Source organism: Rattus norvegicus, chromosome 9, assembly GCF_036323735.1.
Source record: "Rattus norvegicus strain BN/NHsdMcwi chromosome 9, GRCr8, whole genome shotgun sequence".
In the NCBI taxonomy this organism is placed as follows: Eukaryota; Metazoa; Chordata; class Mammalia; order Rodentia; family Muridae; genus Rattus; species Rattus norvegicus.
In genome coordinates this window covers 7,258,078-7,330,166 of record NC_086027.1, presented here as the reverse complement: position 1 = coordinate 7,330,166, position 72,089 = coordinate 7,258,078, and the positions used below count along the sequence as shown (strand labels likewise).

At 39.5% G+C, this 72,089-nt stretch overlaps 1 protein-coding gene across 4 annotated transcripts; it reads right to left on the bottom strand.

Annotated features, from left to right (window-relative positions):
- Positions 1-11,713: 11,713 nt before the first annotated feature.
- On the bottom strand, positions 11,714-42,710 carry LOC134480324 (sulfotransferase 1C2A-like). 4 transcript variants are annotated; one of them, XM_063267861.1, is made up of 9 exons: positions 42,606-42,710; positions 32,310-32,814; positions 30,001-30,178; positions 29,527-29,652; positions 26,644-26,741; positions 16,452-16,578; positions 15,812-15,906; positions 15,498-15,678; positions 11,714-13,885 (listed from the first exon to the last, which is right to left on the bottom strand). In XM_063267861.1, exons 3-9 carry the CDS (start codon positions 30,149-30,151, stop codon positions 13,773-13,775), a joined length of 891 nt encoding a protein of 296 aa, XP_063123931.1. In that variant the 5' UTR covers positions 30,152-30,178; positions 32,310-32,814; positions 42,606-42,710; the 3' UTR covers positions 11,714-13,772. The 4 variants fall into 4 exon arrangements, with proteins under 4 accessions (XP_063123931.1, XP_063123930.1, XP_063123929.1 ...); XM_063267860.1 differs by lacking the exon at positions 42,606-42,710 and adding an exon at positions 36,824-37,004; XM_063267859.1 differs by lacking the exons at positions 32,310-32,814; positions 42,606-42,710 and adding an exon at positions 36,824-37,002.
- Between the last annotated feature and the right edge of the window lie 29,379 nt (positions 42,711-72,089).

Here is a 72,089-nt window from a genome sequence, read left to right as displayed (position 1 = left end):
TCCCCTAGGGGAACCCAGAGGCCTTATACAGTTGCCTCTTGGGCCAGGGATGTGGGCAGGGGTGGGCAGTGTTGGTGGTCTCCTCCGCTCTGCAGCCTCAGGAGTGCCCACCTGACCAGGCGGTGAGATCTCTCTCACACGGGGTTTGGGAGCAGAGAGCTGCTGCGGGCCGGGATCCGCGGGTCGCATTTGCTTCTTTTTGTTCTAGAACTTTTAGGTGTGCTGTCAAGCTGCTAGTGTATGCTCCCTCCAGTTTTCTTTTAGAGGCCCTCAGATCTATGAGTTTTCCACAGCACTGCTTTCATTGTTTCTCATTAGTTTGGTTATGTTGTGCCTTCGTTTTCATTAAATTATAAAGTCTTTAATTTCTTTATTTTTTCCTTGACCAAATTACCATCGGGTAGAGTGTTGTTCAGCTTCCATGTGTATGTGGGCTTTCTATCATTTTTGCTCTTATTTAAGGCCAGCTTTAGTCCATGGTGATCTGATAGGGAACATGGGATTATTTCAATCTTCTTGTATCTGTTGAGTCCTGTTTTGTGTCTGATTATATGGTCAGTTTTGGAGGAGGTACCATGAGGTGCTGCAAAGGTGGTCTATTCTTTTTTTTTTTGGATGAAATGTTTATAGATATGTTAAATCCATTTGGTTTATAACATCTGTTAGTTTCTCTGTGTCTGTTTAGTTTCTCTTTCCATGTTATGTCCATTATTAGAGTGGGTTGATGAAGTCTCCCACTATTATTGTGAGTTGCAATGTGTTCTTTGAGCTTAGTAAAGTTACTTTTATGAACGTAGGTGCACTTCCATTTGTGCTGCAAGGTTATAGCAGGGTATTACCTAGCATGGTCCATTAAATAGCAGTGTGCTTTGGGTGGCAATGAGATGACCTTTGTGTCTAGTAGGGCCCCAAGAAATGGTTCAGTATGTGGGGTTATGGAGGGTGCCTAACAACTGCTGATACACAGTTCATGTAGAACTGCATGGTTGGTGAACAGAAAGGCTTGTCATAGAGTATGTTACGTGGGGCTTTGTGGGGAAATATTCAGCTGGTTCTAGATGAGCAATACATTTGAGGAGATGGTTTTGGGGGATGGGACTTCAAGCTGGGGCAAATACTACTAATGGTATTTGAGCAGAGCAGCTGGAGGACATATGTGTCAAGTCCTGACTTGCTGGTATGTATTGAATAGAGTGGTGGAGAGAGAGGCATCCATACCTGATACATTGTAATGTTTGTGGAGTTTTGGTATGTGTTTGTGTGTGCGTGGAAAAAGGTCTCAGTTAAGACCTAATATCTAGAGGTATATGTGGTATAGGGCCACAAGTATTTGCATGGGCTGGTACCTATAGTGTTGGAGCTGTGCTGTGACCAGCAGAGCCTGGTAACTTGAAGTCTTTGTGGGGGAGCAGGAGGATGTCTGCACGGGTTGATAACTAGCAGTGTGTATAGAGAATTCATAGGACACGTGCAGCTCTAGGCTTTCTGTTTTCTAGGAGAAGCAGCATTGAGACACTCAAGCTACAGAATGTTCCATGTCTTTCCCATCTTTTACCTCACTCTTCTACTTTCCTGAGGTATTTGGAAGTCAAAAGCAAAGCTAACAGTAAGAGCTGGTAGGGACAACATTCTTCTATCCCACATTCTTGTGGAGAAATCTTGGAAGTAGATAAGGGAGTCTTGAGTGTAAAACAGCAGTAAACACAGCACATCTGCCTGTCTGCCAGGGCATTCCCTTGGTACTGCTAAGTAGTAAATCAGTATCTTGGCATAGGATAGGAAAGTGTGGCACCTGGGTGTTGCAGTGATGAGGCTCACTCTAGATGTCCTAAGGAGGTGTTTGAACAAGCCAGGCTCCACATTCTGTATTTTCTTGTCTGGTAAATGCAGAGCTCCTGTGTCCATAGTTCACCTTTTCTGTGTTATGTTGTTACTGAATAATCCTCTTCACAACGTCACAGTTAGGTAATTCTCTTAGGTAACTTTTATATGAACACTATAGTGTTTAGATTTTGGGACAGTGTAATATTGGTGACAGTGTTCATTATTTCAATGGCTTTCCTACTTGCTTTTTTATGCTTCTTTTGCAACCCTTGTGGATAAACAATGTTATCTGCCTTGATTTGCCTGTGTGCCTTTGACAGAACTAGCTGACTTGAATTAGGTGATCTGTTGCTGGTTTTTGTGGTCAATCTCATGTGTTCAGTCTTTGTTCCTTCCTTGTAGCACTTTCTGTTTCTTGGAGGCTTTGTGTGGAAAGTGCTAGAACCAGAAGTGCAGGGTCTTGAGGAATCTTTTCTGCCCTCTTCCAGTAATTTGTTACATTTGGTATTTGAGCATCAAACTAGATTTGGCTCAGCCTATAGATGAAGTGCAAAAGTTCCCTCATGTTAACAACTTTATATTTCTATCAACCAAGTGTCAAAGTTTTCTTAATGACAATTTACGTAAGTTATGTTGGGATTCTTGAATACTTCAGTATTTAAATAGAATTTTTCAGTGAGAAATTGTCTAATAGGATGACCTCCAGTTCACCCTCTTCAGGTTAGTTGTAGCCAGGCATAATTGGTCCATGGACATTGCCTTTCTCAGATCTAGTCTAGAGGCCCAACAGATGTGCGTTCCCTTCTCAAGACTCTACTGAGACACGTTCCTCATCTGATAAGGCCAGTTTCCTTGGTAATCCAAGAGGACATAGATGACCGTCCTGCACTGTAGAAAGCATGAAAATGAATTGGGGATCTCATCTCCTGAAAGGCTTTCACAGGGGGTCTGTTATCTCCAGATACTGCTGAGAAGTGAGGATGGTAGTCTATAGGTAGATGATGGAATAGAAACCATTTCATTGTTATTCACAACATGTCTTTCTGATCCTGTGTAGAGCCTCTATGATCCTTTAAAGGTCATGCAATGGCCTGCTGGTCTCCCAGCAGAAGGGTGGTGTGACATATTATCCTCCATCTCTTGACTAGTGCTGAGTGTGAAGGTCCTGAGATTGGGAAGTGGAAATGAACTTCAGGATGTGGTCAGGGACCTACAAGAGAAGAAATATTATGGATCAATGAAGAAGCTGGCCAAGAGTTGCACATTCCCCAAGCCCAAGACCTGTAACCCTGGCAGATAACAGTAGGCTTATTTTTTTTAGTGGAATCAGGACTAATGAGCCAGATATAAAATTTAGTGTCTTCCAGTGTGACAGTCGCTACAATGACATCATTATTGTCTCTTCTGTCACCTCTGACTACAAGTTAATGATTTCTCACTGATGCCCTGTTACTTTCCAGAAATCAGGCCCTAGAAGCAAAGGAGGTAAAGAATTTCTCACCAAAATGTCTAAACATATGCACCTAATTCTTGCACGACAACTCACATATGTTTACATGAGACTAAATGCATACATGCTGAAAGTAAACCTCCACAATAGCATATGTCCAAAAGAGTCTGAAAATATTAGAAGAGAAAGGACAGCCAATGAGAGATCTGGATTTGGCCTCTGAGTCTCCAAAGAAGCCAGGTGCACTGGTCACATATGGTCAAAAGGTTTACTGGGTAGAACTTAAAACACTGTCCCAACCAAAACTGATCTGTCCAAAAAAGCAAGGTACAGAGCATCTCAAGGACTCAGTTTTGTCTTCTATGAGGTGAATACCTGTGGAATGTTTTGAGATGATCTTTGTGAAAACCCTGCTACAAATAGCTGGATTGACTGCCCCTGCTCCTATTCCCTCCAGCAGATAGGGAAGGAAGGATGTACTGGATGTGGGGTCCTGGTACTCATCTGATTTCTCTCCTATCGGGTAAAAGTCTACATGGACCAATGCTCCTCACTGAGTAGCAAGGGTACACAAAGTCCCCATCAGATTTATGCATTTCATTTCTTGCTATTGAAATATATCATCTTAGAGACATTTAGCTGGATCTGGAGCCAATGATTCATGCTGGTGAATTATGTCAAATGCTTTCTCAGCATCTAATGAAATGATCATGTGGGTTTTTTCTTTGAGTTTGTTCACATAGTTGATTATGTTGATGGATTTCTGTATATTGAACCATTCCTGCATTCCTGGGATGAAACCTCCTTGATCCTGATGGATGATCATTTTTATGTGTTTTGGGATTTGGTTTGCGAGAATTTTATTGAGTATTTTTACATCAATATTCATAAGGGGAATTGGTGTGAAGTTCTCTTTCTTTGTTGGGTCTTTGTGTGGTTCAGGTATAAGCTTAATTGTGGTTTCATAGAAGGAATTGTATAGTGTTTCTTCTGTTTTTATTTTGTGAAACAGTTTGGCCAGTATTGGTGTAAAGTCTTCTATGAAGGTCTCATAAAATTCTACACTAAACCCATCTGGTACTGAGCATTTTTTGGTTGGGAGATTTTTAATGACTGCTTCTATTTCTTTAGTTGTTTTGGGCCTGTTTAGATGATTTATCTAATCCTGATTTAATTTTGGTACCTTTTATGTATCTAGAAAATTGTGTATTTCATCCAGATTTTCCAGTTTTCTTGAATATAGGGTTTTGTAGTAGGATCTGACGATCTTTTGAATTTCCTCAGAATCTATTGTTATTTCTCGTATGTCATTTCTGATTTTGTTAATTTAGATACACTCTCTATGCCCTTTGTATAGTCAGGCTAAGGGTTTATCTATCTTGTTGATTTTCTCAAAGAACCAGTTCCTGGTTTTGTTGACTCTTTGTATAGTTTGGTTGATTTGAGCCCTGAGTTTGATTATTTCCTGTCATCTACTCCTCTTGGGTGTATTTGCTTCTTTTTGTTCTAGAGATTTTAGGTGTGCTGTCAAGCTGCTGGTGTAGTCTCTCTCCTGTTTCTTTTGTAGGTACCCAACTATGAGTTTTCCTTTTAGCACTGCTGTCATTGTGTCCCATAAATTTGGGTATGTTGTGCCCTAATTTTCATTACATTCTAAAAAGTTTTTAATTTCTTTCTTCATTTCTTCCTTGACCATTGAGTAAAACATTGCTCAACTTCCATGTATATGCAGGCTTTCTGTCGTTTTTGTTGTTATTAAATACGAGCCTTAGATTATGGTGATAACATGTATGGGGTTATTTCAATCTTCTTGTATCTGTTGAGGCCTGTTTTGTGACTCAGTATATGGTCAGTTTTGGAGAAAGGACCATGAGGTGCTGAAAAGAAGGTATATTCTTTTGTCTTAGGATGAAATGTTCTATAAATATCTGTTAAATCCATTTGGTTCATAACTTCTGTCAGTTTCTGTATGTCTGTTTAATTGCTCTTTCCACGATCTGTCGATTGATGAGAGTGAGGTATTGAAATCTGCTACTATTAGTTTGTGAGGTGTAATATGTGATTTGAGCTTTAGTAAGGTTTGTTTTATGAATGTAGGTACCCCTGCATTTGGAGCATACATATTCAGGATTGAGAGTTCATCTTGGTGGATTATTCCTTTGATGTATATGAAGTGTCCTTCCTTATTTTTCTGGATGACTTTCAGTTGAAAGTCGATTTTATTCAATATTAAAATGTGTAATCCAGCTTGTTTTTTGGATTATTTGCTTGGAAAATTGTTTTCCAGCTTTATACTCTGAAATAGTGGCTCTCTTTGTCAATGAGGTGTGTTTTCTGTATGCAGCAAAATTCTGGTTCCTCTTTCCATATCCAGTCTGTTAGTCTATGTCTTTTTATTGGGGAATTGAGTCCATTGATTTGGAGAGATATTAAAGAATACTGATTGTTGTTTCCTATTATTTTGTTGTTAGAGGTGGAATTATGTTTGTGTGTCTCTCTTCTTTTAGTTTTTTACTTTTTCTAAGGTGTAGTTTCCCTCCTTGTTTTGGAGTTTTCTAACTCTTATCCTTTGTAGGGCTGGATTTGTAGAAATATATTGTGTAAGTTTGGTTTTATCATGGAATATCTTGGTTTCTCCATCTATGTTAATTGAAGTTTTTGCTGGATATAGTTGCCTTGGCTGGCATTTGTGTTGTCTTAAGTTCCATATGATATCTGCCCAAGATCTTCTGGCTTTCATAATCTGTGGTGAGAAGTCTGGTGTAATTCTGATTGGTCTACCTTTATATGTTAGTTGACCGTTTTCCCTTACTGCCTTTAATATTCTTTCTTTGTTTTGTGCATTTGATGTTTTGACTATTATGTGATGGGAAGAATTTCTTTTCTGGCCCAATCTATTTGGAGTTCTGTAGGCTTCTTTTATGTTGATGCTTATTGCATCTCTTTCTTTGGGTTAGTGAAGTTTTCTTCCATAATTTTTTGAAGATATTTACTGGTCCTTTTACTTGGGAAGCTTTGCACTCTTCTATACCTATTATCCTTTGGTTTGATCTTCTCATTGTGTCCCGGATTTTCTGAATGTTTTGGGATAGGAGCTTTTTGCATTTTTCATTATCTTTGACATTTGTGATGATGTTTTTAATGGTATCTTCTGCCCCTGAGATTCTCTCTTCTATCTCTTGCAGTCTGTTGGTGATGCTTGCATCTGTGGCTGCTGATCTCTTTCCTAGGTTTTCTATCTCCTGGATTGTCTTCCTTTTTGCTTTCTTTATTGTTTCTAGTTTCATTTTTAAATTTTGGATGATTTTGTTCAATTCCTTCACTTGTTTGTATTTTAAGGGATTTTTGTGTTTCTTCTTCAAGGGTTTCTACTTGTTCTTCTTGTGTTCTGTATGTCTTTAAGGGAGTTATTTGTGTCCTTCTTAAAGTCCTCTATCATTATGAGATATAATTTTAAATCCAAATCTTTCTTTTCCGGTGTGTTTGGATACTCAGTATTTGCTTTGGTGGAAGAACTGGGCTCTGATGGTGCCAAGTGTACATCTAAGTCTTGATACATGGAATAGCTTGATGCTCTGTTGCTTTAAGAAAAACTGGCTAGAAGTAAGGAAGGTGAGAAAAAAGAGTTTATTTCATCTCACAAGCTAGGCTATCATGAAGGAATGCTTACACAGTAACTTTAGACTGGAATGAAGAGGAGAACATGGAGTTACATTGGTTGCTGCCCTGCTTTCCATATTGTCTGGGTGTGCTTTAGAGAAACAAGGACCTCCTGCCAAGGGGTGGCACACACATTTGGCAGTACCCTCCATATCAGTCATGAATTAAATGCTCCACAGACCTGCAAAAAAAAAAAAACCAATCTGATGGACATAATTCCTCGACTGGGGTTTCTTATTCCTGGTGACTCTAGTTTGTGCCATGTTGACAAAAACTACCCAGCACATATATTAAAGTCATTGTTTGTACATCCTCATACTGCCATTCTTCCTGATGTCTAACTAAACACCGAAACCAACCAACCAACCAACCAAATAACAATAAAATACCATGTAGTATACATTTTTATTCATTAACAATTTGTGTTTAGGGATTATTAATTATGAATAATGGAAATTAACATTCTCCTAAAATGAAGTCTTTTTTAAGATTCATCTCTATATGATTTACTTAGTAAATCATCACAGGAGTCATTCATTTGACTCCTAAGCTCTTTTTAAAAAATATTTATTTATTTACTTAATTGATTTTATGTTTCTTGGATATTTTATGTATTTACATTTCAAGTGTTATCTCCATTCCCCTTCTCCCACATCCCCTCCCCACTCCTCTTGCCTCTTTGAGGATGCTCCCACTCCCACCCACCCACTCCAACCTCTCTTGGTGACCAGTATGCTCAGGAAAAATGCCACATTTGGTGTTGTGCAGTTTGGCGGTCGGGAGAAAATGATCCACAAGGTGCAAGGTTTTAGTTGAGGATGATACCCCAGTCTCTTCCACAAATTGAGATAGGAATATCTTTGACAATTCTGGGTAAGATCTTTTTGCCTGAGAAGTGGTTGTTTTAGGGGCATAGCTGAATGCAAGGGCATGGCTGGCTAATGTGGAAGTTCAGGGTGCTGGAAAGGGATGTAGCCCTGTGAAAAGAATGGGACCTCAGGACTGTATGGGGTCCATGTGCTCATCTGGAAGGGCGAGTGAAACAGATTCATGTTTCTAGGACTGTAATACCTTTTTACCTGTCTCATAGTGACCTGAGGTGCTGAGCCATGGGTCCTTTTCAGAATTTGCCTGCACCCGCAGTGGAGCCTAGGGATGTGTAACCCAGCTCCTCACCTGGTCCAAGGTCTAGTATGCATCCCCAAAAACTTAAACCTGAGGGGCAGTTGAGAGGAAACACTGGAGGGCAGAGACCCCAGAATGAGTCTACATGGGGGTAGACTGAAAATAGTAGATTGTGATTGAGTGATTTATTTGACATTTTAAAACTGTGGTCTTATTATACCTTGTTCATAGTAAAAATATTATACAATTATTTTTGCTAGAGGATTTTACTCTCTATTTGCAATGTAAACAACACATTGCAAATGTGGAATTAGTTAAAATGCTGGCAGCTCATGGTATAACGTGGGTTTCTTGTGTTGGCTAGTGTTTGCACAGAGCTGTGAAACCTGTGGCAGTTATTTTCTAGAGTGGCATGGCACTTTTTAATTAGAATATTTTCTCTCTCTGTCTCTGTCTCTGTCTCTGTCTCTGTCTCTGTCTCTGTCTCTCTCTCTCTCTCTCTCTCTCTCTCTCTCTCTCTCTCTGTGTGTGTGTGTGTGTGTTCTGTGTGAGTTTATCCACATAATTTATAGATTTTAAATCTATAAACCACGAAGTCTGGAGAAGGCTGGACATACATACAGGACACATGCCCTTTCTTGACATGTACAACACAGACTTTGTCTTAAACTATTGTCCAAAGACTTCTTTTACAGCTTAGAAGAGCATTTAAATCATAGAGGTAATGTAATTGAATAAATAGTAATCATTCAAAAAGAGCAAAATCAAGAGGCTTGTGAGCCCAGTTTTAAGGGAAGTTATAAACCATATATTAAGGACATATTTTGAATAGACAAAATTCACAAACACAGCCAATAAGAAGACAGATTTGGAGAGAATAAACAATAGATATATTTGCGAGTTTTCCAATAAAAATATAAACTGGATAGAATTAATCTTCTCCCCTATATAGCTTTTGTTTTAGCTTCTTTCTGAATTTTCTGAACATGCCAGAAAATTATTTGGCCATGTTATGTTCATTTGGCATTCATTTCTATGTTTTGGGATTTTTACAATTTATACTGTCGTGGGGGCACCAATGCCAAGGCAGACATTTAGAAGTCAAAAGACAATTTTTTAGAAGTTGTTTTCTTCTTCCATCATGAGGGTTCTGAGAATTAAACTCAATTTCTGGGAATTGACCTCAGTTCTGGGAATGATCAGCTTTGATAACAAATACCTTACATTTATCCTGACATGAACCTTTATCTTAGACGAGGTTGATATTCCAGATGGAGAATAGTGTTATGTCCCAGATACAAAGCATGCTCAGTGATATTTTGTGTCTCTTTCATGTTTTTCATAAGCCTCAAATATTTCAAACTACTTCCAGCACCATGCTACTTTCTTAGATAAGTTGTTCCTGGAGAGAATACCTATATCGTTTATGCTTGTTCTTTCAGAATTGTGTGCTCTCTAGTGTCTTTTTCCCCATGTCAGTTATCCAAATAATTTTACTGATGTGCTGTGCAATCTGGAAAATGTTAACAAGTGTACTGATTAAACAAAATTGCAAGTGTTGGGACTAATACAAGCTTTTGAAGATTGTGATAGAGGTGTCCTCTTTAGAAAAGTGCTGAACAAATTTGAATTGGATTTTCAAGCAAACACCTGTATATCTGGAAAACACTGCTGATTTTTAGTAGATTTGTTGAGGGCTTTGTACAAATTGGGCTATGGAGATTGTATAGTATTTGCTGTTTAAGCATTGGGGGTGTAAATTCCCATTCCCAGGACATACAGAATAATCCAGTAACTTTAGTGCTCTAGGGCAGAGAGAAGAGTACATGTGGGGAGACCCATGGATCCAGCTGCATATGTAGCAGAGGATTGCATTGACTGGTATCAAAAGGAAAAGAAGACCTTTGTCTTGTGAAGGCTCATTTCCTAATGTAGAGGAATGCCAGTGTAGTGAAGCATAGTGGGTGGATGGGAAGGGGAGCATTAAGAGTGATGGCAAATGGGTTGAACTGGGAAAGGGCATAACTTGAAATTTAAACACATAAAATATCCAGTAAAATAAATGAAATTTAGAAAAAGAAAATTATTTTTTAAAAAGATTTTCCAATTTTGTGGAGTGCAAGTTTTTAATATATTTCCATATGATTCCCTGGATTTTCTCAGTTTCTGTTGTTATCTCTCTCTTTTCATTTCTAATCATGGTACTTTGGATATTTTCTCTCTGTCTTTTATTTAATTTGACTAAGAGTTTTGTCAATCTTGCTGATTTTGTCAAAAAATCAACCTTTTGTTACATTGATTCTTTGTATTTGTTCCAATTTTATTTACTTCAGCCCTGACTTTGGTTATTTCTTGCCATCTCCTTCTTTTGGTTGTGATTTTTCTTTTATTCTATAGCTTTTAGGTATGCTCACAGTTTCTAATATAGCAGCTCTTAACAACCCTGTGAAGCACTTAGTTCCTCTGAGAACTGTCTTTATTGTGTCCTTTAAGTGTGAACATGTAGAGTAACCATTTTCATTCAATTCTAGAAAGTGTTTAATTTCTTTCTTAATTTCTGGCTTGACTTCTTTTCATTCAGTAGTGACCTGTTCTTTTACCATGAGTTTGTAAAGCTTTCTGTCTTTATTTTTTTGTTTCATTTTTCTATTGTTGGTATCCGGCTTCTCTTGTGACAGTCAGAAAGAATGTAGAGAGTTATTTCAACTTTCTTGTATGTGCAGACTTTGTGTCTAAGTATGTGATCAATTTAGGAGAAAGTTCTATGATGTGGAAAGAAGAAAGTATATTCTTTTGTATTTGAGTGAAACGTTCTGTATATATTTGTCAGATCCATTTGGTTTTTGATGTCAGCTCTGGTATTTCTTTGTTTAGTTTTGTCTGGATGACATGTCAACTGAGTAGAGTATTGAAGTCTCCTACTATCTGTGTTCTAGGGTCAATATATGAGTAAAGCTGTAAAAATGCTTCTATTATTATTATGCGTTCACGAATGGATGCTAAGAATTGAGTACTTAAACTGAAAATTAAATCAAATAATTAGGAACTAATTAGTTGGCACAGGTAATTTCAAGACAAGAGAGCATTTAGGCTATGTTGTGGCTTCTTCTGAACTCTCTTGTCTACATCTGTGGTGAAAAAGAGCAACTGTTGGATAGACAGATTGGGAAAAAAAATCTGCAGATTACTGACTAGGAAAAGACCAAGTGAAAATTTCAGCTAAGGTATATGCTGAAAAAGAGGCTGTGATTGTTACCTGTAATCCCCTGCTCTGCTGTGGGATGATATGAACATACACTGAGGAAAAACTCCACCTATAGCAGGCCTCAACTTCTGAACATGCAAATTTGTTTAAAAGGTGTCAGTCTGAACTGAGACTGCCACAGAAGGGGATGGATCCCTGATCCTCAACAGTACCCCCAAAATCCAAGAGTAAAGCTGTAACCATGAAGGACAAAAAGCATTGGAGACCTCAAGGTGTTAGTGATACCAGATGTAAGAGAGGTCTGCTAAGGAAGGTTACATGAGCTTATAAATTGGCTCATTCTTAAGCTGGACTGAATCATTTTTACTATCCATTTTTTCTGCACCCAGTCTGTTATCAGTATTTATCATGAGCAGAAATAAATAAATGATTGATAGCAAACAAATGGAGTAATTGAAACTCTTTTATTGAATTTTGTGTATATAGAGACATGCTAGTAAAATAATCATAAGTCAATGCTAGTAAAACTAAAATGTTTATAAACGTTCTAACAGTTACTTAACTACTCTTCTGATGTAATGTTTCATTTACCTGATTAATTCTTGTCTCTAAAAGTAATAGTTAAAAATTGCCAATGTGTAAATTATGAATACAATCGTGTACTTACAAAGCCAACATAATATGTTTTACAATTTATCTCTTTCAAGTTCTGCTATTTTAATTTCTGAATACAAAGGAAACTCCCAGAAGAATAAAGCTAAAAGAGGCTTAAGTTCGACACTATTATGTTTCCAAAGTTTACCTTAAATCTACAGTTAACCAGTAGATGGTTGGAGACCAGAGTCATTCCTTTTATAGGCTAGAGTGACTCTGGGCTCTTATGAACTTAACCCTGACAGGAAGCAGATGTAGGGACTTCAGTTTAGTTTGGATTGTAAGAGGGGACTCTCTACCTAGAGAAACTTTGAATAATTTCAAGACTTAGGAGCAAACAATAAAAATTTACAATACAATTCGGATATAATTTTTTTTATATAATAGACATTGTTAATTAACTGTACACATATGGTTAGATTTCGGCAGTAACCAAGCGATTGTCTATAAGTTCAACAAAATTTCAGACTTTTCTAGTATTTTATAACCACATCATTGGGAAAGTATTAGTGAGCTTTCTTTCATTATAACAAGTATCTGGGAAAGCAACTTATAAAGACAGAAGCTTTATTTCAGCTCTTGGGTTTGGAATTTACATTCTGTGGTGAGATGGACAGAATATCATGGTGAGGGTAAATGGCAAAGCAAAACTAACCACCTCATTTTATTGAATTTTTCATGGCCAAGAAACAAGGGAAAGGAAGACCCAGGGCCAGGAGCACTCATTCTCTTCTAGGCCATGTTCCACTTTCTTAGCTTCCATCCACTAACTTGTACTACACCTTCTCATAGCTCTTGCTGGTAGTAACACATGCTGTGCCCACGTCCTCATCACATGGCCATTGCAGGTTTGAGTGCTAGAAAGCAAATGGCATTCTAGCTCATGCTAGGTACCCTGAGCTCACATATATATCCTGCTCATGCCACAGGCTGCTCCTGCTGATCTCAGCTTAGCAGTGCTGACATCTGCAACTAAAGTGAAAGGGTAAGTGCTGAGAATTTGTGACCCGAAACGTGTTTGCCTTTCCGTCTTCCGAGCCATCGTGCAACATGCTGTGTTCTCCATATTGCCTGGTTACTGGGAGTAAAAGGATGCCCAAGACATGGAGCGAGTGGGAGGTGGAAGGAAGTATGCTGGCAAGCAAATGCAGATGGACTCTGCTAAAGTGGGCAAAAGTACAAGCTGTTCCTCAGAAGAGATGACAGGAGATCAAAACTCAACTGGCTGCAAGTTGAACACCAAGCTTCCATTCTGCTTTTTTCAAGACACAATTTGTGCTTTCCAAAGGTCACCCTCATGCCTTTCTTCTGTTTCTTTTATGATCCAGAACTAGGATTCCGTTTATTAAGATTTGGATTTCTGACATCTCCTTGAAGTCCTTCCCTCAATTTCCTCCTACCAGGTAGAAAATGTTCCAGTGAGCATGTTGCAACAAGTTGTCCACAAACTGAGTCTTCCCACTGTAACCATGAAAAATACCGATTGAGCAGAAAGACATTAGGAATTTCTGTACATTCATTTAGATGATTTCTAATATTTGTGTTTTTGTGCATAAGATAGTTATTTAGAGTTAGAATATAGGCTATACCTCCTAGAAAGATGTCATCATAAAATTTATACTATTCAAGTTTGTTTATTTATTAGCTTATTAAGCCATCTTACTGATTTGTACTGAATAGTGGAGAAAGTATACACTGGACATAATATGATTTTGTGAATTGTAAAGTGATGTCAGTAATAACAGAGTCGGTGTCACAGTCCTTGGCATTTACAGTTTGCTTTCTGATCTTCCTTTGGCTGGATTGAGGCTTGCAGACAGACTCCTGTCCTTGATGTCTATCTTCTCATCTTGATCAGAGTTCCATGCAGAAGTTTAGAGAGGTTCCGTCCATCTTTTGCTCATAGATTTCATCAAACCTCTCATTCTGGGCCACAGTAAAGTGGTTTTTCCAATCACCCACAATTCCTAAAGGACAAAGGCCAGACAAAAGCATCAGTGTGTGGTTGACAGACTGTATCCCTGACTGGAGTGTGCAGTACCCACATTGGTGCTGTCCTGACAGGAGCTCAATTCCTCACCACTTTAGCTCTCCTTAATGAGAAGGGGGTTTAGTTGTCTTTGTGCAGGGGCTCTGGCGTCTAAATAAAATCAATCAATTCAATGTGACCCAGAATCTTGGCTCTACTGTGCTACACACACATATTAGGTAGTAACAATTATAAAAATGAAGGAATGGTAGACATATAGCCATACAAGGAGATCTTAAGATGTTATACTGGCCAGAGATCTGGGGCATAAGAAAATACATATTGTGACACTCCAAGTATATGCCACCTAAGAACAAACAAAACCAACTTACAGTGAGAAATGGGAATATTTTCTTCTGAAGGAAAGATTGCCTGCAAAGGATATGGCAGGATATCAACCAAGCTGGTGGAATTCTTTTTACTTTGATCACTTAGTTTTATTTGTTTGTAAGAATGTATTGAACTGCATCATTTATTTCTATGAATTGTTTTTAGTAGATTATGTTATTGGAACGAGATTCTATTTTTATTATTTTAAATAATTTTAGAGAGATAATCACTGTAACACTTGTGATTCTTAAAGAAAATTATCCAACTTGATGAACAAGAAATGTTCATTGTAGCATTAATCATAAAAATATGGACACAATATCTATAATAAGAGAAATACTTGGAAGAATAACAGGATATCCATGAGTCCTGTATAGATAGTCATGCGTAGAGGTCAGTATTTCTTTTCCTGGAGGGATAGCTCATATTCTGGTAAGCAAAAGTATGTAAGGTAATCACGGTTTGTGTTAGTGAACAGGTTTCTGTCATGGTATTCTTAGTTGTGTTTTTATGGCCAAAGCAAGCAAGCAAAGAAGCAAACACAAGTGAGTGCAGAGAAGAGTGGACATGGATAGACTGGGAAAAAGGGTGCTTCTCAAACCTTACCAAAGTCTAAGAGAGAAAAGAGGGAATACTGCAAGGGCAATGGATTAACTCCTGTGCTGAAAGTAAAAGAAAAAAAGTTCTGCAGCTGTTTATAAAACCTAGTCCTGGTTGCATAGCAGTGGAAAAAAGTGCAGATGTTAATGAGACAGTGGGATGGGTTTCATTCTGTACCTACCTTTTTGGAAAGTGGGTTTACTGAGGATCTGTGTGAAATCATCGAACTGTTGAGTTTTAGAAAGTTATTGAGTATACTAACTTTAAAAAATAACATTCCCCACTTAAAAGTTAATCACCAGGGATAATCAGATTTTTTTCTTTCAAAATCTAGGAAGCATTAAGGGCCTGGGTCTCAGTAATACATGCTGAAAGTCCTGAAAGTGTCATGAGTCATGATTTGGAGACAGAATCAAACTAGATGTCAGCTCTGATGAGTCTAACCGCAGGCAGGGATCCCAAGGAGGTGTGCACCAAGGGGAGTCTGTCTTAGTTATCTGTAAGACTTGCTTTGTAGAGCTTCTTGTACACTAGGAACAAATCTCTAGCTTTCTTAGAATCACAATATGTGGATTGGAGAGGGACTGGCTCAGAATTAGAGATAAATAAGCCCCACAGACCTTTTCTCATGAAAGGGGAAATGGACTGGTCCATGATAGTCTTGGGGATTGTAGAAAAATTTGTCAAAGGATTGTCTTTCATTTTCTCAAACGATGTCTCCAGGACTATTTTATCCACGACCTCTTCATCCAAATTCTTGCCCATGAACTGCATTACCTTCTGGATTTCACGCTTTGGGTCCTGTGAGTGAGGGTAGCATTAGTTGGACTGGAAAAGAGTTTTCACACTATCACATTTTTCCAGACATTCCTGTCAGAACCACATTCCTAAAGCAGCTTCCCTGTCCCTGATGCTGAAGAAGTAATTTACTTACCCTCTTCATGTCTTCATAGAAGAGGAAGAGAATCTGGTATCTGTCTCGAATTTCCCACCATCCTTTCACATGGTCAAACCAAGATCCACAACTTACTGTGAAAAACAAGAATTGTTTTCATGGACACAAATCTTCCAAGTCAGGAAAGTTTGACTTTCCTTTTTTCTTTTTCTTTCTCTCTCTCTTTCTCTCTCTGTCTCTCTTTCTTTCTTTCTCTCTTTCTTTCTTTCTTTCTCTCTCTCTCTGTCTCTCTCTGTCTCTGTCTCTCTCTCTCTCTTTCTTTCTTTCTTTTTTTCTTTTTTCTGGCTTCAGGTACATCAGAGAAGGAAAAATTCTGTATTAGATATTTCCCAGCATCACTGAGCTGCTCGATTCTCAGGTCACGTAGTTTCTGTCAGTATTGGGGGCTTTTCTTTAATATGAGAATTAAAGTGGCTTCATATTGATTATGCACAATAACTTGCACCCTGATATTATGACAGGGTCACACAGGCTGAGGAAAGTCTATAGGTCAGGAATCCCCAAATAGAGGCCAGGATAGGAGGCACAGGAAACTCTGGGGGATCAACTGTCAGGGGTTGTTCTCTCAGCTCAGCCTAATCGGGGTAAAACCACAGAGGGACAATGCATTTTTATTTACCTTTTCCATTGATGAAGGTTTCAAAATACTCATTCCAGGTGCCTGGATTGGGGAGCACCTGGCACATTCTGTAGAAGTGGTAGAAGGAAACCATGCAGTCTTTGGCGTTTCGAGCCACATAAAGGTACTTTGGAGAAGAAGAGAGGTGAGTTAAAGGAACACAAATATTGGAACTCCCTAGTTGTCCCTCTGGGTGAGTCCTTTTGGGGAATGCTCAGCTCTCCTGCCCTGGCACTGAGACTCAGCCTAGAGCAATGTCACCAATTATGATACTCCCAGCCCAGCCCTAACTCATTAAAATTTATCTCAATTCTTGATTTCCCTTTTGTTATCAGGGGCAAACTCTTCCTCTACATACTCTGAATCAACTACAGAGCCACTGAGCCTTCCAGAAACCTCAGCCTGATTTCTGAGAAAGCAATTGCTCCACCTGCTGTTTTGACGTGGAGCAGCACCGTGGATCCTACTTGATATGAGCACACACTTTCTTCCATGATGATCACTTTAAAATCTGTGTGTTTCTACACAGAATAAACAAACACTAGGTGCATTTCAATAAGGACCCTGTTGGGAGACTTTGTTATCTTGCCCATGTATTCTCCAAGTCAAAATGCTGCTGTGCACCAATGGAAAGAATTTTCTAAAGTGTCAGATTATTTATTTAATTTTTAATTTAATTCTTGCACTTTGTACTCAGGCTGTCTTTCACCTCAGTATTGACTGACATTTTAGGAGTTTCATCTTTCCTTTTCAGAGATGTGCTTTCCAGCCACATGGCATAACTCTCACCTTTCCTCAGCCCTCATTCATCCCTTTCCAAGTCCATACATTTCTCTATTCAGATGCACACAGTCTGAGGGTTAGGCTCCTTCTGGTTTTTAATTTTCTGTGTTGTATATATAAATCGTTAAATATGTATATATAAAATATAATGTATATAATATATAATGATATATACATATATGTGTAAGCAATTATAAAACAACATTGCTTTATTTGATGATTCAACCTAAAGTCACATCTTCTTTCTTTATGTCATATTTGATACAATGATCTATTTGGTACAGCATTAACATTTTCTTTTTTTGTCACTTTTTTGTTTGTTTTTTTATTTATTTATTTTTTTAACTTGAGTATTTCTTATTTCCATTTGGAGTGTTATTCCCTTTCCCGGTTTACGGGCCAACATCCCCCTAATCCCTCCCCCTCCCCTTCTTTATGGGTGTTCCCCTCCGCATCCTCCCACGATTGCCACCCTCCCTCCAGTAATCACGTTCACCGGGGGTTCAGTCTTAGCAGGATCCAGGGCTTCCCCTTACACTGATGATCTTACTAGGGTATTCAATGCTATCTATTTGGTCAGAGTACAGGGTCAGTCCATGTATAGTCTTTAGGTAGTGGCTTAGTCCCTGGATGCTCTGGTTGCTTGGCATTGTTGTTCATATGGTGTCTCGAGACCCTTCAAGCTTTCCAGTTCTTTCTCTGATTTCTTCAATGAAGGTCCTATTCTCAGTTCAGTGGTTTGCTGCTGGCATTCGCCTCTGTATTTGCTGTATTCTGGCTGTGTCTCTCAGAGGAGATCTACATCCAGCTCCTGTCTGCCTGCACTTCTTTGCTTCATCCATCTTGTCTAATTGGGTGGCTGTATATGTATGGGCCACATGTTTGGCAGGCTCTGAATGGGTGTTCCTCTGTTTCTGTTTTAATCTTTGCTTCTCTATTCCCTGCCAAGGATATTCTTGTTCCCCTTTCAAAGAAGGAGTGAAAATTTCACATTTTGATCACCCGTATTGAGTTTCAAGTGTTCTAGGCATCTAGGGTAATTCAAGCATTTGGGCTAATAGCCACTTATCAATGAGTGCATACCATGTGTGTTTTTCTGTGATTGGGTTATCTCACTCAGGATGATATTTTCCAGTTCCAACCATTTGCCTACGAATTTCATAAAGTCATTGTGTTTGATAGCTGAGTAATATTCCATTGTGTAGGTGTACCACACTTTCTGTATCCATTCCTCTGTTGAAGGGCATCTGGGTTCTTTCCAGCTTCTGGCTATTATAAATAAGGCTGCTATGAACATAGTGGAGCACGTGTCTTTTTTATCTGTTGCGGCATCTTTTGGGTATATGCCCAAGAGAGGTATAGCTGGATCCTCAGGCAGTTCAATGTCCAATTTTCTGAGGAACCTCCATACTGATTTCCAGAATGGTTGTACCAGTCTGCAATCCCACCAACAATGGAGGAGTGTTCCTCTTTCTCCACATCCTAGCCAGCATTTGCTGTCACCTGAGTTTTTGATCTTAGCCATTCTCACTGGTGTGAGGTGAAATCTCAGGGTTGTTTTGATTTGCATTTCCCTTATGACTAAAGATGTTGAACATTTCTTTAGGTGTTTCTCAGCCATTCAGCGTTCCTCAGCTGTGAATTCTTTGTTTAGCTCTGAACCCCATTTTTTAATAGGGTTATTTGTCTCCCTGCGGTCTAACTTCTTGAGTTCTTTGTATATTTTGGATATAAGGCCTCTATCTGTTGTAGGATTGGTAAAGATCTTTTCCCAATCTGTTGGTTGCCGTTTTGTCCTAACCACAGTGTCCTTTGCCTTACAGAAGCTTTGCAGTTTTATGAGATCCCAGTTGTCGATTCTTGATCTTAGAGCGTAAGCCACTGGTGTTTTGTTCAGGAAATTTTTTCCAGTGCCCATGTGTTCCAGATGCTTCCCTAGTTTTTCTTCTATTAGTTTGAGTGTATCTGGTTTGATGTGGAGGTCCTTGATCCACTTGGACTTAAGCTTTGTACAGGGTGATAAGCATGGATTGATCTGCATTCTTCTCCATGTTGACCTCCAGTTGAACCAGCACCATTTGCTGAAAATGCTATCTTTTTTCCATTGGCTGCTTTTGGCTCCTTTGTCAAAAATCAAGTGCCCATAGGTGTGTGGGTTCATTTCTGGGTCTTCAATTCTGTTCCATTGGTCTATCTGTTTGTCTCTGTACCAATACCATGCAGTTTTTATCACTATTGCTCTGTAATACTGCTTGAGTTCAGGGATAGTGATTCCCCCTGAAGTCCTTTTATTGTTGAGGATAGTTTTAGCTATCCTGGGTTTTTTGTTATTCCAGATGAATTTGCAAATTGTTCTGTCTAACTCTTTGAAGAAATGGATTGGTATTTTGATGGGAATTGCATTGAATCTGTAGATCGCTTTTGGTAAAATGGCCATTTTTACTATATTAGTCCTGCCAATCCATGAGCATGGGAGACCTTTCCATCTTCTGAGGTCTTCTTCAATTTCTTTCTTCAGGTTCTTGAAGTTCTTATTGTACAGATCTTTTACTTGCTTGTTTAAAGTCACACTGAGGCACTTTATATTATTTGGGTCTATTATGAAGGGTGTCGTTTCCCTAATTTCTTTCTCGGCTTGTTTCTCTTTTGTGTAGAGGAAGGCTACTGATTTATTTCAGTTAATTTTATACCCAGCCACTATGCTGAAGTTGTCTATCAGCTTCAGTAGTTCTCTGGTGGAACTTTTGGGATCACTTAAATATACTATCATATCATCTGCAAATAGTGATATTTTGACTTCTTCTTTTCCGATCTCTATCCCCTTGACCTCCTTTTGTTTTCTGATAGCTCTGATATTTTGACTTCTTCTTTTCCGATCTGTATCCCCTTGACCTCCTTTTGTTTTCTGATACCTCTGGCTAGAACTTCAAGAACTATATTGAATAAGTAGGGAGAGAGTGGGCAACCTTGTCTAGTCCCTGATTTTAGTGGGACTGCTTCAAGTTTCTCTCCATTTAGTTTAATGTTAGCAACTGGTTTGCTGTATATGGCTTTTACTATGTTTAGGTATGGGCCTTGAATTCCTATTCTTTCCAGGACTTTTATCATGAAAGGGTGTGGAATTTTTCAAATGCTTTCTCAGCATCTAATGAAATGATCATGTGCTTTTGTTCTTTCAGTTTGTTTATATAATGGATCACGTTGAAAAAATCATGGTGGTTGAAAGTTCCACCAGAGAACTACTGAAGCTGATAGACAACTTCAGCATAGTGGCTGGGTATAAAATTAACTGAAATAAATCAGTTTTCTGTATATTAAACCATCCCTGCATGCCTGGGATGAAGCCGACTTGATCATGATGGGTGATTGTTTTGATGTGCTCTTGGATTCGGTTTGCCAGAATTTTATTGAGTAATTTTACGTCGATATTCATAAGGGAAATTGGTCTGAAGTTCTCTTTCTTTGTTGGGTCTTTGTGTGGTTTAAGTATAAGAGTAATTGTGGCTTCATAGAAGGAATTTGGTAGTGCTCCATCTGTTTCAATTTTGTGGAATAGTTTGGATAATATTGGTACGAGGTCTTCTATGAAGGTCTGATAGAATTCTGCACTAAACTCGTCTGGATCTGGGCTCTTTTTGGTTGGGAGACCTTTAATGACTGCTTCTATTTCCTTAGGAGTTATGGGGTTGTTTAACTGGTTTATCTGTTCCTGATTTAACTTCGGTACCTGGTATCTGTCTAGGAAATTGTCCATATCCTGCAGATTTTCAAGTTTTGTTGAATATAAGCTTTTATAGTAAGATCTGATGATTTTTTGAATTTCCTCTGAATCTGTAGTTATGTCTCCCTTTTCATTTCTGATTTTGTTAATTTGGACACACTCTCTGTGTCCTCTCGTTAGTCTGGCTAAGGGTTTATCTATCTTGTTGATTTTCTCAAAGAACCAACTTTCGGTACTGTTGATCCTTTCTATGGTCCTTTTTGTTTCTACTTGGTTGATTTCAGCTCTGAGTTTGATTATTAACTGCTTTCTACTTCTCCTGGGTGTATTTGCTTCTTTGTGTTCTAGAACTTTTAGGTGTGATGTCAAGCTGGTGACATATGCTCTTTCCTGTTTCTTTCTGCAGGCACTCAGAGGTATGAGTTTTCCTCTTAGCACAGCTTTCATTGTGTCCCATAAGTTTGGGTATGTTGTACCTTCATTTGCATTAAATTCTAAGAAGTCTTTAATATCTTTCTTTATTTCTTCCTTGACCAGGTTATCGTTGAGTAGAGCATTGTTCAACTTCCACGTATATGTGGGCATTCTTCCCTTTTTGTTATTGAAGACCAGCTTTCGGCCGTGATGGTCTGATAGCTCGCATGGGATGATTTCTATCTTTCTGTACCTGTTGAGGCCCGTTTTTTGACCAATTATATGGTCAATTTTGGAGAAAGTACCATGAGGAGCTGAGAAGAAGGTATATACTTTTCCTTTAGGATAGAATGTTCTATAAATATCTGTTAAGTCCATTTGGTTCGTGACTTCTCTTAGTCTGTCTTCGTCTCTGTTTAATTTCTGTTTCCATGATCTGTCCATTGATGGGAGTGGGGTGTTGAAATCTCCTACTATTATTGTGTGAGGTGCAATGTGTGTTTTGAGCTTTAGTAAGGTTTCTTTTACGTATGTAGGTGCCCTTGTATTTGGGGCATAGATATTTAGGATTGATAGTTCATCTTGGTGGATTTTTCCTTTGATGAACATGAAGTGTCCTTCCTTATCTTTTTTGATGACTTTTAGTTGAAAATTGATTTTATTTGATATTAGAATGGCTACTCCAGCGTGCTTCTTCTGACCATTTGCTCGGCAAGTTGTTTTCCAGCCTTTCACTCTGAGGTAGTGTCTGTCTTTGTCTCTGAGGTGTGTTTCTTGTAGGCAGCAGAATGCAGGGTCCTTGTTGCGTATCCAGTTTGTTAATCTATGTCTTTTTATTGGGGAGATGAGTCCATTGATGTTGAGAGATATTAAGGAATAGTGATTATTGCTTCCTGTTATATTCATATTTGGATCTGAGGTTATGTTTGTGTGCTTTTTCTTCTCTTTGTTTTGTTGCCAAGGCGATTAGTTTCTTGCTTCTTTTAGGGTGTAGCTTGCCTCCTTATGTTTGGTTTTACCATTAATTATCATTTTTAGTGCTGGATTTGTAGAAAGATATTGTTTAAATTTGGTTTTGTCATGGAATATCTTGGTTTCTCCATCTATGTTTTGCTGGATACAGTAACCTGGGCTGCCATTTGTGTTCTCTTAGGGTCTGTATGACATCTGTCCAGGATCTTCAGGCTTTCATAGTTTCTGGAGAAAAGTCTGGTGTGATTCTGATAGGTCTGCCTTTATATGTTACTTGACCTTTTTCCCTTACTGCTTTTAATATTCTTTCTTTATTTTGTGCGTTTGGTGTTTTGTCTATTATGTGACGGGAGGAGTTTCTTTTCTGGTCCAATCTATTTGGAGTTCTGTAGGCTTCTTGTATGCTTATGGGTATCTCCTTCTTTAGGTTAGGGAAGTTTTCTTCTATGATTTTGTTGAAGATATTTACTGGTCCTTTAAGTTGGGAGTTTTCACTCTCTTCTACAACTATTATCCTTAGGTTTGATCTTCTCATTGAGTCCTGGATTTCCTGTATGTTTTGGACCAGTAGCTTTTTCTGCTTTACATTATCTTTGACAGTTGAGTCAATGATTTCTATGGAATCTTCTGCTCCTGAGATTCTCTCTTCCATCTCTTGTATTCTGTTGGTGAAGCTTGTATCTACAGCTCCTTGTCTCTTCTTTTGGTTTTCTATATCCGGGGTTGTTTACATGTGTTCTTTCTTGATTGCTTCTATTTCCATTTTTAATTCCTTCAACTGTTTGATTGTGTTTTCCTGGAATTCTTTCAGGGATTTTTGTGATTCCTCTCTTAGGCTTCTACTTGTTTATTTATGTTTTCCTGTGTTTCTCTAAGGGAGTTCTTCACATCTTTCTTGAAGTCCTCCAGCGTCATGATCAAATATGATTTTGAAACTAGATCTTGCTTTTCTGGCGTGTTTGGATATTCAGTGTTTGCTTTGGTGGAAGAATTGGGCTCCGATGATGCCATGTAGTCTTGGTTTCTGTTCCTTGGGTTCGTGCGCTTGCCTCTCACCATCAGATTATCTCTGGTGTTACTTTGTTCTGCTATTTTTGACAGTGGCTAGACTGTCCTATCATCCTGTGTTTCAGGGGTGTTGTAGACCTGTTTTCCTGTTTTCTTTCAGTCAGTTATGGGAACAGAGTGTTCTGCTTTCGGGCGTGTAGTTTTTCCTATCTACAGGTCTTTAGCTGTTCCTGTGGGCCTGTGTCCTGAGTTCACTAGGCAGGTCGCTTGGAGTAGGAAGGTTTGCCTTACCTGTGGTGCTGAGGCTCAAGTTTGCTTGTGGGGTGCTGCCTACGAGCTCTTTGTGGGGGTAGCAACTAGGAAGTTCTGTGCTGCCCTTTCCAGGAGCTTCCGTGCACCAGGGTTCCAGATGGCGTTTGGTGTTTTCCTCTGGAATCAGTAATGTGTGCAGAGTGCAGTCTCTTCTGGTTTCCCAGGCTTGTCTGCCTCTCTGAAAGTTTAGCTCTCCCTCCCACAGGATTTGGGTGTAGAGAACTGTTTATCTGGTCGGTCCCTTCAGGTTCTGGGGGTGTCTCAGACGCACTTGACCCGCTGTTGCTGTGCCCTTATCCAAGGGAACCCAGAGGTCATATACAGTTTCCTCTTGGGCCAGGGATGTGGGCAGGGTTGGGCAATGTTGGTGGTCTCTTCTGCTCTGAAGTCTCAGGAGTGCCTACCTGTCCAGGCGGTGAAGTCTCTCTCCCACGGGGTTTGGGAGCAGCCGCATTAACATTTTCTTATTTTTGCATATAACAGGTTTGTCAGAAGTTTTTAGGAGCCAACTCGAACTGTTCTTTAGCAGACACCCTCATGAAGGTCTCTTTCCTTATGTATGTTGTATGTATGTATGTATGTATGTATGTATGTATGTATGTATGTTGTAATGTATGATCATGATCACAGTAGTAATCTGGGGATCTGAGCTGAGATGACTCTTCAGATAAGATCATGTGTATTTCTGTTAGATATACTGGTGTTTCTGGTACTGGGGTCATCTTATGCTGATTTGTAAGAGCTTATAGTCCAGGGTAAGAATAGGGAATTAATCTTTAAAACCTTTGACAGATGACACAAGACTACCCAGAAGTTGCCTACAGTCTTCTTTACCACCTACAATGTATACTATATTGGTAAATTTCCTTCTGTTGTTTGAATTCACTGAGAAGCTGGCTTCAGAAGTTGGGTTACTCCATACGCACTTCAACACCAAATATATTTTTCTAAGTGTACTCCAAGATCCCTTATCTGGGGAGAGACTACTCCATGAACTCTGTGACAAGGAGGGAAGAGAATAGAAAAATAGCCCAAGTAAAAAACTAGTTACTGAGAACATCTGGAAGGTGAACTCTTTTGTAAAGGTGTTACTTTGTTTAGCCCATTGGGAAAGAGATACTAGAAGATCAGCTCTTGGAAACCTTAGCCATAGAGAGAAACCTCAGTGTGAAACTCCAGCTGATGCTTAAACTTCCTCAGTTTCTTGAAAATGGTGTGAGCACAGGATCTCCTGATGTTATCTCTTTCCTACCTGTCCTTTACTTGGAGGAATATTCTGATCAGCCTGGGTATTTTATGAGTAAATTGACTGGCTATCCCAATGGAGATTCATCAGTAGTTTTTGCTAGATGTTTGTGAGTCCTCCCTTTGTAATATTATCTTTCTACTGTGATTTGTTCCTTGACCTGGAAGCCTTGCCCAGGGACACTCTATGCTCTGCCTGAGAATCTCTGTGCTGGGAACAACAAGTGTCAGATTCAAGAGGGCTTGTCCAGGCAATTTCTGCTTGAGGACCTGATTTGTTGTTTGTTCTCTCTCTCTCTCTCTCTCTCTCTCTCTCTCTCTCTCTCTCTCTCTCTCTCTCTCCACCCTTCCATTTGCCTGCTGCTTTCTATTTGTTCATTTTCTCTGGCTTGTTTTATATACTTAATAACCTCACTCATTCAAAACTGAAAATATACCCATTGGAGACGGTTCTCAGTACCACAGAGCTCAACTCCTCCACCTACATATACATGGAAGATGATGACCCATGATACCTATGCTCTCTCCTCATTCTCTTATCTCCTTGTGTTCATGTTCTGTTTCAATCCCTGTGCAAACATTAAAGCTAATGTTGCTGAATTATCCAGGGGATCAAATACCACTGCACAGGTCCATGATAATTATGCTTTTCTTAATTTTATTTCAGTTTTATTTTTTTGTAACTTGGGAATTTCCTCAGCTTATTTGATATCAGATAATATCAAGAGGTATTCCTCAGTGATTTCATGATAGCTGGTCTCAGTAATGCCAGGAATAGAATTGGCACTCGTCACCCACCGTTACGGACAATACAAGTCATTTGATTGTAGGAACTCCACCAATATTTCTGCTATCTATAAATACTTTAGTCCTTTCAAAACAATCCTTAAAGCTTAAATTATGTGATGGTTTTATTTATATTGATGCATTGCCTGCTTGTATGATCATGACCCATGTGCAAGCAGTACCCATACAAACCAGAAGAGGGCATCATATCCCCTAGTACTGAAGTTACAGACAGTTGTGAGCTAGTATCTGAACCTTTGTCCTCTGGAAGAACAGTCAATACACTTAAGCACTGAGCCCATTTCTCTAGTCCCTTTTTATCTTTCTTTCACTATTTCCATTTAAAAAAGAAAAAGATTATTCTTAGAAAAGCCATTGACTCATCCTTGAATTTCAGCTCCACTCACTGCACGATTACTGTACCCTTGGCATACTCCTTGGTATACCTATGGTATACTCCTACCATGGTCCAACACCCTCAATGTGTCAGGAACACAATAGACAAGACACTGGGACACATGACATAATCCTAGAAAGAGTGAAAGCAGCCTGGAGGCTTCTGAGGCTCCATCCAAGCCTCCTCTGCAGCTCCACTGGGATTTACCCTTTGAACATCAGTCCTTTGCACTTGATCTGCTCAGTCTTCTTTGTGCTCCACTCCATAAGCCCTCCTATAGCCTACAGCCTATGGTTCCCGTTCCCCACTCCCAGTCTGCTTCACTGAAGAACACATGATCCCCAGTACCTCAGTCTGCCCTCAGCCTTCACATCACATTTGAAAGCCTCTGGGGAACCACTCTACTAAATCTAGCATGGTGTTTGACTTTACTGCACAGTATGAGGTCTCAGAGGTACAGCGTACTGCTAAGGAAGCTATACTCACTCAGGCTGTGAAGGCCTGAGGCTCTGGGCTCCCTGCTCCAGTCCCGATAGGAACTGCTACTGTCTTACCTTACAGTTGTTTGTCCAGAAAGACGGTGGCAGCAGCTGAGTGGGAAGATGGGTCCTTAGTATCCTTGGAGCTGGCATCGCATTGGCTTTGTCCACACCTGTAACACAATTCAGGAGATGATTGCACAGTATGCTCAGCACATGAGAATATCCACTCCAGGTGCTGCTCAGGGAATCCAGCATCCACACAGGGATTCTCGTATTTTTGCCTTGGGGATTGGGGGTGGTGGAAGAAGGATTATTGGTTTTGCTTTCGTGTTTGTAGGCTTACATAGCTTAAGACCTGGATGCTCCCTTCGAGTGAATTTACTGTCAGTTTGTAGAAAATGGGATGGAGGCTTCGATAAGTATGTGTTATTAAGAAAATCCAAACAGGACTGTTCCTCAGCACACACACACACCACAGGCACAGCCTGTACTTTCTATAAAGGAAATAGCGACCCAGCACTAGGAACGTATATGTCCTTGTCTAAAATCTATAGACTAAGAGATTCACTTGGTTCTCAAATTATAGGAGGAAGAAAGACTCTATTCTTCCTTCTTTAAGAAAATTTAGATGCCCAAACTACCAGACCCAAGGAGAACAGAAAGCCACTAATGACAACACATCCCACACCTGTGTAGCATGTTCAACTTCAATAGATGTGTCCCACACACATCACTGGAGTTGTACATTCCTACCTTGAGATTACTCCTCCTCCTCCTCCTCCTCCTCCTCCTCCTCCTCCTCCTCCTCCTCCTCCTTCTCTTCCTTCTCCCCTTTCTTCCTCCTCCTCCCCCTTTCTCCTCCTCCTCCTCCTTTTCTTTCTGTATAGGAATTAGTCAGCCTGAGTTCATGAAACCCCCCAATTCCTCTGAGACCTATAAGAATGGACATCCCATATTTTACCATGTTGCTTGGATTCTCATCAGTGCTCTTTCATGCTGCTATCTGTATGACCATGGGGTTAACAATTCTCCTAACAAGACTTACATCTCTAAGGAAACTCCTCTTAGTGTCCCTCTCAACACCCAAACCTGAAGTCTCTTATTGGAACCTCAAGGAATTCACTCTATCATTTTGAGGATAATGACCTGGAAGCCAAGAATAACCAAATTTGTCCTATTGAGCCAGAGCTGATAAGAAACAGTGAGCAGACTATTTTCACCTCCCTTCCAGCCATATCAAAAACTTCTCTCTGGTTATGTGCAGTGATGTTTCTTCTATTACATCCTTTCTGATACATGATTTGTAATTTCTGCACTTCTATTTACAAACCTTGTAGGGACTTTCTCTGTGAATCATTGAGTTAAAATGGGGTAAGATGAAATAAAGATATTGCAGACTGTCCCTAAGGTCTTTCCTTTAATCTAGCAATCAGGCTATTCAAATAATGGCAGTGGAGAAGTTAGAGAATTAGTCCTGCATTGCTTCAAAGATTGCATGAAATCATTCTGTTAGGTGGCACATTTGAATCTGGACTGTGATCCACAGAAAATGGTAAAGATTCTCTTATATGAATAATCTGAAAACCTGTCAAACAAGGAGCAGAGATACTTTTAAAAAACTAGAATTGTGACTGATAATAAGTGGCATTTAACTATAAACATACAGCGGGAGGGCATGCTGTAAACTTGCGTTCCACCTTACTTCTATGATATGAGGTCTGGAAGGTGACAAGGTATAATGCTTACTTTCCATTGTCAACTTGACTGGACTATGAACTGTATCTCTGGGTGTGTATATCCATAATACGGTTTCCAGAAAGGTTCACCCACAGATTGGCAGCCCAATGGGAAATTAAACTAAATAGAAAAAGGTGAGCAAAACATTAGCATCTGTCTGTGCTCCTAACTATAGACTCAATGTGATGAGCTTCATGACAGATTTATAATGTGTCCTGAAATTTGAGCTTAAAAGCCCTAAAATGCTGTAAGCAAAGCTTCACAGACAATTCTGGGGAAATTTTGGAAGAGCACAGTGCCAAAAAAAGAGTAGAGTGTGGAGGCCCACTCATGAGGTCGCAGAACTGCTCTATGGAGAGATGGGCTGGAGGTTATTATATTATATTTTGGTGAAGAGTCTGGCCACACACTGCTCTTGAACTAAAAATTTGATAAAGTTGATTTCACAACAATAAGGGATTATGTTTAGCAAGGAAATCTCAAGACTAGAAACTATGTATGAAAAGAAAAATGTTCAGTTAAAGTTACGTGAAAAATAGCTTTTCAATTGAACAAAGTAATTGCCTCCTCGTGTGTGTGTGTGTGTGTGTGTGCATATGTATGTATGTACATGTGTATGTGTGTGTATTTATATGCATGCATATGTGTGTGCATGTGTGTATGTGTGTGTATGTGTGCACATGTTTATATGTGTATGTGTGTATATGTGTGTGTGCATGCATGTGTTTGTGTTTCTGTTTGTGTGTATGTGTGTGTGTGCGTGTGTGTGTGTGTTTTGAATCATAAGACACTGTCCAGAAACCACTTGGTTATGAAAGTAAAGTACTGAATGCAGATGGCTGTGAGCTGCTGATGAGTAGATTTCTGTTCCTTCCTCTATTCTGCAGTTACACATGACCAGAGCAAAGGTATAATGAGAACATTAGGCAGAATTTTGCCTTCATATGCATCTATCTTCCTTGCTGATTCACATTTGGTAGAAATACAGAAAAGAAATGGATCTGGAAAGGGTAGCATATACATTTAACCCAACACTCAGGAGGCAGAAGCAGGAGAATCTCAGTGAGTTCAAAGCCGGACTAATATACAGCATGATGCTGTTCCAAATGGCAAATAGGGGGAGGGAGAGAGACAGGATAGGAAAGAAAAAGAGAAGATGAAGGGACAAGGACAGAGATTAGACAGAAGAGGAACATATATGGAATCAGGGTCTCTTACCTGAAGGCTGGGGTGGCCGAGCCCACTCAATAAAAGGGTGTCGGTGTTGAATGATGGTTCTCTGGCACTTCTCTACATCCCCATTCTGCTCAATCATGTTGACAATTTCTTGAATCCATGTTGTCCCTGGGAAGACCATAAAGATTGAGTTAGAAGATTATTCTTCAAATATACTAATGAAGGGGTGTGGATGCAGATGTTGGCTTTACCTTCTGTTCTAACCAGGATCTTGTTAGCTATAGAAGAAATACTTTGGATCTCTGGGAAAGGTAAAAAAGTAGAGACAAATCTCACCTCTTCCCAAGAAAAATGAATGGTACAGACTAAGCTTCAAGATCCCAGGGATAAGACATGTGAAGTAGCACCCATTGTGGGACAAAAAGAGCCAGCTTCTAACTGTAGGTAGTTCTAACTTAGGTGAGGAGTTCAGATAGCTCAGAGGATGAGGCTGGGGCTACTACTCTACCAGGTTACCTGATTTAGGGTAAGTACAGATGAGGAGGTCATCTGGCTTCGCCTTGAAGGTCTGAATCTGACTCCAGTTGTCGACAGTTGAATCCCGCAGTGGGATCCCTGCGACCTCTTTCAGTTTTGTCTGTCTGCTCAATTCTGGGGCCAGGGCCATGATGTCTCAGGGAAGAAGGTTTAGTTCCTGTGAGAAAAGATCAGAATGGAATTCTTTTTTCTTTCTCTTTTTTTTTTATTAACTTGAGTATTATTTACAGTTCCAGTCTTATTCCCTTTCCTGGTTTACGGGCCAACATAAGGGATTATGTTTAGCAAGGAAACTCCCCCTCCCCTTCTTTATGGGTGTTCCCCTCCCCATCCTCCCCCCATTGCCGCCCTCCCCCCAACAATCTAGTTCACTGGGATTCAATCTTAGCAGGACCCAGGGCTTCCCCTTACACTGGTGATCTTACTAGGATATTCAGTGCTACCTATGAGGTCAGAGTCCAGGGTCAGTCCATATATAGACTTTAGGTAGTGGCTTAGTCCCTAGAAGCTCTGGTTGCTTGGCATTGTTGTTCATATGGGGTCTCGAGCCCCTTCAGGCTCTTCCAGTTCTTTCTCTGATTCCTTCAACGGGGGTTCTGTTCTCAGTTCAGTGGTTTGCTGCTGGCATTCCCCTCTGTATTTGCTGAATTCTGGCTGTGTCTCTCAGGAGAGATCTACATCCGGCTACTCCAGCTTGCTTCTTCTGACCATTTGCTTGGCAAGTTGTTTTGAGCCTTTCACTCTGAGGTGGTGTCTGTGTTTTTCTCGGAGGTGTGTTTCCTGTAGGCAGCAGAATGCAGGGTCCTCGTTGCGTATCCAGTTTGTTAATCTATGTCTTTTTATTGGGGAGTTGAGGCCATTGATGTTGAGAGATATTAAGGAATAGTGATTATTTCTTCCTGTTACATTCATATTTGGATGTGAGGTTATGTTGTTGTGCTTTTCTTCTCTTTGTTTTGTTGCCAAGACGATTAGTTTCTTGCTTCTTCTAGGGTGTAGCTTGCCTCCTTATGTTGGGCTTTACCATTTATTACCCTTTATAGTGCTGGATTTGTATAAAGATATTGTTTAAATTTGGTTTTGTCATGGAATATCTTGCTTTCTCCATCTATGTTAATTGAGAGTTTTGCAGGATACAGTAACCTGGGCTGGCATTTGTGTTCTCTTAGGGTCTGTATGACATCTGTTCAGGATCTTCTGGCTTTCATAGTTTCTGGAGAAAAGTCTGGTGTGATTCTGATAGGTCTGCCTTTATATGTTACTTGACCTTTTCCCCTTACTGCTTTTAATATTCTTTCTTTATTTTGTGTGTTTGGTGTTTTGACTATTATGTGACGGGAGGTGTTTCTTTTCTGGTCCAATCTATTTGGAGTTCTGTAGGCTTCTTTTATGCCTATGGGTATCTCTTTTTTTAGGTTAGGGAAGATTTCTTCTATGATTTTGTTGAAGATATTTACTGTTCCTTTGAGCTGGGAGTCTTCACTCTCTTCTATACCTATTATCCTTAGATTTTATCTTCTCATTCAGTCCTGGATTCCCTGTATGTTTTGGACCAGTAGCTTTTTCCGCTTTACATTATCTTTGACAGTTGAGTCGATGATTTCTATGGAATCTTCTGCTCCTGAGATTCTCTCTTCTATCTCTTTTATTCTGTTGGTGAAGCTTGTATCTACGGCTCCTTGTCTCTTCTTTTGGTTTTCTATATCTGGGGATGTTTCTATGTGTTCTTTCTTGTTTGCTTCTATTTCCATTTTTAATTCCTTCAACTGTTTGATTGTGTTTTCCTGGAATTCTTTCAGGGATTTTTGTGATTCCTCTCTTTAGGCTTCTACTTGTTTATTTATGTTTTCCTGTGTTTCTCTAAGGGAGTTCTTCACGTCTTTCTTGAAGTCCTCCAGCATCATGATCAAATATGATTTTGAAACTAGATCTTGCTTTTCTGGTGTGTTTGCATATTCCGTGTTTGTTTTGGTGGGAGAATTGGGCTCTGATGATGACATGTATTCTTCATTTCTGTTGCTTGGATTCCTGCGCTTGCCTCTCGCCATCAGATTATCTCTAGTGTTACTTTGTTCTGCTCTTTCTGACAGTGGCTAGACTGTCCTATAAACCTGTGTATCAGGAGTGCTGTAGACCTGTTTTCCCTTTTTTCTTTCAGCCAGTTATGGGAACAGAGTGTTCTGATTTCGGACGTGTAGTTTTTCCTATCTACAGGTCTTCAGCTATTCCTGTGCCCTGTGTCTTGAGTCCACCAGGCACGTCGCTTGGAGCAGGAAGGTTTGTCTTACCTGTGGTCCTGAGGCTCAAGTTTGCTAATGGGGTGTTGCTTATGAGCTCCCCGGGGGGACAGCAACCAGGATTATCTGCACAGCCCTTTCCGGGAGCTTCCATGCACCAGGGTTCCAGATGGCGTTTGTTTTTTCCTCTGGAATCAGTAATGTGAGCAGAGTGTAGTCTCCTCAGGTTTCCCACGCGTGTCTGCCTTTCTGAAGATTTAGCTCTCCCTCCCATGAGATTTGGGTGCGGAGAACTGTTTATCTGGTCGGTCCCTTCAGGTTCTGGTGGTGTCTCAGAGGCAGGGGACCTGCTGCTCCTGTGCGCTTATTTCCAGGAACCCAGAGGCCATATACAGTTTTCTCTTGTGCCAGGGATATGGGCAGGTGTGCGCACTGTTGGTGGTCTCTTCCGCTCTGCAGTCTCAGGAATGCCCACCTGTCCAGGCGGTGAGCTCTCGCTCCCATGGGGTTTGGGAGCAGTGAGCTGGTGGGGGCCCAGAATGGAATTCTTAAAGTACTGTGATAAAGCATATACAACATGAAAATGACTCTTAAGTATCATAAGTGGATGGCTCAGTGGCATTAATAATATTCCTGCTGTTCTATGTCTACCATCACCTTCCATCTCGTGAAAACATTTTACTTTTCTAGATGGAAGCTAGGAGCCCACTACTGCTAAATCTCAGTGCCAGGCTACCACTATTTTCCTTTTTATCTCCTTAAACTCTAGATGCTTTAGAGTAAGTTCATTTTGTCTTCTTGTGAATAGCTATTTTATTTAGTTGAATATTCTTAAGGATCGGCTGTATTGTGGCATGCCATCAGATTTTCTTCCCAATTAATGCTAACTTTTATTGCATGCCTGCTTGTAGTGTGGTTTGTTTATCCATTTCCTTGTCCACGGGAACTTGGAGTGCCTCCTTTCAACTATTGTACTATAAACAATGCACAATACCTAAGCTTCTACATTCATATTTTTGGGTTCATAACTCAATGCAGATATGCAAAATAGTATGTTCTCATTTTTGAGAAATTGTCATAGAACTTTCCTACAGTGGCTGTATCATTTAAGAAGTCTACCAGTAGTATATAGTACTCTCTAATCACTGACATGTATCTCCCTTAAATCTCCATCCCAATAGATTTGTTTTGCTTTTCCTTCATGACTAATAATGAATATCTTCTCATGTACTTACAGTCTACTTTATGTCTTTTTTTCAGAGAGAGACACATTGTTCCACTGTTTGTGGTTGGTTGCTATACCTAGAAACTTACAAATATATGAATAGGAGGGATGAATGATCTTCTAATACTCAAGAGTAAGTGGCTATTGTAGTTTCAAAGCACATCTACCACTGCTGCTCAGAGGCATAGCAAGGTAATGTTCAGTGACTGCTACAGTAGTGAGTACCACTATTATATTTATTATAAGCAACTCGTTTTTAGTTCTTATATAATTTGAAGCCTAGAACATTAGAGGGAAAGAATATTTATGGAAAGTGTAACCGTGAATAATTGCTAGTAATTGTGTAAAGAAAACTACAGTGAATGAGAGAAACAAAAACTGTCCAGGCTGGCCAGACCAAATATCAGGATGACAGGTTCCCAGAGAAAGTTGAGTTCTCTGGAATGGATGCAGTGCTTTTAGAAAATGAAGACCCGGTTTTACTTGAAAACATTTCCAATATAAGCAGCAGCTATAGTTGTAGTATAGCAGAGAGGGTGTACTTCCCATAAAACTCTGAGATGTGATATAGTCAGCTTCAGCAGAGGAAGATAGAGTATTGCCATCTCCCCTTCCTTTCTTTTCTTTTAAGGTAAGAGTAGATAGGGTCTCTACATATCACAGGATTGCCCATAGCTCCCTCTGTAGCCTTGAATGTACAATCCTCCTGCTCCAGTCTCCTTGGTTCTGAAGTGGCAAGTGTAAGCTCACTCACTTAGTTTGGAGCACTGACATTTCTAACATACCTTCCATGTTAGGTCCTTCCCTTTTAATTCACATCACAGGTTTAGCATAAGTAATAATCATTCCTCTAAATATAAGAAGGCTTACAAGATTCTAAATCAATGGTTTGATAAAGACCTCAGCTAGTATCTGTCTACTAATCTCATAAAACTTCTTTAAAAATTGCTTCTAAGTTACAAGTGTGCGTGAAATTTAAGATGTTCATGCAATAAGTCCATATTCACAAAGAAAACTAATACAGAAATTGTTATTACTTAATGTATTTTTGTCCTTTTCTTTTTTTTTTTCTTTGAGCCTGTAGAAATAGAGTTTTAAAAAGGTTACTCATTGTCAGAATCAGGATGTGCAGTGCCGGACGTGCCTGAGGGAGAGCCAGAGATAGGACTTGCCAAACCAGCTACCAGTTCCAAGGACACTGATCATCCGTAGCCACCCCCTCCCCTTCCTTCACTCCCCAGAAGTGAGTCATCTCCCTGAGTGAGATGAGCCACCCTACCCGAGCTGCTGAGCTGCTAGATAGCATGTACTCCTTGCTGTTGTAATTTCGAGCCGAAAGTAAGTGTGCACCATTTGAAATGACCAATCATGTGTAACCACGCAAATGTCCCTAACCTCCCCTATATAAACCCCCGAGTTTGGAAGCTCGGGGTCGATTCCTCTGTCTCCTGTGTGAGATACGTATCGACCCAGGATCCCGCTAATAGGGATCTCGTTAATAAAAGCTACCTCTTGCTGTTACATCAAGACCGGCTACTCGTGATTCCTGGTGGCACCCCACCCCATGATTGGAGCGAGAGACGAGGCTCCCCGTTCAGGGGTACGCTCTTTCAAGCCAATTGTTAAGATATAATTGCCCACCTAAACATACAAATCCCAGTACCATCCATCCCTTAGGAACATTAGTAACAACCTGTAAATACACAGAGCGAGATCTTTACATCAGTGTCCATTGTCCTGCCAGCGAGTGTCTCTCTCTCGCTCCCTTCTCCTTTCTGTTCCAGTCTCCTCCTCTTCCTTCAAACTTCTCTCCCACCCATCCTTCCTTCTCCTCCAATGACAGGCCTCCTTCTATCCTGTACCTACCCCTCACCTGTATTTTACAAATTCAATGGGGAGAAGTTTCTAGTGAAGTCACCTGATTCCTGAGTACTTGACTAGGCAGCTGTCCTTGGGGCAGTGGAGTTAGCATCAAAATACAGATAACTCCAGGGCAAACCAGAACATTTCCCCCTTTTTGTCCAGTTAAAAAGCCTTTTCACTTATATATAAATTGAGTACAATTATTACCATTCTAAAATTTATAAAGCATATGATATACTCAACACCCAGTCCATCACTTTTTTAGTTAAACAGAACATTTAGTTATCCATTCCATCTTAAGAAAGGCTTAAAATGTATATTATATCTTGGCTAGCTTGTATACTATCTGATAACTATCCAATAAAATATGTATTTTCAGAGTTAAACAGCCTGATAGGCTATGAGACTGTAATCAGTCTTCAACCCTGCCAGAAATCTTTGAATGACCAAATATCTATTAAGATAGGAAGCCTAACATGGCTTCCAGAACTACGAGGTTGTAGAGACAAATCTCCACTAGCACATTCCCCTATTAGCAACATGTGAGTGCAAGTCTGCAAGTCTACAGTGTCCTTTTCAAATATAAATTTTGGTATTCAGTATAACAGTTCCCAAACACATTCTCATTTTGAACTCCAGTAGAACTTTGGTGGTGGATATGGGAGTCCTCAAAGTATATTGATGATGCAGTTCCCTCTACCAGCTCATAGACAAAAGGGAATAGATTTCAAGGCCTTTAGAAGCTGAGAGTAAATTGGAGGCAACAGCCTCAGTCCTTCACCTGCACAACAGAACAGAAGGCTGATGTTCAGCAGATGAACTGAGGTGGGATGTTTTCCCCAAGCCTCTTGGTGTGCAGACCTTCATTTCACCTAGCTGCTGTAATCTGCTCAAACTTCTGACCAAAAACAGTTAAAACAATCAGTAGGGTATGATGGCAAGCAATATGAGGGAAGCTAGCAGAAAGAGTGTGACTTTGAGGCCAGTCTAAGTTACAGTAATACTGTTTCAAAGCACTAAACCTGTGAGTCTGGAATGCCATGCAACCAAGGGAGCCATCCAGAGCAAGAGTAAGGTTGATGTGTCGAAGCCTTGAAAATCTCATCCTGATACCAGCAGGAGTAGGATTGTTTTCCTCCTTGCTCTGGGTGTGCATTCCCTGTGCACATAATCCCTATGATCCCCATTTTTGCCACCCTTGAGGTAGTCATGGCAAAATTACAGATTATCCTTCCTCTTTCCCTGTAAGGATATGTTCAGGAATCAAATAGTCCTCCACAGGTAAATGAACATTCCAAACATATGAACACCAGCCAGTAATATACCCTCAGTATGAAAACTCCTACCTACTCACCGAGGTATATATAGCCCTTAATAAGCCCAATAAGAGAGAGCTATTTCACTGAAAACCATCACTAAAGAAGGCTATTTATCCCTTTGCATTCACTCCAACTGACACCCTGTGAAATCCACCTACCAGAATAAACTTTGTTCTTTTCAGTCCTGCTCAGTGCACAATGGTACCTGGATACCTCAAGGGCAGAAGCAGACCTAGGCTGGCACAAAACAAAATAAGAATAAAGGAAAAAGTTTGAGTTAATTAATTCATCCTTTGTTTTCCTAAACAAAATTGCAAGTATGCTTCTGCCTCTGCCTCTGCCTCTGCCTCTGCCTCTGCCTCTGCCTCTGCCTCTGCCTCTGCCTCTGCCTCTGCCTCTGCCTTTTTCTCTACCTCTGCCTCTGCCTCTGCCTCTGCCTCTGCCTCTGCCTCTACCTCTGCCTCCAAAATGCTGCGATTCCAGATACGTACTACCACATCTTGTTGCATCATTTTAAACTGCTCAATTTGTGAGCAAGAGCAAACTATTTGCATAAACTAATATTGGAAAAGCATTGGTGGATATGATGGACTGAACTGTGTGCCTCCACATTCACATGTTGAGCTCTAATCTTCTTACTTTTAAATGTGTCAGTTTGAGACAGGGCCCTGAAGGTGTCATAAAGTTGAGATGAGGCTCCAATTCTATAATACTAGGGTTCTTCTTAGAAGAGATTTAGACATACAGAGAAATACCAAGGGATGTACACAGGGAACAACATGTGTGGACATAGTAAAAGAAGGCCCCCTGCAAACAGAGGAAAAGGCCTTGAGAAACCATACTGACAGACACCTTGATCTGGGACTTTTTTGTAGGAATTTTTTTTAAAACTGAGCAGAATAGCATGATCAGTTAAAGCTCAGAGACCTGCTGTTTCATTGAACATTGGAAAATAAAGAAAATTATGCATTTCTCTTAGTGTTTCTTTGTTACTTGACCAAACAAGTAACTGAATTTAAATAAGTTTAAAATTATGACCTGGAGGTAAGGACTGAAAATCTTCAGTTGACAGAGACCAGCTCATTAATAGAGTCTGTGTGGTATAAAGGTAGATTTGAGGGCTGAGTGAGGCCATGGAAGTATGTACAGTGAGTCAGGTGGGGGCTGATGTGTAGTTCTGTAGTAAAGGTTTGCCCAGTGTGCACCATGCCCAGCTTGACAATGTTGGGGAGGAATAGAGGTTTCTGAATGCCTTATCTTACAGTGATACAAAAGCCACAGACACCCAGCTGAAATCAGATTCTCAAGTTTGAATGTGTTCCCAGAATTGGAGTTGATGTGTGCACAAACCTCACTTCTGCTGCTGAGCAGAAGCAGAGATCACAGGGGAAGAACTGAAAGCAGCTTCCTGTGCTACTGAGCACCAGTGCCTCGCAGACTGGGTACATCAAATACTGAGAATGACACTTTCTACTTCTGATAACCTCATAGAAGGTCAAGGAGCACACAGGTAGAAATACACCTGCCATCTGACAGCCCACAGCATGCAGGCTAGAAGAGAAAAAGAGTGCTTCCTTGGGCTTCTACTTATAGGTGGTCTCAGCTGTGGTCACTGCTATTTTTAGAGTAAGGCAGATAGACACACAGACTTTCCCAGGCAGGCTCCTTTTCGTCCTCTGAGGCCAGGTCCCTGTGGCCTCCTTTGTGAAACAATCTCTAGTCTTTTCCATAGAGTTAACCTTTCATCTTGTTTTCTGAGACAGGTCCTCACACTGTCCTCCAGACACGATTTGAAATCATAACTGTCCTCCACCCTCAGCTGCAAGAGGATCTAACTTTACATGAGAACTTCCCAGATCTTATGCCACAGTGCTATGGTTACTTGCTTATATAAGTAACTTCCCTAAGCAGGAGACCTGGTCCAGTTCCTTTTATAGGCCTAGCTTGAATGGTGTCCACAGACTTAGACGAAAGAGGGTCCAGTGTGGTGAAGAAATAGTCATAGCCAGAGCAGTGTAGATGGCTGACAGGAGGGGAGTCTTTGTGAGGGAAAAGTACAGTATGCACAAAGAGATGGTATTGTGGAAAGGTGTCTGCATGAATTTCTAAGTTGAACACAGCCAATGTTAGCTTCAGATTTTTTTTATTATTATTTTTCTTAGGTTTCTTAAGACTTAGGATCTTTCTGACTTGAGTTACACCACTTACACATTAGCACCTGTATGTCTGAGAACTAAGAACATACACCAACAAGTTATGCCAAATGTTTTAGATAAGCTGTGTTCTTACCTTCAAACTCTAGTTGTCAGCAATCTAAAAGCTGGACTGCCCAGTGTTCGGTGAGTATAAAGGTACATTTAGAGGAAGGAAGAAAGTATGTCTGGTATATGGCAAGCACAGAGGCTCAAATTCTACTATGCCAAATGTACCCAACCTTTAGCAATCAATCTCAAATGCTCTGCAATCAACGAGATCAGCTAGAGCTTTAATCAACAGAGTCAGGACTACAAGAAACAAACTTTGGCATCTGGCCAATGAGGAAGTAAGTCTCACTGTTTAGTGATCACTGGTCTATAAATCTCCACTACCTTAAGTACTTTCAGACTCAAGGCTGTTTAGAGAAATGCACAGAGGCAAACACACTGCTCCTCCCTCTCTAAGACCACCTGGTTCCCCACTATGTGCAGGCCCTGGCTTTGTTGCAAAGTTTCCATGCTACTTGGTCTTCTTCCTCTCTACTCTGATAGAGTTTAAACTGGGAAAAACAAGAGTATAGCCATGCTTATGTTCAAAACGAAAAATAACTCAAAAGCTGACACATTCAGCCTTTTGCTCAAAGCACCCTGTGCCTAGATGAGTGCAGCCCTTATAAAGTTACTCAAACCTGGCACATGAGGCTTACATACATGACCTCATTTACCTTTTAAGACTCGTGATGCTAAGGTGTGCCAAACTAAAAAAATTATTAACCACCAGGATTCACTAAGTAAACTAATTCCCAATCTCCCCTTGACTGTGATAAAAAGAAGCTTAAAACCTGAGTGAGTTTAAAAAGACATTTCAAAACACGAGTCTAAAGAATCTTTGTTTTTCTTCTACCACAAGAGCTAGTCTTAGTTACTTGGGTCCTGTTCTGTTGGCAAGTAAACAGACTTGGGTTCAGTAATGGAGAAACTAAAATACTGGCTACATGGTCTCAGGTACCCAGTGGGACCTTCTTAGAGATTTCTGTTCTATATCTATAAAATGTGAGTCATGCTAATTACCTCCAATCAGTACTGTTAGATTAAAAACATGGAACCAGGGCTCTGAGGTTGAAGTGGGTGGGTAGGAGAGGGAGCATGCTCATAGAAGCAGGGGGAGGAGGTATGGGAGAGAGGGAAAGGGGATAACCTTTGGAATGTAAATACATAAAATATCCAAGAAAAATAAAATTTAAAAAGAAATAGAGAGAGAAAGACAGACCCAACACAGACTAAATAGTTACAAATGCTGGCTTTTTCCCTTTCTTTCCAGAATATATTCATTGATACACACATATGAAGAAAGGACAGAACAAAAGTCTAGATGAAGAAACTATGTATATATTTATTTATACTCACATCATCCCATGATATATATATATATATATATATATACATACATACATATATATATATATATATATATACACATACATACATACTTGCATGAAGAAAGCAAATTATGTTCCTTGATGTTGTTCTTGGCTACCTCAGATCAAACTGAGCTTACTAGATATCTTCTGGCAACTTCCAAACTTGCTTTAGCCAGGAAATTAAAGCTTAACTCATCTTTTGATACTGTAATTCCTCCATGGCTGATATGTCTTCTACCACCTCCTTTCTAAAAGAGGTTTTCTTTGTTGACTCGCAAGTCACAATTGCCCTGTAGCAGAAGTCCCTGTGTCCTAGTAACTGTGTGGAGATGTCCTACACTGCATGCAACTATTTTCACACTCAAAGTGTCACTTTAGACTCTTTATCCCATATCAGAGTGATATCATTAATTGAACAGCTATGTATTGAGGGTGAATGTAAAGGAGATAAATCAATAGGTTCTAACAACCTGGCATATGTATTTAGTGAGCATTGATTACAACTGATTCCTTCATGGTCACAGTGATGAACTAAAGTGACACTCACCCCTCCAACAGCTCTATTTACTTCCTCTACCACACAACAAACTGTGGGCCACCAACCAGACGCCAATAAATGAGAGAACGGAAATGGTATACAGCTTTCGACAGTTGAAACAAGCAGCTAGAATCCAGGGGAAAAGATGGTAAAAGTCCTCAAATATTCAGTCACTCCTGACAGCCCATTGATCAAGTAAGGGGCCTCTAGAAAAGAAAATCTGTAAATATTTATAACCATAACTGCACTAAACACAATTTCATAAAACAAATACTGTCTATTAGATCTAAATCTACAGATTAATCACCACAATGACATTGGATGACTTTAGTACCCAATTATCAAAAACTGAGAGGTTGTCCAGACTCAAACTAAACAGAGAAACATTGGAACTGAATGAAATCATAACGCAAAAGGACAAAATATATCTTATAGCACATCTACCTAAACATTAAAATTATACTTTCTCCTCAACGAGACAAAGAAATCTCTCCAATATTCACCATATATTAGAACAAAAAGCAACTTTCAACAAACACAGGAAAATTGAAATAACTTCCTGCATTCTATCTGAACACAATGAAATATTACAGCTTTGAATGCTTAATGAAAAACTAATCCAGACATCAGTAATCAATAACGTAATGATACATCCAAAAGACTTGAGCAAACCAAACCCCAAACCAGTAGATGAAAAGAGGTCAAAAGTTAATGAAATGGAAGCAAAAAAGTTTCCAAAGAATCCATTAAATTAAAAGTTATATTTGAATATATTTTGGCAAACTCTATGTTAATCTAAGAAAAGTAAAAAAACTCACAAATAGAAAGCCCTGAATGAAAGCCTAAGTGCATGTGTGTTTTTACAGACCCAAATAATAAAATGAGAAATGAAAAAGGAAATATTATAACATATAAATGTAATTAAGAAAATTATAAGAACCTATTTTAAAAGTCTCTTTTCCACTAATCTGAAATGTCTGAAAGAAACAGATGAATTTCTAGAAACACTTGACATATCAAAATTAAACCAATAAAAAACAAGTGAGCTAAACAGATCCATAAATTAGTGATGAGACTGAAGAAAATAATAAAAATAATATATGTCCCAAATAACCAGTGCCAAAGATCAGATGGACTCACTGCAGAATTTTAGCACAAGTTCAGAGAAGAACTATCCAATTGCTATGGAAACGACTCCACAAAATAGAAAAAGAGTGTATGAGCCAGCAGATATAGAGGACAGCTATAAAATGTTGACTTCTGGAAATGAAACAGCTGGTGCAAGAATCAGAGCTGATGTGGTTACCTGTATAACACCTGTACAAGATCATCAAGCCAATTAATTACCCTGTAGTAGAAAGTCCTGTGTCCTGGTGTCTCTTTGGGGATGTCATACACTGCATGCAACTATTTCACACTTGAAATGGCTTACAAGAATTGGTAAATCCAATCACAGGACCCATGCCCTCTTCTGGCTTCTGTGGACACAGGTAAAGCACTCAAACATAAAAGAAAATTACTCTAAACAACTTCTTTTAAAGAAAAATAACATTTTTCTTGTTAGCCAACATCATTTGAAATTTGCCCTTGTCAATTGAAGAGCCAACAATCCCATTCATCTTTCAAAATGTGTAATCTATTTTCTTACATTTTCGGTTGTTAGCCTAGCCTTTAATGGCTGAGCCATCTCTTCAGCCTAACAGCATATTTTCTATTCAGTGTTTAATGGCATTTCATTTAAAGGACTAAGTAAAGTCAGTGCTATATGCTATCTTTAATTACTTACAGTTAGTGTTTAAGCACAAGCAGTATGGGTCTGTAAGATGTTAAGCAGAACAGATGCACCGTCTTCCTTTTCTGACAGTCTCTTCTGAAGATCCTCCTTCAGACTAGTAAATTCCCTGATCCAAGGTTAACTGGCAGCACAGGAATCCACCCACTTTGACCCCATCCTGGAGACACAAGAACATCTTGGCATGAATGCTGTGGCTTTCTTCAGGAAATCACTCCTCAGTGTTGCCATATTGTATTATGATTAATAAGTTTACTTTTGATAGTATTGGCCACATATATGTTTTAAATCAGGGTTGGACTTTTGTCCTCTAGAGGAAAGAGCATGCAGGCTGAATTAATTCTCAATGTGGGAGGAAAGTGACAGAAACATTCTTCTTGAGGGCCTCTGTTCAAGGGAAGGAGAACAGTGCACTGCACTTATGTCTTTTGAGACTTTAGGGGGATATTGGTGATGGCTAGTAGCTTCTGGAAACATGTTCTAGTTAGAAAGCCAAAAGGTTCTATGAACAGGTAATAGGAGGCTTTGAATTCTATAAAAAGATGGAAAGAAATACTGATATTGTTCTAGTAACTAGTGATGATGGCCATTTACTCATTAAATATTGGTTGATTACTAGGAACTGTATCAGACATGGAGGAGTGTGCAAAGAAAGAAGTGTTAAAAATCTTAAGATTTTTAAAACTTGGTACTGCATGTGTTGTTACTGCTCTCAAAATCTTAATAGAAATGGCCCAAAACTCCTGGGTTGAGTATATAGCCCTATCTCCTGCTTCTCTAAAAGACAGTGGAATTCTGGAGACAGGTAAGATAAAAGAATGTGCAATAGGACAATGTGCTCCCTTGGTTCTGTCCATTCAGATGCACTTACTGGCTGGTAAACATGGTTATCCTGAAAACCTTCAGTGGTGGCACCCTCTACATAGCAGGGTTTTAGTTTGATTTCTCTTCCTATTACAAAATAGCCTAGACTAGGTAATTTATCAAGAAGTGAAGAATAGAGAACCCTGTGCCCTCTGAGGCAGAGGTATCACACAGAGAAGAACAGGAAATATTCTAGTTCTTACCTTATGTATTCTCACCCAATCCTATTTACTTTTCAAGGACCCTTCTAAATAGGATTCATGCATGAATGTGGGATGATTGTTTCTAGCACATGGTTTTGTGGTACACTTTAATCTTAATAATAAAGACCAGATGTATATCTTTTGCAGCAGCATATGAAAAATATGTTATGATTTACTGATCAATCATATGGTAACTTTGCAAAGTTGTCTATTTACTGTGAAATCAGTCACATCACACTAAGTAGTTAGGCATGACTGTATTCAAATAAAACATTATTTACAAATAGAGATAGTGAACTGTTTTTTCCCCATTCTAGTATACAGAATAAAGAGGAAAGTCCTGTACTAGAAACAACACCCCATCCCTTCAGTAAATATTTCCTTACCCACACCTTGGAATCTCTGTGACTCTTTTCCCTGTTACATTCTCCTTCAGCCATCATCTGAAGGCCTTGGTTTTACTGTCTTTTCCCTACTTGTCTTTTCCTTTTGTGGACAAAGATCATTTAGCTGAGGCTATGTAGTTTAGCCTGGCCTTGAACTCCTCCTATGCTTCCACTTCCTAAAAGCTGGAAGTGTGTTCTACCACATTTTCATTACTTATTTTTTTATAAAAACGTCATTTGGGTGTAGTTTGGACATCATATAAATAATGCATTTAAATTGTACCATTTAATTAGCCTAAGAACTTTCCTGCTAAATATACTGTCATTGTTTCCCACAGATTTGGTATGTCATATTTTCATTCAGTTCTAAAGCTTTTTTACTTCCTTCTTGGATTCTGTTTTGAACCAGTTTTTATACATGAGATTGTATAATTTTTGATATATCTATTGTTGATATCCATATTTAATACATGGTAGTCTGATGGCATAGGCATAATGTTTTGTGCATTGTATAAAGATTAGCCTTGTATTATTCAAATGTTGATTTCTCTGCTCCCGTAACTTCTTGTAATCCAGACATGGCGTTGTAATGCTTATTCCAATATCTCCTGTCTCGCTGTTATATACATTTTGCTCCCCATTTATTCTCTGATTTGTCAATGAAAACTGATCAGCAAATGGCTGAGCAGGGGAGAGAACAGGGGTGGACTTCCGATTCCAGTGAGTGGAAAGGAGTAAATAAAGGGGTTAAAGAAACGTCAACACAAAGAGAGAGTCCGAGAAATACCTGGAAAAGTGCCCAGAGCAGAGAGAGCCAAATCAATACTAAAATGCAAGTATCTTGGGAATCTTCCCTGAGAGGTAGCCAGATTAGCTTAGAGGATTAGATTGATTAATAACTACTCAGATATTGTTCTGTAAAGCTTATCAAATAAACCTTATAGTCTCTGTCTCATGTATTTGGAAGATAACCAAGATAAACAAGAAACTGTTAATTATAAAATTGCATTAACAAGATGAGATGTCAGATGTTATTTCAATTTTCCTATGTTCATGAAGACTTACTTTTTCTCCTAGTACTGTGTTTAGTTTTGGAGAAAATGTCATTAACTGCCAAAATAAAATTTAATGTTTAATGATTGGGTAAAACATTGTAAGAGTTCCATTAGCTCCATTCAATGTATGATGTAATTAACTCCAGAGTTTTTCTGTTTAGCTTTTGTCAGGGTGACCTGCTTATTGGTTAGAAGTAGGTCCTGAAGTCACTATACCTGTGTGATGCTCGACATATAATTTTGGATAGGGTAGTGTTTGTATTATGAAAGGGGGTGCCCTTACATTTGGTACAGAAATGTTTAAAACTGTAACATCCTGTTGGTAGTTTTTTCCTTTAATGAGTATTTAGCTTCCTCCCTTATATCTTCTAATTAGTTTTTGTTGGAAGTATATTTGTCAGATATCAAGTAGTTAGCCTGCTTGCTTCTTGTCCTCATTCCCTTGAGTACATTTCTCTATTCTTTAACTCTAAGATGGTACCTGTCCTTGATGGACAAGTGTGCTTCTTCCAGGGAGCAGGATCCTGCTTTCTAATCAAATCTCTTATTCTGTATCTTTTTATTAAGAAATTAAAAATATTAACAGTTATTATTAAGGAGTATTTATTAATTCCTGTTGTTTTTGTGTTCCTGACTCACTTTTTAATCATCTTTTGCCTACGTGTTTTGGGATTATTTACTCATTGTGCCTTCTTTTGGTCTATAACTAATGCCGTGTGTAGAAATGAATTGGTGGAGAGAAATTGCTGATATTTGTCCCTACTGTGAAATGTTTTTTCTTTAACCTTTCATTATGTTTGATAGTTTTACTAGGTATTCTGGGCTGACATCTGATTTTCTTAGAGCATGCAGACTATCTATCTAGGTCATTCTGACTTTCTGCATGTCTGCACAAAAACTCTTGGAATGATTTCATATTAATAAGTTAATGATACACATGAACACTTTAAAAAAAAACAAGCAGAAGCATTACCCCAAAAGTACAGACAGAAAGAAATAATCAAACACAGAGATCAAACTAATAAGATAGAAATAAACAAAAAAAGCAATACGCTAAAAGTAAGTGAAATTAAGAACTATTTCATTTAAAAAATTAATAGTCCTGACAGACTTTTAGACAAATTAGCCAGAAAAGAAAGAAAATCAAGACCACCGGAACCTGAAGGAAACAGACCGGATAAACAGTTCTCTGCACCCAAATCCGGTGGGAGGGAGAGCTAAACCTTCAGAGAGGCAGACACGCCTGGGAAACCAGAAGAGACTGCACTCTGCACACACATCTCGGACGCCAGAGGAAAACACCAAACGCCATCTGCAACCCTGGTGCACTGAAGCTCCTGGAAACGGCGGCGCGGATCTTCCTGGTTGCTGCCACCGCAGAAAGTTCGTGGGCAGCAGCCTGCGAGCAAACTTGAGCCTCGGGACCATAGGTAAGACCAACTTTACTGCTACAAAAGACCTGCCTGATGAACTCGGGACACGCAGAGGCAGAATTCCTCTAGGACCGGGCATGTCCTGTGTTTACCGGGAGTCCCACACCCGCGGATCCCGGCCCGCAGCAGCTCTCTGCTCCCAGACCCCGTGAGAGAGAGACCCCACCATCTGGTCAGGTGGGCACTCCTGAGGCTGCAGAGCAGAAGAGACCACCAACACTGCCCACCCCTGCCTACATCCCTGGCCCAAGAGGAAACTGTATAAGGCCTCTGGGTTCCCGTAGGGGAGGGCCCAGGACCGGCAGGACCCCTGCGCCTGAGACACCACTGGAACCTGAAGGAAACAGACTGGATAAACAGTTCTGTGCACCCAAATCCCGTGGGAGGGAGAGCTAAACCTTCAGAGAGGCAGACATGCCTGGGAAACCAAAAGAGTCTGCACTCTGCACACATCTTGGATGCCAGAGGAAAACACCAAACGCCATCTGGAACCCTGGTGCACGGAAGCTACAGGAAAGGGCGGCACAGATCTTCCTGGTTGCTGCCGCCCCAGAGAGCTCGTGGGCAGCAGCCCGCGAGCGAACTTGAGCCTCGGGACCACAGGTAAGACCAACTTTTCTGCTGCAAGTGACCTGCCTGGTGAACGCAAGACACAGGCCCGCAGGAACAGCTGAAAACCTGTAGAGAGGAAAAACTACATGCCCGAAAGCAGAACACTCTGTCCCCATAACTGGCTGAAAGAAAACAGGAAAACAGGTCTACAGCACTCCTGACACACAGGCTTATAGGACAGTCTAGCCACTGTCAGAAATAGCAGAACAAACTAACACTAGAGATAAGCTGATGGCGAGAGGCAAGCGCTGGAACCCAGCAACAGAAACCAAGACTACCTGGCATCATCAGAGCCCAATTCTCCCACCAAAGCAAACACAGAATATCCAAACACACCATAAAAGCAAGATCTAGTTTCAAAACCATATTTGATCATGATGCTGGAGGACTTCAAGAAAGATGTGAAGAATTCCCTTAGAGAAACACAGGAAAACATTAATAAATAAGTAGAAGCCTACAGAGAGGAATCGCAAAAATCCCTGAAAGAATTGCAGGAAAACACAATCAAACAGTTGAAGGAATTAACAATGGAAATAGAAGCAATCAAGAAAGAACACATGGAAACAACCCTGGATATAGAAAACCAAAAGAAGAGACAAGGAGCTGTAGATACGAGCTTCACCAACAGAATACAAGAGATGGAAGAGAAAATCTCAGGAGCAGAAGATTCCATAGAAATCATTGACTCAACTGTCAAAGACAATGTAAAGCAGAAAAAGCTACTGGTCCAAAACATAAAGGAAATCCAGGACTAAATGAGAAGATCAAACCTAAGGATAATAGGTATAGAAGAGAGTGAAGACTCCCAGCTCAAAGGACCAGTAAATATCTTCAACAAAATCATAGAAGAAAACTTCCCTAACCTAAAAAAAAGAGATAACCATAGGCATACAAGAAGCCTACAGAACTCCAAATAGATTGGACCAGAAAAGAAACACTTCCCGTCACATAATAGTCAAAACACCAAACGCACAAAATAAAGAAAGAATATTAAAAGCAGTAAGGGAAAAAGGTCAAGTAACATATAAACGCAGACCTATCAGAATTACACCAGACTTTTCGCCAGAAACTATGAAAGCCAGAAGATCCTGGACAGATGTCATACAGACCCTAAGAGAACACAAATGTCAGCCCAGGTTACTGTATCCTGCAAAACTCTCAATTAACATAGATGGAGAATCCAAGATATTCCATGACAAAACCAAATTTACACAGTATCTTTCTACAAATCCAGCACTACAAAGGGTAATGAATGGTAAAGCCCAACATAAGGAGGCAAGCTATACCCTAGAAGAAGCAAGGAACTAATCGTCTTGGCAACAAAACAAAGAGAAGAAAAGCACACAAACATAACCTCACATCCAAATATGAATATAACAGGAAGCAATAATCACTAATCCTTAACATCTCTCAACATCAATGGCCACAACTCCCCAATAAAAAGACATAGATTAACAAACTGGATACGCAACGAGGACCCTGCATTCTGCTGCCTACAGGAAACACACCTCAGAGACAAAGACAGACACTACCTCAGAGTGAAAGGCTGGAAAACAACTTTCCAATCAAATGGTCAGAAGAAGCAAGCTGGAGTAGCCATTCTAATATCAAATAAAATCAATTTTCAACTAAAAGTCATCAAAAAAGATAAGGAAGGACACTTCATGTTCATCAAAGGAAAAATCCACCAAGATGAACTCTCAATCCTAAATATCTATGCCCCAAATACAAGGGCACCTACATACGTAAAAGAAACCTTACTAAAGCTCAAAACACACATTGCACCTCACACAATAATAGTGGGAGATTTCAACACCCCACTCTCATCAATGGACAGATCATGGAAACAGAAATTAAACAGAGACATAGACAGACTAAGAGAAGTCATGAGCCAAATGGACTTAACGGATGTTTATAGAACATTCTATCCTAAAGCAAAAAGATATACCTTCTTCTCAGCTCCTCATGGTACTTTCTCCAAAATTGATCATACAATTGGTCAAAAAACGGGCCTCAACAAGTACAGAAAGATAGAAATAATCCCATGCGTGCTATCAGACCACCACGGCCTAAAACTGGTCTTCAATAAAAATAAGGGAAGAATGCCCACATATACGTGGAAATTGAACAATGCTCTACTCAATAATAACCTGGTCAAGGAAGAAATAAAGAAAGATATTAAAGACTTCTTAGAATTTAATGCAAATGAAGGTACAACATACCCAAATTTATGGGACACAATGAAAGCTGTGCTAAGAGGAAAACTCATACCTCTGAGTGCCTGCAGAAAGAAACAGGAAAGAGCATATGTCAGCAGCTTGACAGCACACCTAAAAGCTCTAGTACAAAAAGAAGCAAATATACCCAGGAGGAGTAGAAGGCAGGACATAATCAAACACAGAGCCGAAATCAATCAAGTAGAAACAAAAAGGACCATAGAAAGAATCAACAGAACCAAAAGTTGGTTCTTTGAGAAAATCAACAAGATATATAAACCCTTAGCCAGACTAACGAGAGGACACAGAGAGTGTGTCCAAATTAACAAAATCAGAAATGAAAAGGGAGACATAAATATAGATTCAGAGGAAATTCAAAAAATCATCAGATCTTACTATAAAAGCCTATATTCAACAAAACTTGAAAATCTACAGGAAATGGACAATTTCCTAGACAGATACCAGGTACCGAAGTTAAATCAGGAACAGATAAACCAGTTAAACAACCCCATAACTCCTAAGGAAATAGAAGCAGTCATTAAAGGTCTCCCAACCAAAAAGAGCCCAGGTCCAGACCTGTTTAGGGCAGAATTCTATCAAACCTTCATAGAAGACCTCATACCAATATTATCCAAACTATTCCACAAAATTGAAACAGATGGATCACTCCCAAATTCCTTCTATGAAGCCACAATTACTCTTATACCTAAACCACACAAAGACCCAACAAAGAAAGAGAACTTCAGACCAATTTCCCATAAGAATATCGACGCAAAAATACTCAATAAAATTCTGGCAAACTGAATTCAAGAGCACATCAAAACAATCATCCACCATGATCAAGTAGGCTTCATCCCAGGCATGCAGGGATGGTTTAATATACGGAAAACCATCAACGTGATCCATTATATAAACAAACTGAAAGAACAAAACCAACATGATCATTTCATTAGATGCTGAAAAAGCATTTGACAAAATTCAACACCCCTTCATGACAAAAGTCCTGGAAAGAATAGGAATTCAAGGCCCATACCTAAACATAGTAACAGCCATATACAGCAAACCAGTTGCTAACATTAAACTAAATGGAGAGAAACTTGATTTCACCTCACACCAGTGAGAATGGCTAAGATCAAAAACTCAGGTTACAGCAGATGCTGGTGAGGATGCGGAGAAAGAGGAACACTCCTCCATTGTTGGTGGGATTGCAGACTGGTACAACCATTAGACAAGATGGATGAAGCAAAGAAGTGCAGACCGACAGGAGCCGGATATAGATCGCTCCTGAGAGACACAGCCAGAATACAGCAAATACAGAGGCGAATGCCAGCAGCAAACCACTGAACTGAGAATAGGTCCCCTATTGAAGGAATCAGAGAAAGAACTGGAAGAGCCTGAAGGGGCTCGAGACCCCAAAAGTACAACAATGCCAAGCAACCAGAGCTTCCAGGGACTAAGCCACTACCTAAAGACTATACATGGACTAACCCTGGACTCTGACCCCATAGGTAGCAATGAATATCCTAGTAAGAGCACCAGTGGAAGGGGAAGCCCTGGGTCCTGCTAAGACTGAACCCCCAGTGAACTAGTCTATGGGGGGAGGGCGGCAATGGGGGGAGGGTTGGGAGGGGAACACCCATAAGGAAGGGGAGGGGGGAGGGGATGTTTGCCCGGAAACCGGGAAAGGGAATAACACTCGAAATGTATATAAGAAATACTCAAGTTAATACAAAAAAAAAAAAAAGAAAACAAAAAAAAAAAGAAAGAGAATCAAAATTAGGAAAATTAGAGATGTGAAAGGGGGCCATTACAACAGACACTGAGGAAATTCAGAGAATCATAAAGAAATTGTTTAAAAAACTTTATTACACTAAACTGGAAAATGTAAAAAATGCGTGAATTTCTTTTTTCTTTTCATTTCATGTATATGTATATATGTATATATATATATATATATATATATATATATATATATATTTCATCTTTATTAACTTGGGTATTTCTTATTTACAATTTGACTGTTATCCCCTTTCCCGGTTTCTGGGCCAACATCCCCCTAACTCCTTACCCTCCCCTTCTTATGGTTCTTCCCCTCCCCATCCTCCCCCCATTACCACCATCCCCCCTACCATCCAGTTCGCTGGTGGTTCAGTCTTGGCAGGACCAAGAGCTTCCCCTTCCACTGGTGTTCTTACTAGGCTATTCATTTCTACCTATGAGGTTGGAGCCCAAGGTCAGTCCACGAATAGTCTTTGAGTACTGGTTTAGTCCCTGGAAGCTCTTGTTGGTTGGCATTGTTTTTCATATGGGGTCTGAATACCCTTCAAGCTCTTTCAGTTCTTTCTATGATTCCTTCAACCAGGGTCCCGTTCTCAGTTCAGTGGTTTAAGATGGCATTCGCCTATGTATTTACTGTATTCTGGCTGTGTCTCTCGGGAGAAATCTACATCCGGTTCCTGTCTGCCTACACTTCTTTGCTTTATCCATCTTATCTAGTTTGGTGGCTGTATATGTATGGACCACATGTAGGGCAGGCTCTGAATGGGTGTTCCTTCTGCCTCTGTTCTAAACTTTGCCTCCCTATTCCCTCCCAAGGGTATTCTTGTTCCCTTTTGAAGAAGGAGTGAAGCATTTGCATTTTGGTCATCCTTCTTGAGATTCATGTGTTCTGTACATCTAGGGTAATTCAAGCATTTGGGCTAATAGCCACTTATCAATGAGTGCATACCATGTGTGTTTTTCTGTGATTGGGTTCGCTCACTCAGGATGATATTTTCCAGTTAAATCCATTTGCCTATGAATTTCATAAAGTCATTGTTTTTGATAGCTGAGTAATATTCAATTGTGTAGATGTACCACATTTTCTGTATCCATTCCTCTGTTGAAGGGCATCTGGGTTCTTTCCAACTTCTGGCTATTATAAATAAGGCTGCTATGAACATAGTGGAGCACGTGTCTTTGTTATATGTTGGGGCATCTTTTGGGTGTATGCCGAAGAGAGGTATAGCTGGGTCCTCAGGTAGTTCAATGTCCAATTTTCTAAGGAACGTCCAGACTGATTTCCAGAATGGTTGTACCAGTCTGCAATCCCACCAACAATGGAGGAGTGTTTCTCTTTATCCACATCCTCGCCAACATCTGCTGTCACCTGAGTTCTTGGTCTTAGCCATTCTCACTGATGTGAGGTGAAATCTCGGGGTTGTTTTGATTTGCATTTCCCTTATGACTAAAGATGTTGAACATTTCTTCATGTGTTTCTCAGCCATTCGGCATTCCTCAGCTGTGAATTCTTTGTTTAGCTCTGAACCCCATTTTTTAATAGGGTTATTTGTCTCCCTGCAGTCTAACTTCTTGAATTCTTTGTATATTTTGGATATAAGGCCTCTATCTGTTGTAGGATTGGTAAAGATCTTTTCCCAATCTGTTGGTTGCCGTTTTTTTCCTAACCACAGTGTCCTTTGCCTTACAGAAGCTTTGCAGTTTTATGAGATCCCATTTGTCAATTATTGATCTTAGAGCATAAGCCATTGGTGTTTTGTTCAGGAAATTTTCTCCAGTGCCCATGTCTTCGAGAAGCTTCCCTGCTTTTTCTTCTATTAGTTTGAGTGTATCTGGTTTGATGTGGAGGTCATTGATCCACTTGGACTTAAGTTTTGTACAGTGTGATAAGAATGGATCAATCTGCATTCTTCTACATGCTGACCTCCAGTTGAACCAGCACCATTTGCTGAAAATGCTATCTTTTTTCCATTGGATAGTTTTGGCTCCTTTGTCAAAACTCAAGTGACCATAGGTGTGTGAGTTTATTTCTGGGTCTTCAATTCTATTCCACTGGACTATCTGTCTGTCTCTGTACCAATACCATGCAGTTTTTATCACTATTGCTCTGTAATACTGCTTGAGTTCAGGGATACTGATTCCCCGGGAAGTCCTTTTATTGTTGAGGATAGTTTTAGCTATCCTGGTTTTTTTTGTTATTCCAGATGAATTTGCAAATTGTTTTGTCTAACTCTTTGAAGAATTGGATTGGTCTTTTGATGGGGATTGCATTGAATCTGTTTTTCGCTTTTGGTAAAATGGCCATTTTTACAATATTAATCCTGCCAATCCATGAGCATGGGAGATCTTTCCATCTGCTGAAGTCTTCCTCAGTTTGGTAAAAGTTTAAGTGGGAGAGAGGCTTGAATTCATCAAAGAAGAAAATAGTTTTTAAACAGGAATGTGATTAAAACCAATTATTAATAAATTTAATCTAGTGAAGTTGAAAATTTTCTGTACAGCAAAGATCATCATTATTCAAATGTCAGCCTGCAGAATAGAAAAATATCCTGACTGATTGATTATACGTTTAAAAGAGGGTTATCATCCAAACTATATTTATAACTAAAGAGTGACCATTGAGGGGAAAAACAATTTTAAAGTGGGTATAAAACTATTTCCCCTCACTCCCCTAAGAATAGCCAATATTAATAAAATAAATGACAACTGATCTTAGTGAGGATTTGAGGAATGGTGAACATGTATTCATTGCTGATAAAAAATTACCAATATGGAAATCAATATGAAGATTTCTCAAAAAGCAGAAAATAGATCTAGCAAAAGAGCCAGCTATACTAGCATTGGACATACATACAAAGAACACTAAAAATTCTGTGAGCTATAATAGCAACCTCAATGCAAGGTATACTTTCTGGTCTAATATGTTATGCTAATAACCAACCGCTTGGATAGAATTTATGGCCTGCTCCAAGAGAATAGAAGCCATATTTGGCACTGTTCATGATCAATAACCCGAGGTAAAATAGGTCATGATTACTAGGGGAAAACTTTATATTTTTCTGCTAAGTGAACACAGCAATAGGATGACTCCTAATGATGTAGACAACTGCATCACTCAACCCTCACAAGAGAAGCTTCTTGCAGTAGACAGTAGTTAAGAGACACTACAAGTGGACAACGTGCAAAGAGTAAGAGATTTGGAGCATTTGGCCCCAAATAGGATGACTCTGTGAAACAACTCCTCTCAAGGTTCAGTGATCTATGAAGGAAAGGAGGTAGAAAGAGACTGAAATAGTCGATGAGTCCAACAAAGAAGTATTTTCCAGACAATAGGGAAGGTGCACAAGCACTCAAAGAGAATGACCCTGACTACATGCAAAAGACAAAGTTAAGCCAGACCAAAATCCTAGCACAGGGGAGAAATAGACCCAAAGTAGCATCCCTAATTAGAAGCTACTTGAAATTGGTAACTGCTAGAACTGGGAAAATGAGTTTTCTTCAGTGGAGTGAAACTGGATGTATCAATCACTCTGTAGGACAGGCTTCATCTTCAAGAATAGTGACCCAATACAAAATGGATGAATAAAAAAAAGAAAGAGAAAAAAGAGGGGGGAGGGAGGGTTAAGAGGAGGGAGAGAGAGAGAGAGACAGAGAGAGAGAGAGAGAGAGAGAGAGAGAGAGAGAGAGAGAGAGAGAGAATGAAATGTTGGAGGAGATTTATTGTAGATATTGAGAAGAGCATAGTCAGAGGCAGGAACAAATGGGAGAGTGCAGTGAGGACAAGACCAGCTTGAGTTTTGCCATGTGAGTAAACAGGGAACCGGGGGGGGGGGGGGGGTCCACGGGGGGTGTGGGGGGGAGACAGACAAGACAGGCACTGCAGCAGGAGGCCCAAAGGTATAAAGAGCCCTCTGGGCTGAAAAGTTCAGGGTACAGCAGGGTCTGCACCCATTAGAACTCTATAACAAGTTAAGATTGAGGGTTGTGTGGAGATCCTAATAGGCAGCATCTGCTTTGATATGTTAAATAGACATCTCAGCCATTGTCCCAGGTTTGAAACCTAAGAATGACTTCACTTTGCTTAATTGAATCTGTACTTTTACATTTTGGTTTTGTTTTGTTTTTAAGACAAGGAAATAAAAGTACTTTGAAGATAATCTGGGAGTATTTGGGGGAGGAAAAGAATATGATCAAAATGTATTAGTTGAGGGATTTTCAGTATGTTCACAGGTTTTTGCCTCCTTCCATGTTAAAATACTGTCATCACTTCTCAAAGAAATCCTGTGGTCTTCATCTACCTTCTGAGTCCTTCCATCCCCCACATGACTCATCTATGACTCTTTAAAACTGGAAATAGATTTGTCAATTCTCCACATTTCCTGCAAGTACAGTCACTCAGGTTCTTTTGTGACTGGCTGCTTTCACAATCTCAAACGTACAGTCTCAATTTTGTAATTCTTTCAAGGCTCAGCGGTATCCTGGCTACTTTATTGTCAACTTTAAGCAAGTTAGAGTTATTTGGGAAGAGGAATTCTGAATTAAAAACAAAACAAAACACAATGCCTCTAAAAGATTTGCAAGTATGCGAGTTTGTAGGTGATTTTCTTTCTTTCTTTCTTTCTTTCTTTCTTTCTTCTCCTCCACCTCTTCCTCCTCCTCCTCCTCCTCCTCCTCCTCCTTCTTCTTTTTCTTCCTTTTTATTAAAACTGGTATAAATCAAGCATCTTATAGTCACTAACATTTTGGGGGGGGTGTTTTGTTTTCTTTTAATTTTATTTTTCTTGGATATTTTACGTACTTGCATTTCAAATGTTATCCCTTATCCACCCCCTCTTCCGAGTGGTTGTACTGAAAGATCCCACACAGAGAGACCCTTACTCAAGTCTTGGGAAATCTCAGACCCCAGACACAGAGAGACCATTTTGGATGTAATAAATAAAGGCGAGGTTTATTAAGGAGACATATTACAGAGATCTCCGGCCGACAGGTATCCCGCAGGAGACAGAGGTGTCGACCCCTGAGAGGCTGGGAGAAAGAGCATTTAAAGGCAGAGGCTGTGAGCCCAGGGGATGGGGATGTCAAAGGGGATGCACCCAAGTCACAGGACTGGTTTATGGCTCCAGGAGATAAGGGGACCCAGAAGGATTTATGGCCCCCTGGTTCCTGGAACAGAGCTACTAAATCAGGAGAGCTACTAAATCAGGGTCTTCAGGTCCTCATTATTTTTTAAAGTTTGTCAGAATTGATGAAGCATCTGTATTTGAAACACCTCTGGTTAGGCTTGGGCCACGGGTTTCCTGGAGTGCTCTCTGAAGGATGCAATGGCTGGAAAGCACAAGTAGGGGCTTAAATAAACATCACAGGGGCAGAACAAAGAACAGTTACTCACACAGGGTGATAAGCAAAGTAGTTCTCTTGCATTCCTTTTCTTTATCTTTATGGCCTGTTATTCCTGGCAGCAGGGCTTAGCCCTGAGTATATGGCTTTTGGGGCTTACTCTTTTAGTTTTAATATTTTTAAACCTTAAATTCGTATAATTTTCCTTTCAGTACCAGCTTGCAATCCCACCAACAATAGAGGAGTGTTCCTATTTCCCCACATCCTCACCATCTCAGGGTTGTTTTGATTTCCCTGACAACTAAGGATGCTGAAATTTTTTTAGGTGATTTTCAGCCATTCAGTATTCCTCAACTGAGAATTCTTTGTTTAGTTCTAGACCCCATTTTTTTTAATAAGATTATTTGGTTCTCTAAAGACTTTGAAGAGTTCTTTGTATATATTAGATAGTAGCCTTCTATTAGATATAGGATTGGTAAAGATCTTTTTCTCAATCTGTTGGTTGCCATTTTTGTCCTAACCACAGTGTCCTTTGCCTTACAGAAGCTTTGCATTTTTATGAGGTCCCATTTGTCAATTCTTGATCTTAGACATAAGCCATTGGTGTTTTGTTCAGGAAACTTTCCCCTGTGCCGATGTGTTCAAGACTCTTCCCCATTTTTCTTCTATTAGTTTCAGTGAATATGGTTTTATGAGGAGATCTTTGATCCACTTGGAATTGAGCTTTGTACAAGAAGAAAAAAATGGGTCAAAAAGTGTGGCACAGATCTTTCTGGTTGCGGCCGCCACGGAGAGCTCATAAGCAACACCCCACGAGCAAACTTGAGCCTCGGGACCACAGGTAAGGCCAACTTTTCTGCTGCAAGTGACCTGCCTGGTGAACTCAAGACACACAGAGGCAAAATTCCTCTAGGACCGTACACTTCCGGTATTTAGTGGGAGTCCCAAACCTGCGGATCCCTGCCCACAGCAGGTCTCTGCTCCCAAACCCCGTGGGAGAGAGCCCTCACCACCTGGACAGGAGGGCACTCCTGAGACTGAAGAGCGGAAGAGACCACCAACACTGCCCACCCCTGCCCACATCCCTGGCTCAAGAGGAAACTGTATATGGCCTCTGAGTTCCCTTGGATAAGGGCACAGTAGCAGCGGGTCCCCTGCGTCTGAGACACCCCCAGAACCTGAAGGGACCGACCAGATAAACAGTTCTCTGCACCCAAATCCCGTGGGAGGGAGAGCTAAACCTTCAGAGAGGCAGACATGCCTGGGAAACCAGAAGAGACTGCACTCTGCACACATTACTGATTCCAGAGGAAAACACCAAACGCCATCTGGAACCCTGGTGCACAGAAGCTCCTGGAAAGGGCAGCGCAGATCTTCCTGGTTGCGGCCGCCCCGGAGAGCTCATAAGCAACACCCCACAAGCAAACTTGAGCCTCGGGACCACAGGTAAGAACAACTTTTCTTCTGCAAGCGACCTGCCTGGTGAACTCAAGACACAGGCCCACAGGAACAGATGAAGACCTGTAGAGAGGAAAAACTACACGCCCGAAAGCAGAACACTCTGTCCCCATAACTGGCTGAAAGAAAACACGAAAACAGGTCTACAGCACTCCTGACACACGGGCTTATAGGACAGTCTAGCCACTGTCAGAAATAGCAGAACAAAGTAACACTAGAGATAATCTGATGGCGAGAGGCAAGCACTGGAACCCAAGCAACAGAAACCAAGACTACATGGCATCATCGGAGCCCAATTCTCCCACCAAAGCAAACACAGAATATCCAAACACACCAGAAAAGCAAGATCTAGTTTCAAAATCATATTTGATCATGATGCTGGAGGACTTCAAGAAAGATGTGAAGAACTCCCTTAGAGAAACACAGGAAAACATTAATAAACAAGTAGAAGCCTACAGAGAGGAATCGCAAAAATCCCTGAAAGAATTCCAGGAAAACATAAATAAACAAGTAGAAGCCCATAGAGAGGAGTCACAAAAATCCCTGAAAGAATTCCAGGAAAACATAAATAAACAAGTAGAAGCCCATAGAGAAGAGTCACAAAAATCCCTGAAAGAATTCCAGGAAAACACAATCAAACAGTTGAAGGAATTAAAAATGGAAATAGAAGCAATCGAGAAAGAACACATGGAAACAACCCTGGATATAGAAAACCAAAAGAAGAGACAAGGAGCTGTAGATACAAGCTTCACCAACAGAATACAAGAGATGGAAGAGAGAATCTCAGGAGCAGAAGATTCCATAGAAATCATCAACTCAACTGTCAAAGATAATGTAAAGCGGTAAAAGCTACTGGGCCAAAACATACAGGAAATCCAGGACTCAATGAGAAGATCAAACCTAAGGATAATAGGTATAGAAGAGAGGGAAGACTCCCAGCTCAAAGGACCAGTAAATATCTTCAACAAAATCATAGAAGAAAACTTCCCCAACCTAAAGAAAGAGATACCCATAAACATACAAGAAGCCTACAGAACTCCAAATAGATTGGACCAGAAAAGAAACTCCTCCCGTCACATAATAGTCAAAACACCAAACGCACAAAACAGAGAAAGAATATTAAAAGCAGTAAGGGGAAAAGGTCAAGTAACATATAAAGGCAGACCTATCAGAATCACACCAGACTTTTCGCCAGAGACTATGAGAGCCAGAAGATCCTGGACTGATGTCATACAGACCCTAAGAGAACACAAATGCCAGCCCAGGTTACTGTATCCTGCAAAACTCTCAATTAATATAGATGGAGAAACCAAGATATTCCATGACAAAACCAAATTTACACAATATCTTTCTACAAATCCAGCACTACAAAGGATAATAAAGGGTAAAGCCCAACATAAGGAGGCAAGCTATACCCTAGAAGAAGCAAGAAACTAATCGTCTTCGCAACAAAACAAAGAGAAGAAAAGCACACAAACATAACCTCATATCCAAATATGAATATAACAGGAAGCAATAATCACTATTCCTTAATATCTCTCAACATCAATGGCCTCAACTCCCCAGTAAAAAGACATAGATTAACAAACTGGATACACAACAAGGACCCTGCATTCTGCTGCCTACAGGAAACACACCTCAGAGACAAAGACAGACACTACCTCAGAGTGAAAGGCTGGAAATCAATTTTCCTGCCAAAATTCCACTGCCAGTGTTACTAATTACAGTAGCCTTGATGAATAAGGCAATATGTTCACTCAATGGTACATGTTACATGGGCTGGAGAAGATATTATGAAATGTAAGGACTTGAAGTATCAAAGCAGTGCATTTGATAAGTTACACAGGAAGACTGAGAAAGCTACAACTTTGAAACAGAATCATAGTTGATTGCCAAGTGATTTCCCTGAGCAAGAAAAGTTTCTGAATAATGAATAGGAAGAGAAAGTCTCTGCCACCCTTGTTCCTGCCATGTGCTTTTCTCAGCACATTTTTGGCTCGTGAAAAGCAGGTCAGTCTACGTAAGCACCTTTCTCTTTCTTCTATTGTATACCTTGAAACATTTCTCCCTGTCACAGATAAACGTAATATAGAAGATTAGTATTTTTGGTTTTTTTTCTTAAAGTGGACTACTTGTTGTTTTTATTATCTAACTTGAAGACTCCTTTAAATAATGCTCAAACAGTTTTATCTGATGTACTTGCAAATATTTCATCATGTCCTGTTGCTGATTCTCCTCAGTTTTATTTCACTTTTTTGGCTGCACTTTTAAAGCATAAGAGTTTTTTTCTTACATTTTATTTTAATTATACATTTTAATTAAAATATAATTATATCACTTTCCCTCTTCCCTTTATCCTCTAGCCCCTCCCAAGTTTCCTCCTTGTAAGTTCTCCCCTGCCTTCCAACTCTCAAATTAATAGCTCGTCTTCCTCAATTATTATAACATATATATGTATGTTTGTGAATGCCAAAGTATCTAAATATAACTTGCCAGGGGGTTGGGGGTTTAGCTCAGTGGTAGAGTGCTTGCCTAGCAAGTACAAGGCCCTGGGTTTGGTCCCCAGCTCCAGAAAAAAGAAAGAAAAAAAGAAAGAAAAAAAATAACTTGCCGGGTCTTCTTTTCTTGTTTCTATATATAGGGCTTCAAGGCTGACCACTTTGTTCTGGACAGCCAATTATTTAGCTCACCCCTGAGAAAGACGCCTTCCCTCAGCATTCATTAAGTGGCTGTAGTTACTTTCACAGGAATGAGACCCTATCAGATTTCTTTTTCCCTACCTCATTAGCATGTCTTTCGATATTGCTAAGTTCAGATTTTGTTTAGCAGCTGTTATAATAAAAGACTGCTTCAAAGCCGACTTCTTGTTTTTCTAGCTCTTGAAATCTTTCTTCAATCTCAACTGTGATGCTCCATGAGTCATAGATAAGGAGATATTGGATAGTTGTATACACTGGGACTAGGCTTTGTACAAATAGTTGATCTTTGTGATATTGGATACAGTTGTTATCTGTGTGATTTGCTTTAAAAAAAACAGCTTCTTTGACGAAGGTAATAATTATAATTATATGTGAATATAAGGATATGATTTAGAATGTAGTTAGAAATTATGCTGGTGTAACAAGGTAGTGATCGTAGATTCTCTTCTACAATCCATCACTTCACTTGCCCTAGTACTGTGTAACAGTTTCCTCTAACTTATAAACATTGTGATATGCAGGGAAGCGCCTCAAGCAAAAAAGTAAACAACTCAAAATAGAAAGACCCAGAAAGGGACCATATTCTTTAGGGTAGCCAGATTCCCTCTCTCCCAGAGTAGCAATAAAGTTCCTATGTGTCACTACCAAACAAGTCAGGATACAAAGAAGACTGAGATCAGACCAGCTGCTGAAAGAGGAAAGCAGCAGAACTGCCCAGAAGATGCTTAGACCCAGAGAATCACTCAATCACTTGGAAAGGACATTCTCCACACTGTTGAATGGCCTGTAAGCTTCGTACTATGCTTTAGGTTCACAGCTTTTGTGAGTTGTCATTCACGCTGGGGTGGTGATGCAGCTTTGAGTCATTTCTGTTCCTGTAAGTAACCTACCAACCATACTCCTATGAGAAACCCCAATAAAACATTAGTTGACCAAGTTGGACTTTGGTGGCATCATACTTTGGTCTGTTTTAGACTCCCTCTCCAGCGTATGAGAAAACATGTGTGTAGCATCTAATGAGGAAAAGTCCTGTCACACAACACCTAGAAAGGTGGCTGTGCTTCTAGTGCCAGGCAGGGTTTTCATCATCTTCAATCACCAACATGTGTCAATCCCTGTACCTTTATGGACATCTTGTCATGCTGGTCATTGTTGTGGTCCATGTGTGCCACAGGTGAGTAGTATTGTTAATTACTTCCCTCCCTTGGCAGCTTACTTAGTATTTTTTGATACCATGGAAGGTAGACTGCAGTAAGAATCTTCGAGATTATATCCAGTTTGTATCAACTGACACCTCTATCTTAAGTGTGTGGTATCTTCTGCAATAGGGACATATCTTCACTAACAGGCAACTGAAGGCAACTGTCAGAGTCTACATTGTTTTAGGAGTTACTACACTCTTGCTGTTACTACAAGGACTACCTTGATGAACTTTTCTAAAGGATATTCCTTGTCCCCGGTATTGGAACTAAGTTTTTCTTAGTCAGTGGTTCTTAGGGGACACACTGCCAGATCTAGTGCCATATTTTAATTTAAGCATCTTCATGTACTTGTATGCTTCATACACTTATACACTTATATGCTTATAATTTTAGATATATATGAAATAATGTTTCCTTGAGACTTTTTCAAACAACCTTGATGTTATTTGTCATTCATCCCCATCTTCTGTATTGACCTTCCTTTGTACCCAGAAGCTGGATTCTCCTCCCTCATTTTTCCGTTTTCACCTCACATCACTGTCTTTTGCTATTCCTCTCATAACCCCTAATCCCCTTATCCCAATAGCCCCTTTATAGTTTCTTTGTTTCTGTGGTTACTTGTTGCATGCTGACACATGAAGAAGTGTAGACTCCCATCTGACAGAACTACAGATGAGAGAAATGTAACATGTCTGGTTTACCTCATTTTGCGTTACGTCATTCAATATAATATTTTCTAGTTCTACCCATTTACCTAAAACTTCATGATCTAATGTTTTTGTTAAGGCTAATTGGAATATTATTGTGTATATTGCTATATTTCATTATCTTTTCATGTGTTGCATGACACTCAGGTGGTTTTCACTGTCTAGCTAGTGTGAATGACCATGTGTACTGACCATGGCTGACAAGTATATTGTGAAGTAGCATGTTCCTTCCTTTCGGCATAAGCCAAGGAGTGGTATATATGGATCATATACTGTATTTAATTTTTTAAGATTTTTGTGAAATCACCATAGTGATTTCTAGGATGGTTGCACCAATTTTCATTCTGAATAACAATGAATGAGAGTTCCCTCTTCCCACAAGCTCCTCAACATATGCTAGTTGATCTGTTGTCTTAGCCATTCTGACTGGGGCAAGATGAAATCTCAAGTCTGTTTCAATGTGCACTTCCCTAATTGCAGAGATACTGAACATTTTTTTTTAACTGATCTGTGTTGTGTTTGTTTCCTGAGTTGAAAATTCTGTTTAGATTTTTTAGCTCATTTGTTAATTCCTAGCTCATGTTTCCTTTGACTGTTCTTTCTGAGTTCTTTATATAGCTTGGATATTAACTTTCTTTCAGAAGAATAAGTAGCAAAGATTATATCCCATTCTGTGGGTTTCTATTTTACTCAATGTACTGTTTCCTTAGCTGTAGAGAAGTTTTTAGTTTTTTGATATCATAATTCCCAGGTAAATAATTAATTCCTGGGTAAATGTCCTATTGAGCTTTCAGAAAATTATTTTTTCCATGTAAATCCTGTATGATACTGCTCAAACAGTTTCAATATTTCAGGATTCAAATTGAGGTCTTTGATCCACTTGAGTCTAGTTTTTATACAGGATGATATATAGAGGTTTACTTTCATTTTTGTACATGTGGATATTCAGTTTTCCTAGCATCATTTGCTGAAGACACTATTCTTCTTTAGTGTATGGTTTTATCTTTTCATCAAATATCAGATGGATATATTTTCAAGTACTCATGTTTGGGTCTTCTGTTTCATTCATCAACATGTCTCTTTTTATTCTATTATATTGAATTTTTATTGGGTATTTTGTATGTACATTTTAACTATTATCCCCCTTTCCTGGTTTCTCTTCAATAAATGCCTATTCTACCACCACCCCCCTTTGTCTATGAGGGTATTCTACCAGCCATCCACACACTCCTTCCTGCCTCCCTGTCCTGACATTCCCCTACACTGGGTGGGGGGCAGGGCAAGGTGAGACTTGGCATTACCAAGGGCTTCTCCTTCCACTGGTGCCCAATAAGGCCATCCTCTGCTACATATGCAGCTGGAGCCATGGACTGTCCATGTTTACTCTTTGTATAGGGGTTTAATCCCTGAGAGCACTGGTTGGTTGGTATTGTTGTTCTTATGGGGTTGCAAACCCCTTCAACTCCAATAATCCCTTCTCTAACTCCTCCAATGGGGACCCCATCCTATGTTCAATGGTTAGCTGTGAGTGTCCACCTCTGTCTTTGTCATGCTCTGGAAGAGCCTCTCACAAGACAGCTATATCAGGCTCCTGTCAGCATGCACTTCTTGACATCTCAATATTGTTTGAATTTGGTGATTGTATGTACATGGGCTGTATCCCCAGGTGGGACAGGCTCTGAATGGCCATTCCTTTAGTCTCTGCTCCACACTTCATCTCCGTGTCTCCTCCAAGAATATTTTTCTTCCACCTTCTCAGAAGGACTAAAGCATCTGCAGTTTGGTGGTCCTTCTTCTTGAGCTTCGTATAGGCTATAGATTGTATCTTGGGTACACCAAGCTTTTGGGCTAATATCCACTTATAAGTGAGTGCATACCATGTGTGTGGGTTTTTTTTTTTTTTTTGTAATTGAGTTACCTCACTCAGGATGATATTTTCTATTTCCATACATTTGCTTTGAATTTCATGAGGTCATTGTTTTTAATAGCTGAGTAGTACTCCATTGTGTAAATGTACCACATTCTCTGTATCCATTCCTCTGTTGAAAGATATCCTGGTTCTTTTGAGATGCTGGGTATTATAAATCAGAGTGCTGCTTCCAGTTTCCATCTGCACCCAGATTTGACCCAGTCCCACAGCTCTCTGTACACAAACCACATGGGGGAGAGAGAGCTGTCCACCTCAGAAGTGCAGACAATCCTGAAAGTTCAGGGGAGACAACCACTTCTGCTCACAATCCTGGCCCAAGAGGTAGAGGTCACCTCGAGACCTCTGGACACAGGAACTGAGGAGCAACCTGGGACAGGACCATACAATTTTTATCACTATTGCTCTGTAATACAGCTAGAGGTCAAGGATAGTGATTCCCCCAGAAGTGATTTTATTGTAGAAGATAATTTTTGCTATCCTGAGTCTTTTGCTTTTCCAAATGAATTTGCAAATTGCTCTTTCAAACTCTATGAAAAATTGAGTTGGAATTTTGATGGGGATTACATTGGATCTGTAGATTGTGCTTGGAACGATGGCCATTTTTACAATATTAATCCTGCCAATCCATGAGCATGGGAGATCTTTCCATCTTCTGAGACCTTCTTCAATTTCTTTCTTCAGAGACTTGAAGTTCCTGTCATACAGATCTTTCACTTGCTTGGTTAGAGTCACACCAAAGTATTTTTTATTATTTGTGCCTATTTTTTTTATAGATTTTTTTCTTTATCTTTATTAACTTGGGTATTTCTTATTACATTTCCATTGTTATTCCCTTTCCCATTTTCTGGGCCAACATCCTCCTAGCCCTTCCCCCTCCCTTTCTCTATGGGTGTTTCCCTCCCCATCCTCCTCCCATTACTACCCTCTCCCCATCAATCACGTTCACTGGGGGTTCAGTCTTGGCAGACCAAGGGCTTCCCCTTCCACTGGTGCTCTTACTAGGCTATTCATTGCTACCTATGAGGTTGGAGCCCAGGGACAGTCCATGTATAGTCTTTAGGTAGTGGCTTAGTCCCTGGAAGCTCTGGTTGGTTGGCATTGTTGTTCATATGGGGTCTATTTTGAAGGTATCAATTCCCTAATTTCTTTCTCAGCCTGTTTATCCTTTGATTAGAGGAAGACTACTGATTTGTTTGAGTTAATTTTATACACAGCCTCTTTGCTGAAGTTGTTAATCAGGCTTACAACTCTCTGGTGGAACTTTTGGTTTCACTTAAGTATACTATCATATCATTTTCAAATAGTGACAGGTTGACTTCTTCCTTTCTAATTTGAATCCCTATGACCTCCTTTTGTTGTCTGATTGTTCTTTCTAGGACTTCAAGTCCTGTATTGAATAAGTAGGGAAAGAGTGGGGAGCCTTGTCCAGTCCCTGATTTTAGGGGGATTGCTTCAAGTTTCTCTCCATTTACTTTAATGCTGGCTACTGGTTTGCTGCATACTGATTTACTGTGTATAGGCATGGGCCTTGAATTCCTGATCTTTCCAAGTCTTTTAAGATGAACGGATGTTGAATGTTGTCAAATGCACTCTCAGCATATAATGAGATGTTCATGTCATTTTTTCTGTGTTTGTTTATATAGAAGATTAGGTTGATGTATATTGAACCATCCTTGTATCACTGGGAGGAAGCCTACTTGATCATGATGGATGATCGTTTTGAAAAATTCTTAGATTCATTCGTGAAAAATTTTTTTTAGTATTTTTGCCTCAACACTCATAAGGAAAAATGGCCTTAAGTTCTCTTTCTTTTTTGGTTCTTTGTGTGCTTTCGGTATAAGCATAATCATGGCTTCATAGCAGGAATTGCGAAGAGCAACTTCTGTTTCTATTTTGTGGGATAATTTAGACAGTATTGATATTAGGTCTTGTATGAAGGGCTGATAAAATTCTGTACTAAACCCATGGTCCAGGGCTTTTATTCATTGGGAGACTTTTAATGGCTGCTTCTATTACGTTAACAGTTATAGGCCTGTTTAGATGGTTTATCTGATCCTGATTTAACTTTGCTACCTGGCTTCTGTCTAGAAAATTGTCCATTTCATCAAGATTTTCTAGTTTTGTTGATATAGTCTTTTGTAGTAAGATCTGACGATTTTTTGAATTTCCTCAATTTCTGTTGTTATGCCTTCCTTTTCATTTCTGATTTTGTTAATATGGACACTATCTGTGTGCGCTCTGATAAGTCTGGCTAAGGGTTTATCTATCTGGTTGAATTTCTCAAAGAACCAGATCCTGATTTTGTTGATTCTTTGCATAGTCCTTATTGTTTCTACTTGGTTGATTTCAGCCCTGAGTTTGCTTATTTTCTGCCTTCTACTACTCTTGGGTTTATTTGCTTCTTTTTGTTCTAGAGCTTTTAGGTGTACAGTCAAGCTGCAAATGTATGCTCTCTCCAGATTCTTTTGGAGGCACTCAGAGCTACGTGTTTTCCTCTTAGCACTGTTATATTGTGTCCCATAAGTTTAGGTATTTTGTGTCTTCATTTTCATTAAATTCTAAAAAGTCTTCAATTTCTTTATTTCTTCCTTGAACAAGTTGTCATCGAGCAGAACGTTGTTCAGCTTCCATGTTTATGCAAGCTTTCTGTCATTTTTGTTGTTACTGGAGACCAATCTTAGTCTGTGGTAATTTGATAAGATGTATGGGATTATTTCAATCTTCTTGTATCTGTTGAGGCCTGTTTTGTGACTGATTATATGGTCAATTTTGGGAAAGGTATCATGAGGTGCTGAGAAGGTATAGTCTTTTGTTTTAGGATGAAACGTTCTGTAGATATCTGTTAGGTCCATTTGGTTCATAACTTCTGTTAGTTTCTCTGTGTCTCTGTTGATACTGAATTTTTAAAATAGTAGTGTTACTTTAGCTGTATAATGTGTCTTGGAAGTTATTTTTTCCTAAAAAATTGGATATTTTTTACTTACATGTTGAATGTTATTCCCTTTCCCAGTTCCCTGACCCAAAGCTCCCTATCCAGTCCCCTCCATTTCTTCAATAAGGGTATTATTTCCCTTCCCCAACCACCCCCATTCCACTGCCCGTGACATTCCCCTGCATTGGGGGTCCTGCCTTGGCAGAAAGAAGGACTTCTCCTTCCACTGGTGCCCACAAGGCCATCCTCTGCTACATATGCAGCTGGAGCCATAGATATGTCCATGTGTACTCTTTAGATAGAGTTTAATCCCTGAGAGCAATGGTTGGTTGGTTTTGTTCTTCTTATGGGGTTGCAAGCCCCTTCAGCTCCATTAATCCTTTCTCTAACTCCTCCAATGTGGATCCCATTTTAAGTTCAATGGTTGAATGCAAGCATCCACCTCTGTATTTGTCACGCTCTTCTTGAGCCTCTCAGGAGACAGATGTATCAGGGACCTGTCATCATGTACTTCTTGATTTCATAGATAACAACCTAGTTTTGGTGGCTATAAATAGTTAGAGACATATATACCTATACCTATACCTATACCTATACCTATACCTATACCTATACCTATACCTATACCTATACCTATACATATACATATACATATACATATACATATACATACACATGCTGTATCCCCACATGGGGCAGGCTCCATATGGCCATTCCTTCCGTCTCTGCTGCAACATTTGTCTCCATATCCCCCCTATGAATATTTTTGTTCCCCCTTTTAAGAAAAACTGAAGCGTCTGCACTTTGGTAATCCTTCTTCTTGAGGTTCATGTGATCTGTATATTGTATCTTGGGTAATTTGAGCTTTTGGGCTAATATTCACTTATCAGTGAGTGTAAACCATGTGTGTTTTTCTGTGACTGGGTTACCTCATGCAGGATGATATTTTCAAGTTCCATCCATTTGCCTATGAATTTCATGAACTCATTGTTTTTGATAGGTGAGTAGTATACCAATATGTAGATATATGATATTTTCTGTATCATTTCCTCTGTTGAAGGGCATCTTGGTTTTTTACAGCTTCTGGCTAGTATAAATAAGGCTGCTATGAACAGAGTGGAGTATACATCCTTGTTCTATGTTAGAGCATCTTTTGGGTATATGCCCAGGAGAGGTATAGCTGGGTCCTCAGGTAATGCAATGTCCAATTTTTTGAGGAACCTCCAAACTGATTTCAAGAGTGATTGTAGCAGTTTGCAATCCCACAAACAATAGAGAAATGTTCCTCTGTTCTACATCCTCACTAGCATATATTGTCACCTGAGTTTTTGACTGGCATGAGGTGGAATCTCAGGTTTGTTTTGATTTGCATTTCCCTGATGACTAAGGATGTTGAACATTTCTTTAGGTACTTTTCAGCCATTCAATATTCCTCAGCTGAGAATTCTTTGTTTAGCTCTGGACCCCATTTTTATACGGTTATTTGTCTCTCTGAAGTCTAACTTCTTGAGTCTTGTATATTTTGGATATTAGCCCTCTATTGGATAAAGGACTACTAAAGATCTTTTTGCAATCTGTTGGTTGCCGTTTTGTCCTAATATCAGTGACCTTTGCCTTACAGAAACTCTGCAGTTTTATGAGGTACCATTTGTTAATTCTTAATCTTAGAGCATAAACCATTGGTGTTCTGTTCAGAAAATTTGTCCCACTGCCCAAAATGTCTTTGAGGTTCTTCCCCACTTTTTCTTCTATTAGTTTGTGTGTATCTGGGTGAATGTGGAGGTCCTTGATCCACTTGAACTTAAGCTTTGTACAAGGTGATAATAATGGGTTGATTTGCATTCTTCTACATGCTGACTTCAGTTGAAAAAGCACCATTTGTTGAAAATGCTATCCTTTTTCCATTGGATGGTTTTTGACTCCTTTGTCAAAGATCAAGTGACCATAGGTGTGTGGGTTCATTTCTGTGTCTTTGAACTACTCCACTGATCTACCTACCTGTCTCTATACCAATACCATACAGCTTTTATGACTATTGCTCTGTAATACTGCTTGAGGTCAGGGATGGTGGTTCCCGTAGCACTTCTTTAATTCTTGAGGATAGTTTTCACTATCCTGGGCTTTTTGTTATTCCAAATGAATTTGCAAATTGTTCCCTCTAATTCTGTGAAGAACTGAGTTGGAATTTTGATAGGGATTACATTGAATCTGTAGATTGCTTTTGACAAAATAACCATTTTTACTATATTAATCCTGACAATCCATGAGCATGGGAGATTTTTCCATCTTCTGAAATTTTCTTCAATTTCTTCCTTCAGAGACTTGAAGTTCTTGTCATATGGGTTTTTCACTTCCTTTTTAGAGTTACATCGAGGTATTTTATGGTATTTATGACTGTTGTAAAGTGTGCCATTTCCCTAATTTCTTTCTCAGTCTGATTATACTTTGAGTAGAGGAAGATTTTTCATTGAGTTAATATTATATCCAGCCACTTTGCTGAAGTTGTTTATCAGGCTTAGTAGTTCTCTGGTGGAACTTTTGAGGTCACTTAAGTATACTGTCATATCATCTGAAAATGGTGATATTTTGATTTCTTCCTTTGAAATTTGTATCCCTTTGACTTCATTGTGTTGTCTGATTGCTCTGAATAGGACTTCAAGTACTATATTGAATAAGTAGCAAGAGAGTGGGCGGCCCTGCCTAGTCCCTGAGTTTAATGGGATTGCTTCAAGTTTTTCTCCATTTAATTTAATGTTGGCTACTGGTTTGCTGTATGTTGCTTTTACTATGTTTAGGTATGGATCTTGATTTCCTGATCTTTCCAAGACTTCTCATGAAGAGGTGTTGAATTTTGTCAAGTGATTTCTCACTAACTAATGGAATGATCATGTGTTTTCTTTTTCTTTGAGTTTGTTTACATAGTGGATTATGTTGATGGATTTCGGTATATCGAACCATTCCAGTATCTCTGGGATGAAGCCTACTTGATCATGATGGATGATCTTTTTGATGTGTTCTTGGATTTTGTTTGCGAGAATTTTATTATTATTGCATTGATCTTCATAAGGAAATTGGTCTGAAGTTCTTTTTATACCTGAAGGGTTTAGGTATAAGCATAATTGTGGCTTCATAGAAAGAATTGGGTAGTATTCCTTTAGTTTGTATTTTGTGAAATAGTTTGACAGTATTTTCTTGTATGAAAGTCTGATAGAATTCTGCACTAAACCCATCTGGTCCTGGGCTCTTTTTATTTGAGGGACTTTTAATAACTGCTTCTATTTCTTGGGAGTTATGGGCCAGTTTCGATGGTTTATCTGATCCTGATTTCCTTTGGTACCTGGTATCTGTCTACAAAATTTTCCATTTCATCAAGATTTTCCAGTTTTGTTGAATATAGGCTTTTGTAATAGGATGTGATGATTTTTCTAATTTCCTCAGAATTCCTTGTTAATTTCTTTTCATTTCTGATTTTGTCAATTTGGATATGCTCTCTGTGCCTCTGGTTAGTCTGGCTAAAGGTTTCTCTATCTTGTAATTTTCTCAAAGAACCATCTTCTGGTTTTGTTGATGCATTTTATACTCCTTTTTTGTTCCTACTTGGTTGATTTCAGCCCTGAGTCTGATTATTTCCTGCCTTCTACTCCTCCTGGGTGTATTTGCTTCTTTTTGTTCTAGAGCTTTTAGGCATGCTGCCAAGCTGCTAATGTATGTTATGTCCTGTTTCTTTTTGGAGGCACTCAGAACTATGAGTTTTCCTCTTAGCACTGCTTTCATTGTGTCCCATAAGTTTGGGTATGTTGTTTCTTTATTTTCATTAAATTCTAAAAAGTCTTTAATTTCTTTCTTTATTTCTTCCTTGACCAAGTTATCACAGTATAAAGCATTGTTCAACTTCCATGTATATGTGGGCTCTCTGTCACTTTTGTTTTATTGAAGACCAGCCTTACCACGTGGTCATCTGATAGGATATGTCAGATTATTTCAATCCTCTTGTATCTGTTGAGGCCTGCTTTGTGACTGATTATATGATCAATTTTGTAGAATGTACCATGAGGTGTTGAGAAAGGGGTATATCCATTTGTTTTACGATGAAATGTTCAAAAATATCTGTCAAATCCATTTGGTTCATAACTTCTGTTAGTTTCTCTATGTCTCTGTTTAGTTTCTGTTTCCATGATCTATCCATTGATGAGAATGGGGTGTTGAAATCTCCTACTATTATTTTGTGAGATACAATATGTGATTTGAGCTTTAATAAGGTTTCTTTTATGAATGTAGATGCCCTTGCATTTGGAGCATAGATATTTAGGATTGAGAGTTCATCTTGGTGGATTATTCCTTTGATGAATATGAAATATCCTTCCTTATCTTTTTTGATGACATTTGGTTGAAAGTCAATTTTATTTCATATTAGAATGGCAACTCTAGCTTGTTTCTTCCAGCCATTTGCTTGGAAATTTGTTTTCCAGCCATTTACCCTGAGGTAGTGTCTGTCTTTGTCTCTGAGGTGTGTTTCCTGCATGCAGCAAAGTGCTGGGTCCTCTTTACATATCCAGTCTGTTAGTCTATGTCTTTTTTCGGGGGGAATTGAGTCCATTGATGTTGAGATATATTAAGGACTAGTGATTGTTGCTTCCTGTTCTTTTCATATTTAAAACTGGAATT

Excerpts from the sequence above, each read along its gene's own strand:
- LOC134480324 (XM_063267861.1), bottom strand. The coding sequence starts at position 30,151 with ATGGCCCTGGCCCCAGAATTGAGCAGACAGACAAAACTGAAAGAGGTC. Across the intron at positions 26,742-29,526 it reads TCGGCCACCCCAGCCTTCAG|GTGTGGACAAAGCCAATGCG; the intron begins GTAAGAGACCCT and ends ATTGTGTTACAG. Across the intron at positions 15,679-15,811 it reads TCTATGAAGACATGAAGAGG|GACCCAAAGCGTGAAATCCA; the intron begins GTAAGTAAATTA and ends CCTCACTCACAG.